Consider the following 52,269-nt stretch of genomic DNA (forward strand, 5'->3'; position numbering starts at 1 on the left):
AGGCTGTAGCATTCAACACTGCCCCCTAGACAACATACACCCTAAAAAGGTATGTTCAGATAAAGCCCCCTCCCACACCTTTACTGGAGGAATCATGCCAACTCACCGTGTGAAGAGAGTTTGATTTTTCTTACAAACCTTTATGCATTAAAAAAGCAATGTGAAGTATTGTACAATCAAAGTGCCTTCTCTGATACAAATCGATGGTGGAAAGGAACAGGATGCACCCTCCGTGGGGGTCACATGATGGGTGGTAAAATGTTCGTGCTCTTGGGGGAGGAGGTGCACTGTTGTTCTGCAGACACCTCTGGCCCAGCAACAGTCTCTGGCTTACCAGAAGTTTCTGCTAGATAAGGCAGCTGGACTGTGTCAGCCGTGTGCTGGAGAGAGCTCTGCTGTTTGCCTGAATTCTGACCGGGCTTCTCAGTGTCGTCTTTTAGTTTGTCTGTGGTTTCTTTGGTGGTCTCATCTGCAGGAAGGAAGGGACGAAGAGAACCCTTCAAATACTAGCCGCTGTGCGTTAGGCTTTACGACAGTTGTGAGAACTGAACATTCGGTGAGCAGCATTATTCTGAGCTCTTGTGCTGATCCATGAGATCCTCTCCTAAACCCCACAGAATAAGCACTGTTGTCTTTTAAGGAGAGGTAAATTGCCCAAGAGCCACACCTGGTACTGCAGAAGCCGAATTTTATCCCACTTGAGTCCAGCGATCTGTCTTACTAGGCTACACTGCACAGAAAAATTTGTCTTATGCCAATATATGTCATTACAGTGCTGTAAAGGGGGCTGGAGATAACATAGCAGTCAAAAGCACTTGCTGTTCTGCCAGAGGACCAGAGCTCCATTCCCATCCTCCACATGCAAGGTTCCAGCACACACACTCACCAAAATAAAATATTTCTTTAAAAGAACATAAAAGATGGTCATAGGACACAAGGGGTAAGCATAATGAAAGAACAAGGAAGGAGAAGGGGAATCGAACATTGAAAAGTGGAAAATCCTGATGGCAAGAGGCCAAACAGAGGAATCCAGCTACAACAAGGTCTCCCGAAAGAGGAAACACAAAAACAAGAAATGGTAAACTCATGATGGTGTGGTGAGGGCTGAATTAGCCCACATCCCATGAAGACATCAGGGCTGGCTTGACCCCTGCCTGGCTCCTGAGACTGTACCTGTTTTGCTTTTGCTGGAGTGATGCTCTTCCGCCTTGTCCTTGCTTATCTCAGAAGACGTACATAAACTGGACTTCCTTAGGATCTGTGGCCTGGGCCGCGTTTTGAGTTTCCGTGGCTCGTGAATCCAGGCATGCTTGAGGGCTTGGTCAGGGGTCATGCGCATAGAAGGCTCCCATCTGAACACCAAGACAGCCCAACATGAGTTGGTTACTGTTGACTTTCCATTGTAAAATATTTTGTAAACCTAATCAAGATGTTTTCCATTTTATCTGTATTGTATCTCAGAGATAACAGCAGAGCAGAGGTGATGACATAATTGTAAAATGGCTGCAAACAACTTGATATTTTTTAAAGAAAAGGTGAATTATCATTATTATATAATACTAAATTAATACCAAATTGTCTAGGATCCCTAGAAATTCTCTTGCAGGAAATATTGTTTGGTCTGGGGATGTAGCTCAGCGGTTGAGTGCCTGTGTGCAAACCCCTGAGTATTGGTCTCCAGAACTGAAACAAACAAAGGAATATTAAAGAATCCTAGCCAATGAAATGTAGGATTTGGCAAGTTAAGATGGAAACGAGATGCATACTTCTCAGACCGTGGGATCTGGGACTCCAAAGATAAGGGAGAAACTTGTAGAATATCAGATTCATACAGGGGCAGGGCCTGATGGTGCATGCCTAATCCCAGTTCAGGGGGAGGGAGATGGTGGAGGCAAGAGGATCAGAAGTTCAAGTCCAGCCTCGAGTATGTACTGAATTTGTGGGTAGCCTGTGTTACATGAGATACTGTATCAAAAAAAAAAAAAAAAAAGACAGTCCAAAGAATCAATGAAACAAAAAGTTGGTTCTTGGAGAAAATCAACAAGATTGACAAACCCCTATCCAAACTAATTAAACAACAGAGAGAGAACACGCAAATAAATAAGATCAGAAATGAAAAGGGGGACATAACCACAGACACAGAGGAAATTCAGAAAATCATTAAATCTTACTACAAAAGCCTGTAATGCCACAAAACTGGAAAATACGAAAGAAATGAATATTTTTTTTTAGATAAGTACCATATACCAAAGCTAAACCAAGACCAGGTGAATGATCTAAATAGACCTGTTAGTCGCAAAGAATTACAAACGGTTATCAAAAATCTCCCTTCCAAAAAAAGCCCAGGACCAGATGGTTTCATTGCAGAATTCTACCAGAACTTCCAAGAAGAGCTAATACCTATACTCCTTAATGTATTTCACAATATAGAAACAGAAGAGTCATTGCCAAATTCCTTTTATGAAGCTACAGTCACTCTGATACCAAAACCGCACAAAGACTGAACCAAGAAAGAGAATTACAGGCCAATCTCACTCATGAATATCGACACAAAAATCCTCAACAAAATACTGGCAAACCAAATCCAAGAACGCATTAGAAAAATTATCCATTATGATCAAGTAGGCTTCATCCCAGAGATGCAGGGCTGGTTCAACATATGCAAATCTATCAATGTAATCCACCATATAAATAAACTGAAAGAAAAAAACATGATCATTTCATTAGATGCTGAAAAAGCATTCGACAAAATTCAACACCCCTTTATGATAAAGGTCTTGGAGAGACTAGGGATACAAGGGTCATACCTAAATATAATAAAAGCTATTTACAGCAAGCCAACAGCTAACATTAAATTAAACGGAGAAAAACTCAAAGCCATCCCACTAAAATCAGGAACACGATAAGGATGTCAACTCTCTCCATACCTCTTCAATATAGTACTTGAAGTTCTAGCAATAGCAATAAGACAACATAAGGGGACTCGTATTGGAAAGGAAGAAGTTAAACTTTCGTTATTTGCAGATGATATGATAGTATACATAAGCGACCCCAAAAACTCTACCAAAGAACTCCTACAGCTGATAAACACCTTTAGTAATGTGGCAGGATACAAGATCAACTCCAAAAAATCAGTGGCCTTCCTATACACTAAGGATAAGGAAACAGAGAGGGAAATCAGAGAAGCATCACCTTTCACGATAGCCACAAATAACATAAAATATCTTGGGGTAACTCTGACCAAGGAAGTGAAAGATCTATATGACAAGAACTTTAAGTCTTTGAAGAAAGAAATTGAAGTGGACACCAGAAAATGGAAGGATCTCCCCTGCTCTTGGATTGGCTGGATCAACATAGTAAAAATGGCAATTCTACCAAAAGCAATCTATAGATTCAATGCAATCCCCATCAAACTCCCATCAAAATTCTTCACAGATCTGGAGAAGACAATAATCAACTTTATATGGAAAAACAAAAAACCCAGGATAGCCAAAACAATGTTATACAATAAAGGATCATCTGCAGGCATTACCATCTCTGACTTCAAACTCTATTACAGAGCTACAGTATTAAAAACAGGTTGGTATTGGCATAAAAACAGAGAAGTCTGTTACGTGAGGTCCTCCCACTCCTCCAGCCTATCGCCGCTGAGATACCAGCCCATTGGGGCGTGATCTCTCTCCCTTTAAAAAAAAGCAGCCACTTCCCTCTCCTCTCTCTCTTCACTTCCTGCTCCGCCGGCGACTACACTCCCTTCCTGGTTGCGCAGAGGGCTGACGGTGATCTGTAAGTTTTTTCCCCTTTAAATAAATACCACCCTATTAATCATAATTCCAAACTGGTGTGGCATTGTTTATGACTTACGCCTTCAATTGGCACCCAACGTTTGGTTTTAGAACGCCAATAGCAATGAATGATCTGGAAGAAATTAAGCAAGCTGTTGTTAATTTTGGCTTGCACAATGCATATGTAAAGGAAATGATAAGGACTTGGGCTTCTAATGCTAGAGCTACTCCCCATGATTTCCATCAGTTAGTGTCTGCAGTTTTAGATAATGGACCTTCCTTGATGTTCGGAAATTATTTCAGAGAAGAATCCAAACATATGGAACAGCAAGGAAGAGCAAAAGGTGTGGAGGTTTCCCAAGATCAAATTCTTGGTGCAGGAGAATATGCTGACCCACAGGTCCAAGCTCTTTATGATGATGAAGTACTGTGTCTATGTCACCAAGCAGCTTTAAATGCTTGGAATAGGATACAAGATCCAGCAAAAAGGGTTGAATCATATACCAGAATTAGGCAGGGACAGAGAGAACCCTTTATTGACTTTTTGCAAAGATTAATTAAGGCTCTGGACATAGGGGTAACAGACCCAGAAGCTAGACGAATACATCTTGAATCTCTAGCTTTTGAGAATGCAAACATAGAATGCAAAAAGATAATTAGGCCTTTAAAGTCTAGATCAGCACCTATAGATGAATGGATTCAGCATACGATGAATGTTGAGACGTTTAGCTATGACGATGAATCTTGGGTAGGAGAAGCGATTTCCACAGCAATGAGGAGACATCAAACTGCCAGGTGTTTTAATTGTGGTAAATTAGGACATCTGAAAAGGGATTGCAGGCACAGAATTTCTAGGAATATTATCTCCTCTGGGAATGACAAAAATAGGAGACCTAGGCCTTCAGGTATATGTAGGAGATGCGGTAAAGGCCGACATTGGTCCAATGAATGCAGGTCAACAACAGAAAAACAAGGCAATCCGATACCGTCGGGAAACTCCTTGAGGGGCCTCTCGCAGGCCCCCAAGCCAACAGTGGCCCAGTCATGCCCAGTCATTCCCAGTCACAGTGGAGAACGTGCCTCACCAAGAAAATTAAAAGCTCCAATTTCTGCTGTAAAAAGTAATACTGGTCTAAATGATGAATTACGTGTGGAGGATGAGTAAAAAAAACCCAGTAGGACAGAGTAAACATATATTTTGGCAGACTTCTATTAATGATCAAAGACCAAAGCGAAGAGTCTGTATAAATGGCACTTTTATTGAAGGCTTATTAGACACAGGTGTGGATGTAAGTATCATTACCCCAGAATCTTGGCATCCGAATTGGCCTCTTCAAGAGGTAGATGTTCAGATCCTGGGAATTGGAACCCTATCTCGTGTAAAACAAAGCACAAGATGGGTTGAATGCATAGGGCCCAAAGGGCAAATAGGAAGACTAAGGCCATATATAGCCAATATTGCCATAAATTTATGGGGCCGTGACCTGCTACAGCAATGGAATACCCAGATTAACATTCCTGTAGTTCCAGGAACTCTTAATTCTGGGAAGGATATGATAAGGTATTATGGAAAAAGGTTACCAGCCATTCAGGCTGTACAAGAACATACAGCAAATACCAAACCTTTAGAGGTACCAACAGCCCTACCTTTAAAATGGCTAACTGAGAAGCCAATATGGATCAAACAGTGGCCTCTAGCTGAAGATAAACTACAGGCATTGGAACAGCTGGTGCAGGAGCAACTAGATGCTCACCACATTGAAGAATCAACCAGCCCTTGGAATTCTCCTATGTTTGTTGTAAAAAAGAAATCTGGTAAATGGAGTATGGTGACAGATCTAAGAGCTGTCAACAAAGTAATTCAACCTATGGGCCCACTACAATCTGGAATTCCTTTGCCTTCTCTGTTACCAAAAGGATGGCCTCTTATAGTTATTGATTTGAAAGATTGTTTTTTCACTATACCTTTACAAGAAAAGGATAGAAAAATTTGCCTTCACAGTGTCTACTTATAATAATTCTCAGCCTAATAGGAGATACCAATGGACTATCCTCCCACAGGGTATGCTCAATAGTCCTACATTGTGCCAATATTTTGTAAGTAAGCCATTGGAAATAATTCGTAAACAATTCCCCAAGTCCATAATTTATCATTACATGGATGACATCTTGTTATCTGATTCAAATAAAGATACTTTAGAAAGGATGTTTGAAGAAGTAAAGAAAGTCTTGCCTAGGTGGGGATTACAAATTGCTCCTGAAAAGATTCAAAGAGGAAATTCTATTAATTACCTAGGTTACAGAATAGGGTTAGAGAAAATTAAAACGCAAAAGGCACAAATTAGGAGAGACCGGTTAAAGACTCTTAATGACTTCCAAAGATTGTTAGGAGACATTTCCAGTCTACGACCAGCTGTTGGGATAACACCTGATCTAATAGTTCATTTAAACAAAACCTTAGATGGTGATAAAGATTTGAATAGTCCAAGAAAACTGACAGCTGAAGCAGAAAAGGAACTGACAATGATTGAGGAAAAATTACAGGAGGCACATGTGGATAGGGTGAAACCAAATCTTAGCTGCATCCTAGTCATATTGCCTTCCAGAATTTCTCCTACAGGGATTCTAATGCAGAGGGAAGATATTATTTTAGAGTGGATATTTATACCTAATAAACCAAGTAAAAAATTTAAAACTTATGTGGAAAAAGTCTCTGAATTAATTATAAAAGGTAAGCTGAGAATTCGTCAACTAGCAGGTATAGACCCAGCAGAAATTATAGTGCCTTTTACTACTGAAGAAATAAAAAAGTTATGGGAAGACAATGAACCGTGGCAAAGAGCTTGTGCTAATTTTTTGGGAGAAATTAATAGCAACTATCCCAAAAGTGGTAGACTTAACCTCATAAAAAGAACTTCTTGGATTCTTCCTAGAATTGTACGTGATGCTCTAATAACTGGAGCCCGTACGTTCTATACTGATGCAAATAAATCAGAGAAAGCAGGTTACAAGTCAGATGAATTGAGTAAGGTGGAACAAAGCCCTTATAATTCTGTTCAGAAGGCAGAATTATATGCCATTCTTATGGTGCTAAGGGATTTTAAAGAACCTCTTAATGTAGTTACAGATTCACAATATGCAGAAAGAGTTATCTTGCATATTGAAACAGCTGAATTTATACCAGATGACACAGAGTTGACTTCATTGTTTATCCAGGTACAAGACATAATCAGGAACAGGCTTTGTCCGATGTACATAACACACATCCGGTCCCATACAGGTCTGCCTGGTCCTCTAGCCCAAGGCAACGCTGAGATTGATCAATTATTGATTGGAAGTGTGTTGCAGGCCTCAGAATTTCATAAGAAGCATCATGTCAATAGTAAAGGCCTAAAGATAGAATTTTCCATTACTTGGCAACAAGCTAAGGACATTATAAAGAGATGTCCTACTTGTTCTTTCTATAATCAAACACCGTTGCCTGCAGGGAGTAACCCAAAGGGCACTAAGAGAAATGAAATCTGGCAGATGGATGTGTTCCACTTTATGGAGTTTGGTAAATTAAAATATGTACACCACACCATAGACACATATTCAGGTTTTCAATGGGCTACTGCCCTGAGCTCAGAAAAGGCTGATTCAGTAATCACACATTTATTGGAAGTTATGGCCATCATGGGTATACCTGCGCAAATAAAGACAGATAATGGTCCAGCATATGTATCTAAGAAAATGAAACGCTTTTTTGATTATTATAATATAAAACACATTACAGGTATACCAAATAATCCTACAGGTCAGGCAGTTATAGAAAGATCAAATCGTACTATAAAGGATATGCTGAACAAACAGAAAGGGACTGAAAATACCCCCAGAAATAGATTACATAATGCTTTATTAACCTTGAATTTTCTTAACGCTAATGAGAAAGGAACAACAGCAGCAGAAAGATAATGGAAAAGTCTGCTGAACTAAACCAACCGATTTATTTCAAAGATGTGCTGATCTCTCAGTGGAAGCCAGGAGATGTGCTACGTTGGGGAAGGGGTTTTGCTCTTGTTTCCACAGGAGAAGAAAAATTGTGGATACCATCAAAATTAATAAAGTTTCGATTTGAAGAGGAGAAACCTCATGGAAAGGAGAAATGACAACTCATCCACAATGATATTCATACATGTGGTAAGAAAAACATATAGAATGGGGGCAGGGTTCTGTTCTTATCTCCACAGGAAAACACTCATCTTTGAGAAATTCAAGGGACCCTGGGTGTTTGGATACTGACAGATGGAAAAATACCTGCCCAATAGGAAATATCAGGAAAACTGAATGGGTTGTGTAAGTAATATTAAACCATATTTCTAAATTTATAAAGCTGGTTTTGAAGTTGGACTCTGGCTCAGTCCCTCTCCAATTCCAAGCCTGTTAGTAAGAGAAAAACCCAGAGTTTCTGGAGTTTCTGTCTCATGTCAAGAGCCATGATGTGGGACAGAAAGAAATACGAGTTTAGAAAACATCTTTGCTTTTCTTCATATCTATCATACTTTTCATTGAATATATCTATCATGTCTTTCGTTGAATATATATATGTCTATATGATTAATGTTTAAGTTTTTCATAATGAACAATGAGTTTTTCCTGAAGTGACATTTGAAGTTTCCAGGAAGAAGATGGGGCCCCATAATAACAATTCCACCTGGTTGATATGACGTCATGATACTGATAGCGCCACTACAAGACCTGCTTGGGGTACCAGCTGCACAAGACAGTTCCAACTTGATTAGCTGAAATGGTGCACATCTTGTACAACATTCTGGCCAGACCTGCACAAAATACTCAGAGACTATTGGCAATTTGAAAAGACATTGATCTTGAAATTTAACCATCATTTTACTTTCACAGGATCCCCCAGAAAGAACATCGCCCCCATGACAGCTGGAAGTAATTCTAGAGGACGACGTCCCCTCTCCCAGTAAAGTTTGCCCTTGGGTTTAGGGACATCATTTAGGGGTTGATTATAATTAGTATACGATTGAGGGTTAGGGGAGGAATCTTATAAGCTCAGGGATCATTTTGAAAAAAAAAAAGAGGGATGATGGGATAATTGATTTGTAATTGTGAGTTACTGTTTTTAGACAAATACATTGGTATAGATTCTTGTATATTGATACAAAGTTAAATTATATTGACTATTGTATGCATGCATGTTTCTACCTCTGTTTAAAACATTTTTATGTATTGACATATATTGTATTGATATATATATTGTATATATTTACCATATTGCAGTGTACATTTCTACCTCTGATTAAGATACTTATATAATGTTTGTGTATTGATATATATTTACCTACTGCAATGTATATTTGTACATTGTTTATATTTGGAGGTCATTGTCCTCATTTGTTTCACAGTCGTTTATTGTCTTAGTCTTTAAGTTAGATAGATATTGAGAATTATATAGACTAATAGTCATCTAAGTTTGTCATTTATAATTAGACTAATCAGGTTCTTTAGATATATAGAGATTATATTCAGTATAGACAGATAATCTTCAACTTCTTCAAAGAGCTGTAGAAAATGGCCTTTAATCTAACTCAGAGTTTTGTGGTAGTGAGACATAATTGCTCCTGGCAACACCACTCTATTCCCGAGAGAATGTTGAGCACCAAAGACACTCCACCTGGAGCTTTTCTTTTTGGCAGAACTGGCCTTGGGGCAAAGAAATGCTCATACCTCAACCACTGACAAAGATACAGAGCGTGCATCAATGGATAAAACAGGGCTGTCATATCCTGCCAAGACAGGGTAAGATAGTTTTGAAAAGTTGCTTGCCTTTGAAAATGGTATGTCAGTTATGTTAGGCCTTAGCCAAAGTTGGCTGCTTCAACGCTGCTAACGTGACTTTGGGTGATTGCCCAGGTAGCTAGTTGTCTCTGTGATTTGTTGCATGTTTTGGAAGTTGTTTTACTGAACTTCCTAATTACCCAGGTAACATTATTTCCCTTCTCAGATCTTCGATGGGGTTGAAGACTATATAGATGTAGTTACTTTTCTCTCATGACTTGGCCAAGTTATTTATTATACAAGACCTAAGCTAGTTAGAATAGGATATTTGTACTTATTGTATATAATTTCATAGTAGGTTTAGAACTCTCTTATTTAAACAAAAGGGGGAGGTGTTACGGGAGGTCCTCCCACTCCTCCAGCCTATCGCCGCTGAGATACTAGCCCATTGGGACGTGGTCTCTCTCCCTTTAAAAAAGCGGCCACTTCCCTCTCCTCTCTCTCCTCACTTCCTCCTCCACCGGCGACTAGACTCCCTTCCTGGTTGCGCAGAGGGCTGACGGTGATCTGTAAGTTTTTTCCCCTTTAAATAAATACCACCCTATTAATCATAATTCCAAACTGGTGTGGCATTGTTTATGACTTACGCCTTCAGAAGTCGACCAATGGAATCGAATAGAAGACGCTGACATTAACCCACAAACATATGAACACCTGATTTTCGATAAAGGAGCTAAAAGTATACAATGGAAAAAAGAGAGCATCTTCAACAAATTGTGCTGGCAAAACTGGATGTCAACCTGTAGAAGAATGAAAATAGATCCATATCTATCGCCATGCACAAAACTCAAGTCCAAATGGATTAAAGACCTCAATATCAGTCTGAACACACTGAACCTGATAGAAGAGAAAGTGGGAAGTACTGTACAACACATGGGCACAGGAGACCACTTCCTACGTATAACCCCAGCAGCACAGACATTAAGGGCCTCATTGAATAAATGGGACCTCCTGAGACTGAGAAGCAAAGGACACTGTCACTAAGACACAAAGGCAACCCACTGACTGGGAGAAGATCTTCACCAACCCCGCAACTGACAAAGGTCTGATCTCCAAAATATATAAAGAACTCAAGAAACTAGACTTTAAAATGCTAATTAACCCAATTATAAAATGGGGCACTGAGCTGAACAGAGAATTCTCAACAGAAGAAGTTCAAATGGCCAAAAGACACTTAAGGTCATGCTCAACTTCCTTAGCGATCAGGGAAATGCAAATCAAGACAACTTTAAGATACCATCTTACACCTGTCAGAATGGCTAAAATAAAAAACACCAATGATAGCCTTTGCTGGAGAGGTTGTGGAGAAAGGGGCACACTCATCCATTGCTGGTGGGAATGCAAACTTGTGCAACCACTTTGGAAAGCAGTGTTTCGGTTTCTCAGGAAATTCGGGATCAACCTACCCCTGGACCCAGCAATACCACTCTTGGGAATATACCCAAGAGAGGCCTTATCATACAACAAAAGTATATGCTCTACTATGTTCATAGCAGCATTGTTTGTAATAGCCAGAACCTGGAAACAACCTAGATGCCCTTCAATGGAAGAATGGATGAAGAAAGTATGGAATGTGTACATATTAGAGTACTACTCAGCAGTAAAAAAACAAGGACTTCTTGAATTTTGCATACAAATGGATGGAAATAGAAAACACTATCCTGAGTGAGGTAAGCCAGACCCAAAAAGAGGAACATGGGATGTACTCACTCATATTTGGTTTCTAGCCATAAACAAAGGACATTGAGCCTATAATTAGTGATCCTAGAGAAGCTAAATAAGGAGAGCCCAAAGAAAAACATATAGGCATCCTCCTGAATATTAACCTTCATCAGGCAATGAAGGGAGACAGAGACAGAGACCCAATTTGGAGAGAGTACGAGCATGGAACTCAGGACTGCGAGGGGTGTACCCACACATTGAGACAATGGGGATGTTCTATCGCGAACTCACCAAGGCCAGCTCACCTGGATCTGAAAATACCTGGAATAAAACTGGACTCGCTGAACATAGCGGACAATGAGGACTACTGAGAACTCAAGAACAATGGCAGTGGGTTTTTGATCCTACTACACGTACTGGCTTTGTGGGAGCCTAGGCAGTTTGGATGCTCACCTTACTAGACCTGGATGGAGGTGGGTGGTCCTTGGACTTCCCACTGGGCAGGGAACCCTGATAGCTCTATGGGCTGACAAGGGAGGGGAACTTGATTGGGGGAGAGGGGGGAAATGGGAGGAGGTGGTGGGGAAGAGACAGAAATCTTTAATAAATAAATAAACAGAAAAAAAATAGAAAAAAAAGGCTTTTCATGGGGGTTGTAATTCAAGGAAATTTCTAACATAGTAAAAAAAAATGCATTTTACAGAACCGAGTATCTTTGGTTTGTTTGTTTTTTTCACGCTGGATAGCAAACCCAGGCCTCGAGTACTCTCGTAAATGGCTCTACCATTGAGTGTCACCCTAGTGCTTTTCGGTCTTATTTTGGAAAAGGCTCTTACTCAGCCAGGGTTGAACTCAGACTTGTAATGCTCCTGTGTCAGCCTCCAAGCAGCTGGGTTTGTGCACATTTGCCATCTAACTCGGCTGAGAAACACTCATCTTCAAGAGGGTTTCATGTTCAATCTTACTGAGCCAAGACTGGCTTATTTCCCTGTAACTTCCACCCAAGTCTAAATTCTACCCGTTAACGTTAGACGGGATAAAATAGCTGACCCTTCTCTTAGGTCCTAGTCCTTTCAACTCTGAAAACACCCATTTCTCCAGAAGAGCGACAGATAAAGACACGCTCTTCTGCCAGCATCAAGCCTTCACAGTCACCACTGTCTGTTCGCTATACACGTGGTTCTGTCATCCGGCCACCTCATGGTGAGCACTTCCATGTCTTGTCCATCATGCTGGGCAGAGCTTCCAGCTACAGGGAGGCAGTATGGACAGTCTAGACTCGTCAAAGTCATCAGTTGCAAAGCTCTCGGCTGTGAAATGAACTGCTGCTGAGCTCTATCTCCCCTCCGCTGAACTTCTGCCGTCAGCCTCCAAGCGTGCATGGCAGGGCTTCGCGTGCTCCGTCTAACCCTGTGGGCTTTGGCTCAGAGCCTCTAGTCTGCCATTCCAAAGCTTTGCTCCTTGGTAAAGTAACAGGCTGCGTAACAGGCCCTGTCAGCATTACTGCCTTTTGAGTTCAGAGCATAAATAAATAAATAAATAAATAAATAAATAAATAAATAAATCTGTTTTGCTCCCAGACTACTATGTTCCAGATGGTTAGAGTTCTGGGTAACCTCTACGCCTAATCCAGTTGATATTTCTCTCTCTCTCTCTTTCTCTCTCTCTCTTTCTCTCTCTGGTTTTTTTGAGAACAGAGTTTCTCTGTAGCTTTGAGGCCTGTCCTGGAACTAGCTCTTGTAGACTGGGCTGGCCTTGAACTCACAGAGCTCTGCCTGTCTCTGTCTCCTGTCATTTTTTACAGGACATTTATTCTATAGCCTAGCTGGAGCTGGAGTAACAGAGAATAGAGATGAGGTACCAGAGCCTTCCCTTTGATTTTAGGTGGAAAATAGCATGACTGCCCCCATGGATGAGAGGGTTCTTCTAGCGATGCTGATTGCCCTCTGGACTGCTGCCTGAGTTCTCGAAGCCATAAGTGCCCAGAGTGTTTTGCTAAAGTCACTCTGCCCCTCCAGAAGAGCAACTGTAAAGATACACTCTCCTGAAAGCACCGAACAGCTGTAGTGCTGATGGCTGGAAGGTACCTTAGCAATACTTCATTTCGGAGGATAAGAAACAGGCCAGAGAGCAGTGGTGACTGCTGAAAAGGCACATGGCCAAGCTACTTAGACTCAGCAGAGACTGTCTGGCAAGTCTCTTAAGCAGTAGCCGTGGCCAAGCTCTGCCGAACACCATAGTGCTGGAACAGGACTGCCTGCATCATGGCCCCTCCTTGTTCATGAGGGTGTGACTCAAGTGCAGAACTTGATTTCTCAGTCTGAGTAAACAACTGTGTGCGGCAGTCCGCAGCTCACCCTACCCCTAACTGCCCGGTATGTGGAGGTCTGGACGCTAAATACAGCCGTTCCCAGAGCCCGTGTATGCTGCATAGCTTTGCTTACAATACAACAGACCTACTGAAGAGCTGGCTTCAGCTCATGAAGTGCCAGACAGTAGGACTTACAATCTCTGTCAGGCAGTTTGAGACTATGATAGTGACAATCTCTACACACACATTTTCCAGAGAAAATGGCTGAACTTCCGAGCATAGACTGTAGGCAGACCAGATACACATTAAATCACTTGAAGACTTCAAAGCTCTACCCTGAGAACAGAAGAGTGCCTGACTCTTCCACCTATCCCCCTGCCTTAGACGTGCATTGGCAAACATAGGAAAGCATAGTACTTAACAGTTAGGAAACCCGCAGGCAAAAACACCCAGACAAACTCACACCAAACACCTTCTGAGAAAGTCTAGGAAGCTGGAGTCGTAGGTTTTCAGCACCATCTTGAGATCCTTGGAGTCTGGGTATCTTTTCTCTCCCCTGTTGTTGGTTATATTTTTGGGAAGACCTTTGGAATCTTCAAAGAAACAACATTCTGTATTTAGTTCCAGGTGTAAATATCCACCCAGCACTTCACAGCTGACCACTCAATCATGCCACCTCTTGGCGGCCTCCCTGCAGCTCTTGTCCCCTGTCTGGCATGCCTGTCCCTCTCCACCCTTCTCCACCATGCATACAAACACATCCAACAGTCTCAGCTAGATTGAAAAAGTCCACATATCTCATCTAGTAAATACAACTCATGCCAAATGCAAGGTTTCCTACTATCCTGTATGCTCTCTCTGAGCCCCTTCCCACATCGAGAAAATAGTTTCAATTGCTGCCACTGGGGGGTGCTAATGAATAAAAATCAATTTCAAATGGCAAAAGGAGGTTATATCTTCTTGGGTTATCTATGCCCTTGCTCTTTCATCACTATCCTAATAAAGTAAAAATGAGGCCATTCATGGTGCAGAACACATGTACCCACGCAAACACACCCCACCCCTGCACACACAAACCTAATAACAATAATGATAACAATAATAATTCTCCATTAACAATAGACTATAACAGTAGAATTTTCCACTATGCCAGAAATTTCTGCCCTGATTTTTCGGCACACTGAATAGCAAGAAAATGTTTGCGGAACACCTCTAGGAGGGCGTATCTTTTAATATTTTGTGGATGCAGTTACTAGCTGATAGATCTGAGGAATAGGGTCTTCCACGCTCCTGGTATTGTACTGTTAGGATCCCCTTTCACTGTGAGACACTATCTGTCATCCTACTGGGTACCACTTAGCTTCTCTTCAGCTCCTCATCACCCTTCCATATGGGAGAAGAAAAGTATTTGTCTGTCTGTTTGCCTAGGGACTGGTAGGTGTCTTCAAGTCCAGTGACACCTCACCAGACACAATGGGACAAAGAGATCATGGAACTTACCAAAGAATATCTGTCTCCTGGAGGCCGTCTGGAGGAGGTGGGCAGGTGGCAGGCCCAGCACCTTCAACAAGTACAGTGTGCCTGTGTCACTATTGTGGAGTCACAAATTCAAAGGCTGTCAAGATCTAGGTTGGACTTTGGCCAAGCTTTGTCTTTTACATTTAAGGCTCAAAAGATTTAAGTAACAACATTGCATCGGTGGCAGAGCAGACCCAGGGACTAAGTCTTGCAATTCCTACTCCAGGCTGCCTCAGCAGCCTACAAATGAACACTGACCACGCTAAACACGTAAGACACTGGTAGCACCCACGTCCCTTGTCAGTTCCATGCAGACCACAGTGAATGAGCAATGCCTTCTCCCAGTGTGAAGAACTGGGTTGGGAGCGGGGGGAATAGATCAGTCCTGGATCCTGAGACAACAAAAGAACATTCTTGGGAAGAAAATTTAGTGCTGACTGGTCACTGGTTTTTCTGAAACTTGCATGCGTATGAGGCAAAGAGTACCCTCTGCCCTGGTTGGCAGACACAGCGTAGGCATAACCCCGCCCTCTGGTTCTGCAGCCCTTCAGAGGTCCAAAGGAAGCAGAGTGGGTCCTGAAGCAGTAGGGAACACAGGTCACTCCAGAGTCCCATGTGTTAGAAGCAGGGACGGTTCAAGTGTATTCAGCCTTAGCAACACATGCCCTGACCCTCCTTTTCAGCAGTCCACAGCAAAGAATGTGGCATGCCATAAGGATAAATCCAAGGCTAGACCCTGGTTTACTAACTCCTGGACCAGTTAGCTACCACTTGACCGCCGCGTGCAGCTATTTTTACCTCCCTGTCTTTTCAAGGAGAAAGAAGAAGAAAGCAGGGGAAAGGTGCGGTTGTTTAAGAACCCAGTCACTTGATTTTTAGGTAGATTGGGTGGTTACCAGATCACACTGGCTTCAGTACTGTTAGTATCGTCATCATGATGATGTATTTGAAAGACTAGCGTCACTGTTTTATTTTAATATGTCAGTATTTACAGTGAGGGAAAGAGCATCGTCGGCAACTGTTTAAAACATGATGAAAAAGTTAGCTCTCGGCTCAGCCAAATACAAGAGGTACATCGTTTCAAAACTACGTTCAGAAGTACGGGAAGTGTGCAGGGCACTGCCCTTGCTGGGTCTGATGAAGCCCAGTGTCTGAGAATGGACCTTATCCCCGGACATCATCTATGCTGATGGCTGACCCTCCTCTCACCTCCATGATGCAAGCCAGCTGCTCGACCTCATTCTCCCCAGGGAACAGTGGGTATCCGGTGTATAGCTCCGCCATGATGCAGCCCAGGCTCCACATATCAATGGCCATGTTGTAGGGGTGGCCCAGAATCACCTCGGGGGATCGGTAGAAACGGCTTTGGATGTACGTATACACTGTGGTGCAAAGGGAGAGAAACCTCACCACAAAGCTCTCTCCAGATGCCTCTGTGGTGGCTAATTTAGGGCACCGCCCTCATAAAGGCCCCCCCTCTGTGGGCTTCTTCCATTATCTACCAATAGATGAAACCTCCCAGAAGCTGATTGTTATCCCCATCTTATTGATAAGGAACTCCAAAGGAGTAAATTCCAAGGAAGAAAATTTAAATTAACTCTTTTAAAAATAAAACTAAACATCAACCCCTCCCCCACCAACCACACACAAACAAACCTGCCATGGTGTGTATGGTACCACACACATTTATTCTTAGCATTCAGGAGATTAAGGCAGATGGATGAAAGTTCAAGGCTAGCCTGGGCTACTTGTTTAGTTCAAAGCTATTCTGGGCTACATGGAAAGACCCTGTGTCAAAAATAAAATTTTAAAACCAGTAACAGCAAAAGAAACCGTTAAAGCTAATACAAACTAAGTGCTCAATGGGTGGACATTTTCTGAGAGCATTCCTATTATTTGCTGTGGAAGTAACCAAGTCACAGTTGGAAAGCAAACCTACAAAACTCATCATTTAAATTTAGAGCCAGGTCAGATGGCCCATAGGCTCACAAGGCTGAGACAAGAATTGTGAGTTCCAGGCCAGCCTGGGCGACATATTGAGACCCTGTTTGTTTAGGGTTTTTTAGATCATAATTTAGGTTGAATTGATACGTTATGTATGACTCATGTGACATGAAGCACAGAGATAAAGACTCGGCAAAGCTCAGCAGTGGAGGACACACAGGCAACGACGCTGCAGGAACCCTGGATGTTATAGGGGAGAGGCTTGGAGGCAGAAAGATGGAACTTTTGGTGTTTGCACATGATCATGATTTCTGATTATTGGGCAGGCGCAGAGCAAGGCAGTGGTCTTGTAAACTGTACATCCCTGTTGTTAAACTGGTCAAGTGAAGATGAACTAATTCCTCAACATCAAGATTTCATTATTCAAAAATAAATTATTCTACCCTACTTGCTTGTAAAACTGATTTGCCAGCACTTATAAACACATATTTTCACTTTGTTTGGCTTGTGTTTATTTGTAAACAAGGTCTTATGTAGCCCAGGCTGGCCCCAAACTCACAATGTAGCATCGAATATTACCTAGAACAGTGGTTGTCAACCTTCCTAATGCTGCAACCCTTTAATACAGTTCCTCATATGTGGTGACCCCCTAACCATAAAATTCATAAAATTATTTTCGTTGCTACTCTGTAACTAATTTTGCCACTGTTATGAATCGTGATGTAAACATTTTGGAGATAGAGGCTTGCCAAAGGAGTCACAATTCCTAGGCTGAGACCTGCTGACCTAGAACTTCCCACCCTCCTGCCTCTCCCTCCCCACTGCTAGAATTTCAGTTGTGTGTCACCACGCCTGGTTTATTTGGTGCTTGGATTAGACCCACCAATTCCTAGGTATAAATAGGCCATCATTCTACCAACTGAACTACAGCCCCTATCTTACACAAGGCATTTTAACATTTAGGTGGGTTTGGTGGCACATATCTGTGCTCCTAGCATCTGAGAGGCAGAAGCAGAAGGACCTCTGTTTCCCAGGCAGCTTGGACTACATAGCCAGATCCTATCTCACTTTTATGAGACAATATTGGGTGTTTTTTTTTTTTGGTTCTGTCTTTTTGTGCCTAGACTAATGAGTGACATATAGAAGGGACATGTTCTCTAGATCTGACTTACAAAAGGCAAAGAGGCAGATAAATCCGGTTACGTCCGGTGAAGATTGTAGGAATATGCTCCAGGGTTACCTTCTAGGCTCTAGATTGAAAAGGTCCGGTGGAGTCGAAACTGTAGAGTGACTGGTTCCTAAAGTGCAACCTCTTGAATATGCACCAGAAATTTTTATCTGATGCACGTTAAGGCGAGCACCTGGGGACTGCTGTGTTCCAAGCCCTGGAGCGATGCTAAGCACATCTAAGTCTGTTTGGGGACCACGGTGCTCATGGGTCATTCCATAGCCACGGACTATGAGGACTTCAGAGAGTCCGTATGCTCTTTGGACACAACTCTCTCCTTTTATACATGAAAAACTTGGACTTGGAGATGTGAAACACCTGACTCAAGTGTATGCTGGCAGTTGTGATGGCTGAACCCAGGCTGGCACCCAGGTAACCTGGCGTGCAAATAGAGAGCACATATAATAGTAGAGCTTAGACAGAAAGCCTGGCAAAGGGCCTACCTTTCTGGTGTTCATAACAGCTTGATCCAAAGTCAATAACTTTAACAGTGACCTGGCCCCGCTGGTATAGTACGATATTTTCCTGGAGAAAAGAAGATACATGTTACGTTTATTTAAATTAATGTTACCTAGGCCCCCTCCTTACCTATATGTCACTCCTGAACAAGGACAGTCCCGTTCAAATACAGCCACCTCTAAGGTCCTCTCCCACATCTTTTCCACTGCCCGTTGTCTTCCCTCCTGGGACTCCCCATTGACGTATGGTCAGTATGTGATTTGGACCCAGTCTTCACTGCTTTGTATTCCCTCATTTGTGTATATTTTGTCTCTCCCCTCCCTGGTTGTGCAAAAGCTCCTGACAATATCAGTTTATTTACGTATTCTCTGGCACCTGGTTGTTTGCTAAGGCATAAGGCCTTACAAATGTCATTGGCTGAATATGTGTAATGTTTATGAGAAATGCTGTCATTAACACTCTGCTATGATAATATAGAACTAATAAGTTCATAGGCAAATAGGTAACAGATAGATGGATGATAGACAGACAGAGAGACAGATACAAGAATTTGATGGGGCTGTGTGGCTCTCATACTGAATTTCAGGGGCCAGGTGTGTCGTCAAGTCATGGATCAAGGCAGAGCTCTGGTCTCTTGTCTCAACAAGAAACTGCTATTTAAGGCTAGAAGAGTAAGGTCCTAACTATGTCTCAAGGGTCTCCCTGTGAGATGATTGCTTACTGGGCTGACATGCACATAGGTCACAGCAGAGTGAGTCTGAAGCCTCTTGCTTTGCAGAAGAATGTGTGTTAACCCAGAGAGGATAGATAGCAGAAGTCTTAAAAGATGAAGAACTTCTTGTGTCTCCAGCTCAATGAAGAGGCTCTATCACTAGATGAAGCCAGTCCTAGGCTGTGCTTTGCATCTTATATATCCCCACCAGCCTGTGTGCTGCAAATTTGTTCACCTGCAGCACTATGGGGAGGTGGCAGGGACTTTAGGAGGTGGGGTCTAGTGAGAGTAAGTTAGTGGGGGCTGGCAGTAAAGAGGATACTGAGAACCATCCCCACCCACCCCACTCTTTCTTCCTGGCCACCATGAAATGACGAGCTTCACTCTTTGTAATGATGTTTAGCATCACCACGGTTCCAAAAATGATGGTGCCAGCTGGCCACAGATTGAAACCATCAGCCATAACAAACCTATCCTCCTCCTTAGAGGCTGATTTCCATTGATATTTTGTCACAGCAATGGAAGATTGGCAGTCACACCTTCCCCCTTCTTACTGGGAGAGGGTTCTCTTAGAAGAGTACAAGGTTATGGGCACTCAGAACTCATGCACTGTAAACACTAAAGACACAAGAACAACCCCCTGCTCTTCAATACATATCTACCAAACACCCTCCTGGTTTGCGTTTCAGTTCCCAAAGGGACAAACTTACAGAGTACACTTGACTCCTGTCTCAAAGAAATCTGTTCCCTGATAATTTGGCTGGTGAAAAACTTGTGGATTTCCTTGGTGGAATCCAGCTCTCCCCCCACCAAATTTAAACACCATAGGTATTATGGGGCTGTTTGGAGCTGGAAAGGTAATTTTGGAACTGGGTGTGGTAGATAAATCAATATATTCCCATCCTTATGAGGCTCCAACCAGCTACGACTATATCTATCTTGAAAAATCTTTAATAACCATTTTTAGGGATGAAGAGGGGAGAGGGAGGGCAAGTTGGAAACTGTGGCCTCTCTGAGTTAGGCTGGTCATGGACCAGTTCTTCATATCTTGTCCCAAACCACTGCTCTGCATTGACAGGCATTACCCATGTCACAGCCATTTGTTGTCTTCTATGTCTGGCAGTAGGTCCTGGGTCAGGTCCTGGGGACATAACGGTGAAAAGAAGTGGTCCCTGCCCTCAGGAGGAACTTGTAGTCCAGTGGGTGGCACAGATCTAGGAACCAATTCCTAGCCAGGCACAGTGGTGCATGCCAGTAGTCCTAGCACTTGAGGGAGGTAGAAGCAAGAGGCTCAAGAGTTCAAGGTCAGCCTCAGCTTGATGTGGTGCTTAGGACAGCCTGAGTTCTGACTCAAAAACAAACCAACAAACAAAGAAAAAACCCAAAATGAAACCCAACCCTCTTCCCAAAGAAGTGAACAGTACAGATATAGAGCTATGTATACAATGCCAGTAAGAATGAGAAGTGAACGGAGACCATCTGCCTACATGTGTGCCATTGCCAGGTGTCCACCAGTTTTGAATATGCAAAGTATGATTCTCAATAGGGATGTGCTACCATTACATGTCATGGTGGGTCTTTCCATTATGGCTGTGCATGAATCTCCCCAATAAGATTTTACTGGCTTTGTTTGTGGAGGCATGTTATAGAGTAATCTCCAATGCTCTCAATAAATATACAGTAACAAATATTGGGGAAAGGCAGTCTAAGGCAGGATGTCATGTATCTCAGGCTGGTCCTGAACTCCATATATAGCTGAGGATGATCTTGAACTTCTGACCTTCCACCACACCTAACTGACAAGAATACTCTTTTTTAATGTTTTTTTTTGTTTTTTTATAATCTATTTTTTAAAAAATAAATTTCTTTTAAAAAGGAAAACAAACTTTTTTTTTCATTTTACATACCAATCCCAGTTCCCACTCACTCTTCTCCTTCCATTCCCTCCACATTCCTCCACCACACCCCCATCCACTCCTCAGAGAGGGTGAGGCACATTGCTTTGGGAAAGGTCCAAGGCCCTCCCTACTATATCTAGGCTGAGCAAGGTATCCATCCAAAGAGACTGGGTTCCCAAAAAGCCAGTACAAGCAGTAGGGATAAACCCTGCGGTCTGCCCCAGACATACAGCTGTCACCCACATTCAGAAGGTCTAATTTGGTCCTGTGCTGATTCTTTCCCTGTCCAATCACAGCTGGTGAGCCCCCAGTTGCTCAGGTAAACTGTTTCAGTGGGTGTCCCCATCCACTGACCTCTTTGCTCACATTCTTACTCCTCCATCCATATCTATCCCCATGCACAAAACTCAAGTCCAAATGGATTCAAGACCTCAATATAAATCCAACCATACTGAACCTGATAGAAGAGAAAGTGGAAAGTAGCCTTCAATGCATGAACACAGGAAACCACTTCCTAAATATAACACCAGTAGCACAGACACTGAGAGCAACAATAAATAAATAAATGGGACCTCCTGAAACTGAGAAGCTTCTGTAAAGCAAAGGACACAGTCAATAAGACAAAAAGGCAGCCTACTGAATGGGAAAAGATCTTCACCAACCCCACATCAGACAGAACACTGATCTCCAAAATATATTTTAAAAGCTCAAGAAATTAGACATCAAAATTCCAAATAATCCAATTTTAAAAATGGGGTACAGAACTAAACAGAGAATTATCAAAAGAAGAATCTCAAATGACCTAAAGACACTTAAGGAAATGCCCAATATCCTTAGCCATCAGGAAAATGCAAATCAAAATGACTCTGAGATACCATCTTACACCAGTCAGAATGACTAAGATCAAAAACATCAATGATAGCTTATGCTGGAGAGGATGTGAAGTAAGGGGGGAACACTCATCCATTGCTGGTGGGAATGCAATCTTGTACAACCTCTCTAGAAATCAGTATGGCGGTTTCTCAGAAAATTGGGAATCAACCTACCTCAGGACCCAGCAATACCACTCTTGGGCATATACTCAAAGGGTGCTCCATCATACTGCAAGAACATTTGTTCATCTATATTCATAGCAACATTATTTGTAATAGCCAGAACCTGGAAAAAACTTAGATGTCTCTCAACCAAAGAATGGATTAAAAAAAATGTGGTACATTAACACAATGGAGTACTATTCAGCAGAAAAAACAGTGACATCTTGAAATTCTCATGCAAATGGATGGAACTAGAAAACACCATCCTGAGTGAGGTAACCCAGACCCAGAAAGATGAGCATGGTATGTACTCACTCATAAGTGGATACTAGCTGTAAAACAAAGAATAACAAGCCTATAGTCCATGATCCTAGAGAAGCTAAGTCACAAGGTGAACCCTAAGGAAAACATCCATAGATCCACCTGGAAAGAGGAAATATAAGATCGCCTGACAAAATTGGGAGCATGGAGTTTAGGGGAGAAGGGAGTATGGGAAGGGAAGAAAAGGAAAGAAGGGAAGGAGGGAGGAGAACTTGAGGGAACAGGATAGACAAGATGGAGGAAGGACAGAGATGAGAACAAGGAAAGAGGTATTTTGATTGAGGGAGCCATTATGGGGCTAGCAAGAAACCTGGCACTAGAGAAATTCCCAGGAATCCACAAAGATAATCCCAGCTAAGAGCTTAAGCAATAGAGGAGAGGGGCCCTAACTGGCCTTGCCCTGTAGTCACATTGATGAATATCTTTAATATCACCATAGAACCTTCTTCCATCAAGGGATGGAAACAGAGGCAGAGACCTGCAGTGGAGCACTTGGGCTGAGCTCCCAAGAACACTCTTAAAGACTGCAGTAACTGGCAATCAAAAGTACCAAAGGAGAAAATCCAGACTCCTGGGACTTCCTATAGTATGTCTTGATGCTCAAGACACCAGCTATGCCCCCACTTCTGTGGGAAAGCCCTCAGGTGTTCCTGTTCTAGCTACCTCAGTACATCATTCTTGCCAGTATTTATGCTTTAGTCCTCACTCTATCACCGTCTCTTAATGACCACCGCCTCACCCCCATCCTGGAAACCAGTGATGGCAGCCAGCCCCACCAGCTGGCCAGTTCGTACTCACCGGTTTGAGATCACAGTGGATGATTTTCTCTACATAAAGCATTTGTAAGCACTTCAGAACAGAAAGGGTGAAGCGCCGGACTATGGACAGACTGAAGCCTTGAAAGCTATTGTTCTTCATCAACTCGTACAAGTTGATTCTGAGAAAGAGAGAGAGAGGGAGAGTGATGTATATGGCTGTCAGACATCATGCTCTGCTTGGACACACATGTATACCTGTGTCACAGGGTTCCCTCTAATACCAAACATCATAAACCAGGAGGCAAGGCTGCACAACAGTTCCTCCAGCTCTTGGGTAAGAACCAGGGAGCCATTGACAAAGCAACCACACCTGCCCCAGCATGTGTACTTCAACATCATGTCATGTATGGGAATTGAGGAGCCAGTGGAAGCTCAGACAAACCAGGGAGCCCCAACTCTACCAAAGGTTAGTGTGGCTACTTAGCCCCTTCACTCTGGTCCTGCAAGAATGAAAACTGACGCTTTCCACACCATCCTCAGTTCTCTAGAGTGCAGGAAAGGCTGTGACATTCCAGAAAGCCGTGCTGCATTGTATGAAATTTGCTGACTTGCAAGGTTTGGAAATGAATGCTGAGCATTTTTAAAAGAAACACACATTTGTGAGCGGATGACTTTTGTCTTCTCTGCAGACTTTAATATGAGGACAGGAAGGAAAGAGTATGTGTCAATACCTGGCCATTTCCGCCCCCTCTTTCATTTCTGACATTATCTGTCTATAGCAACATTTAGGAAGCCATTAGTCTTGGGGGTACAATACAGATAGGAGAGCTGGTTCTAGACCCCGCCGACCTTTGATTGTGAGTAACTCCCCAACATAGCTGGGTTTCTTATAGCTCTTTAAAATACAATGACATCCTACCTGGGCATGGTGTTAAATGGCTAAGAGAGGCAGTCTATCCTGTCTAGTCTACCACATTGCATACTGGAGAGTAGACTATGTTTTGCAGTCACCAGATAAGGTGACCAGAATGTCCACTCGCTCGTTGAAGTGGACACTGTCATGAAAGTATCAAGCTACTAAATCAGTGACCCAGGAACATCTGGCTACTGAGTGATGGAGGAAGGTCATTGGTTAATTATAATAAAGAAACTGCTTGGCCTCATAGGTTAAAACATAGGTGGGTGGAGTAAACAGAACAGAATGCTGGGAGGAAGAAGAAGTGAGCTCAGACTCGACAGCTCTGCTCTCTGGAGCAGAGAGACCATGCTCCCCTCTCCCGGGCAGACGCATGAAGCTCAGACCCAGGATGGACGTAGACTAGAATCTTTCCCGGTAAGACTGATGCTACACAGATTATTAGAGATGGGTTGATCGGGATATGAGAATTAGCCTGTAAGGGCTAGAGCTAATGGGCCAAGCAGTGTTTAAATGAATACAATTTGTGTGTTGTTATTTCGGGGCATAAGCTAGCAGGCGGCCGGGGTGCTGGGGACGCAGCCCCCGCTGCTCCAATTACAACAACTGAGCGCTCCCTCTCATCATTCTTGGATCAATGCATTCCGAGCTTCTGCTTTGACTTCAAATGCATCAGTGTTCACCGAGAGAAAGGTAATCAAACAAGCATGCACCCTTCTCGCGAGCACGTCTTTTCAGACCCCAGTCAGTCGTTTGCTGCCAATCTACATAAATCAGGGTCCCGGTCTTTTTCTTTTAAAAATTTGTTCTTTCTTACCTTTACTCAAAATCAAAGTTCTTGGCTCCCTCTAAGTATCTAGTTGCCTATGGTTCTGTGTTCTAATCTCTGCACCAGGATTGGAAGGCCAGGACAGGGGAACATGAAAGCCAAGTGATGACCTTTTCATTATGTTTCAGTTTCAATCTTGAGAGCAAGGGCTGTTGCTATGTCACCCACTCCAATACTCAGCATCCAGGAAGCCCGGCAGAAGTACGGATGCAAGCAGGTGACAGCTTTTATTCAGGCACAAGGTCAGAAGTCAGATTTCCATCTCAACCTCCTTTCTCTCTGAGGAACTATTAAGTCTACTCTAGTCATTAAGTACCACATCCAGAAAAATATTTAGTGTTCTGACCCTGATTTCTCTTCTGTCACTTAGTTAACCATTTATAATGTAACAAAGAAAAAGCATCTGACCCCAGGAGTTCGAAGGTGATACAGAGGTGATTCCGGAAGTAGAAGAAGTCCTTCATGTGGACCACATTATGGGTATTGTCTTTATCCTTCCTTCTGATGGCTTCCAGGATCTTCAGCTCCACCAGAGCCTGATGGTGAAATCTGGGGTGAAGGAGGAGTGACCAGGATGGTGGGCAATGAGGACAGAAAACACACATCATGTCACAATGCAGTAGACAGTCCTTGGTCCCTCCCAACAACCCCAAGAATGTCTAGGATGTCAGAATGCATCCAAAACTCCATTTTTGCTGCTTCTCACCCCTTTGTGGTGTCAGACAGGTAAAGAGAGGAACAAGAAAAGCCAAAGAGAGGATGAGAAAAGAGCAGTGGAGGAGAGAACTGGCTTTGAAAACAGCTGGAGTTACACAGTCCGGTTTCTGTGTCCTATGTTACCCATCAAGCCACACCTCTTTTTGTTCCTGATGATTTTCAGGGCCACCAGTTCATTGTTTTTATGATCCAAGCATTTGACCACCTGTCCAAAGGACCCTTTCCCGATCATGTCCAGAACCTCATATCGGTAGGCAATGTGGTCATGCAGGACCTGCAGAAGTCAGGCCAGCAGTGAGGGACAGAACCATGGACTCTTGGATTCACCTCACCCCAGGGCTCCCGGATCCCACTACCCAGATCCTTAGGAAGGGAATGGTTCAAACTCCTGCTCTCAACTCATCTCCTCAAAAATGATTAGGTTGTTTGGACCCCAGACCACACATGTGGTACCAGGAAATGTCCCACAAGGCTTAATAGTGTAAAGAGCATGCGATGCTCTCTGGGGGAACTTGTGTTTCTCTATGATTAGGACCTGACGCAGAAAAAGACTAGCTCCACTCTGACCCTTGCTTTGCCTTCAGTCCATAAGAGAAAGCTTGGTGTCTGCTTTGCCATTTCTTGGCCAGACATCTCCTCCATTTATCTAGGTTTAAACCTACCCTGAGAAACTATGGAACTTGGGCCTTCCTTGGCTAAGAATAAAAATGTCTTTGAAGAGAGAGAATCAACATTCAGTTCTCTTAGGAAAGCAGGGCGCAGGCACAGGACGCAGGCAGGCACTCAGTCAAAGCCACATGAAGCTGGTGGTTAAAGACTTGAGCCGAATGACTTCAGACAAGGCCCTTGTTCCCTCTGAGCTACCGTGCTCTGATCTATAAAGTCAGGCATGGGATTCAGGCTGAGATGGTGTCCCTCTAGCGGTGGAAATCTCTGATTTCTAGTGTCGAACCCATGAGTCTACGAGGGCAAAGGATGAGTGTGTGTGATATACTTGTGAACACGTATGTGTTAATTCTGTTCATATAGAAGGAATCAGAACTATGAGTTTGAGTGTGCATTTTTATCAACATGGAAAAGAGCTCTCATCCCCTGGTAAAAGCTTGTGACGAAACAGGACAGACCAGATCAGCAAACATGCTCGTGTAAAAGTGCATATGTGTTTGCCTGGCATTGCTTTAATCATCTTCATGGCACTTGCTTGGTTATGTCATGCTTGCTTACATGCCCACTTTGACATTAATTGTAGTTACCTGAATAACCATAGTATATTCGTGTGTGATAGATGGCTCTCTTTATATTTGCAGAGACTAGAAGATGTCCAGGCTTGTAACAGGGGAGCAGTAAGTAGGTATATAGGGAGCATATGTTGGTAGAACAAATGTAAGATGGCAGTTGTGTAGCTTATTTGGGTATTTGGTTGTGTATGCATGATGTGTTTGTGTGTAAAATGAAATAAAGATGTCGATAGAAGCTTATAGAGAACACACACTCACAAGCACACTCACCCCACCCCACCACCGAATAAAAAGAAAGCTCTCTAAGATCACTTAAGGTCCTGGGTAATAGGGAGATGGGAGGATCTAGGAAGAAATGGGTGACGACGTCTAGGAAAAACTTAAATTGATGATTTGTAACCAATGACCCCATAAATTGCCTGAAACTTCATGTATGTGAAGATTGCTTTTGTGGGAGAGAGGTGACGACCCACAGTTTATATAAGACTTCCAAAGGATCTTTGACTCAAAACTGTAGAGAACCTGGCCTCTTGTGTGAGAACCTGGCCTCTCATGGAGTCTGTGTACTAGAATTGACATGCTTGCTTCTTGAGGTGTGGTCTGGCTGGTGGATTGGGTTTCGCCAAAATGCTTTCTGTAAATGTGAAATCATAAGAGATAATCAAATCTTGCCGGATACAAATCTGTATTTTAACAAGACCCCTAGTTGACTTGTGTGTATAGTAGCTTGAGAAACAGGGCTTGCATGCCATTAAGAAAATCTGCTGCTTCTAAGAAACCATCAAAGAAATGTCTTCTATCACCAAGTTACAATGAGATGTCCAAAGGGGACACTCTAGACAACCGCAGTCTGGCGGTTGAAGCGTCACCTTCGCACATTATCAAAAGCAGGGATCACTGCCCTGATTCCACCTTCAGGCTGGGAGAAGGCATCGCCCAGGACCCCAGAGGGATAAGAGGGGTGGGAGAGGAGCTGCTGGGATCAAAATTAGAAAACAGAATGAAGTTAAGTACTGTGCCTCAGAGACAACAATAACAAAAGCATTTATTTTCTCTTCCTGGTGAGAAAATGGCTCATACTATAAAATAGGAAAAAAAAAGTCCACAAGTGGGGTTTATGTGAAAGAAAATGAAGAAGAAAGCATGAGGGTGATGTCTCTTACTCCTTTCTCACTGGGCCAGGATTACTCAGAGGAGCCCATGGTAGTTCACCCAGCAAATAAATCTCTGCCCAGCATTCACAGAGAGCACTGGCATTCTGATAACAGAGGGTTTTGTACAATAAATCACACATTTTTCTGTTTTTTTTTTAAGTATAGCATTTTAGGACCCACTAGAATCCTTTGGGAAACCTACCCCCAGTACAGCAGTACAAAGTACTGTAAAATCCTCCGCTCTGCTTTTCTCTTCACACAGTGCCCCCCAGTCCTGACCCAGCTCTCCTGACCCAGCACTTCACCTTCATGTAGGAGCCTTGCTCGTCATCAAAGCCAGTCTTGCTGAACTTATCAGGGGCCACGGGCAGCTTCTTGGCTTCAAGCCCCAGGAACCACAGCTCCGAGTAGCCCAGGATTTCACTTTGCTCATAAGGGGACAGCTGATTCTTAAAAAACTTTAGGGCCTCTGTGTGGGAAAGACATTTTCAACTCAGTTGAGTCGTGTGGGGATCAGCCCCAGACACAGATTCTTTCCAGTTCAGGGGGGCATTTTCCCAGCAGGCTGCCTTCCTAAGGACCACACGTGGAAATGTAACAAGAATGAATGTCAAGGAGAATTTAGCAACCCAAGACTGTGGGGTGCCATACGGCATGGGGACAAGCTCCAGGAGCAAAGTCTGTGGCAACAGCAGTGTGAGGTCAAGGTGCCGTTGCCCAGGTTCATGTGGGATCACACTACACAAAGAGAGGGTCTGAAAGTGATAATGTTTACTGGAGCCAGACTGGTAATATAATACGACTTTAATATAGCAACTGTCCTGGCAGGTTTTCCCACTCAGTTCTGTGCTGAGTCAACCCAGGTAGCACCCCAGGGCTCAGGGCAACACTGGCACATGGAAGGAAGATGCTCAGAAGACTTGGGGTCTCTACCTTTGAGTCTTATGAAGGAAGCCATGAGGCTCTGAACCTTGGGCGGAGTCTGGCTTCTGATCTGTCAGGTGCCACCATGCACAACTACAAAAGCTTCGGCTGGCAGACACCACAGGGCAGCTTCCCTCCTGACTCAAAGCTCTTCACACACATGGTGGTCTCCTGCTAGAGCTACAGCCCAGGGTCAAGCTTCCATCAGGCAGCATCCGTATTCACCTCCATGTTGAACCTAGGAGCACACACTCCCCCCCGCCCTGCCACGTATGCTGCCATTTGTAGCCCTCTACCTGGCCCTGACTGAGGTCTTCCTCAGGCTTCCCTGTCTAGATGGCTCCATCAAGAGGAAGAGGAAGCTTCAAAACACCCAACTGAGACAGTTCAGCCCTTTTCAACCTTAATTCTAACTCGCATGCCTTTCCCTCTTGAGTTCATACAACATAGCGAGACAGTACCTTCCCTCTGTCTACACTGACACAGCCGGCCTTGGCCTAGTAGAGTTCTGTGGTTAGCAATGGACTATAGAGAGCTGGTTCTCAGTCCTTCTTAGCCTCCTGCTTAGCCGGCCACAGAGAGGTCAAAGGATTAACTTTGCTCATTTTGGTTCGTTGCCTTAATTGATAACTCCAGTACATGGAAGCTTGGCTCACCATATCTCAGTTCAGATCAGATCAGCTCTCAACATTTTAGACATCCATAACCATGCTTTCCCCCCACTTTCTTCCCCCACCACTCTACCTTGCTCCTTGCAAGTCCTACCTGCTGCCGTTAGAGGAACCTTGTGCTTCCTTGATATTTCTGGGTGTGGCTTGGTGTCTTGGGCTTTAGGGTTAAAGTTGAAAGGTATTTCTGAAGTCTTGATGTCAGCAGAGAGCAGGGGATGGAGAATTTGATTTTCCTGTCCAGGGAAACAACTTGGTAATAAAAGACAGACTTCTCTTGGAGGTCATAGGTCATCCAGTTGGCCCAATAGACCTACCTCCAGCCAGGATCATTTCCTACCACTCCCTGGAGAAGGTATTGAGTTAAGAGATTGTGGATCTCTTAACCCTTCTCCTAGAGAGAATATCCGATGTCATGTGATCCCTGGAAGGCCCACTGTATTACATTATGCAGCAGACAACCCAGTGGCATGTCACTGTTTAGGGAGACTCGACAATTTTTACTGATGCTCTTGAGGAGGCCATGAAGTGGTTACCTCTCATTGTCAATTGACTGGGTTTACAATCACCATGGAAACACATCTCTTGATTTACCCATGAGAGGCTTCCTGAACCGAAGAATGAAGACCCACCTTGGAATGTGGGAAGTGTTTGGTTGGAACCTCCAGCTCATCCCTACAAGATCCAGAAAGTCCCATTCCTGTCTCTCCAAAGCCTGCTCACTCAGGGAATCTTTCAACAAAGGGAAAACACCAAAAGACCCAGTTCTGCATCTTGGCAGCTACTGTAATTCCTCCCTTGAAGTTTCCAGCAGCCCTAGTCCCTCCTAAAGCCCTCAGCTTTTGACTATACTTGGGCAAAAATCCAGCTTGTGGAGAACACTCCATCACCCTTGCCTACAAGCTATACAATCTCCTGGCTCTAGGCTCTAGGTCAGGTGTGTGGCCTCTTCTGCCTTGATTTCTGGGACCAGAGAATCCACCCAGGAGTTGCTTTGCTCAAATAAACCTGTTGTTTTATTTTTTTCAATTTGGCTTTATCTGGTTTATTATGTCGACAGAGATACCTATTAGGAAGCACCATAAATGGAGAGTGGGGGTCATCCCAGACTGAATAGAGAGAGGAATCAAGCTGACCACCAGCATTTACCTCTCCGTCTCTTGCCCACAGCTTCTCTGAGCGCCTTCTGCCTTGGCCTTCCTTACCATGAAGAACCTCATTGCCTTAAACTTTGAGCCCAACATAAACCCTTCCTCCCTCAAGCTCCTGCCTTTCAGATATTTAATCACAACAATGAGAAAAGTAACGAATACAGGCCAGTTCCAAATAAGCTAAGTGACTTAGATCCCAGCAACGTCAAGGTAGGTGAGACTAGCCTCTCTTCAACTTGTCCTCACACCGGAAACGTAGAGGAGAGACTGGCGACAGGCTCAGAGTGCACACTGCTCTTGTGGAGAACCCATGTCTCATTGCCAGCACCCACATCAGGTGACTCACGACTGCCTATAACTCCAGTTCCAGGGGATCTGACGTGCTCTTCTGGGTCTGTGAGCGCCTATTCTATATGCACACACCCACACACATTACACATAATTACATTGTTTTAAAGTAGAGGACATTGGAAGAAAATCTTTTGACTGGCTCTACCATCTATATACCAGGGACTGTTTCTCCTTTTCCTTGATGAATGCTTCTGATGTCACAGAGCGTCCGTTTTATAGGTAAAAGAAAGTCAAGGCACAGATTTGTTCAAGTTTTCACTTGTAGTGAGAAGAAGCCTGGAGCCCAGACCTCCCCAGACTTGGTACTGCATTGAACTCGGGCCTCGAATCTGCTTGTCCGAGGGTATGTCCATCGTCTTACTCACCTGATACAGCATGGATGTCTTTGATAGGACTTTGTTGCCAATGTGTGGGAAGTTAATAGTGTTCCTCTTCCCCTTTGTGTCCACAAAAGGGAGTGTAGCGATGCTGGTGTTTGGGTTCTATAGAAGGAGAAAGTGATTAAGTTACAGGCATCCCAGAGAAGCAAGTGTGTCCTGGGTTATCCCTTCTATCCTTAACTCCACAACAATGTGGCACCTTTTTCATAAGAAAAAGCAGATTCCAGAAAATTGGACAATCGATCAGTTGGGCTGTGGGTTTGAATCCTCCCCCTACTAGCTATGATCTGTAAGCCTCCAATAGGTCACATTGATTTTCTAAGCCTGGTTTACTTCATTGATACCATGGTGACAAAAATGGGACCTATCTCATAAGATCTTTATGAGAAAATGTATGTGGAGTGTTCCAAAGGTGCTGGCCTGTATTATCACCATTGTAATATCAGAGACCCCAAAGACCTATCTCCAACCAGAATTCTTTTCAGTTAAGAAATAGTAAGTTTCTCAATGTGTCTCCCAAAGTGTTTGTCTGACTTTCATACAATGCTCTGAAAATGCATACAAATATGGAGGAGTTCCTCCTGCTATATGTGCAACACAAACCTCAATCTTCTCTACAGATACATTATAATCTGATCTCCATTATCCTGCATCAATTGGCCAATGGATTGATTGGGAGAGAGTTCACATGTCAATACACAGCCATATTTAGAGTGTGGTTGTTGTTAAGCAAAAGGGCCTGTTAAACTGTATCCAACCATCTGCTTTCCTACACCCTCTTCTAGAGAAAGAGTACTGGCCACAGCTTCCTACCTTGTGTGAACACCGGGTCATTCTTAGCTTCTTGATCTTGGAGGATGGCTTCTGAACTTGAACCAAAGGCTTACTCTCAACCTGGGTCAGGCGGGAGAGAATTGAAATAGAACTTGGCTGCTTTCATCCCAATCCACCTACATATTTTTTTTCATTATGATTAAGTGCCAACTCTCTTAAACTTAAAGTTAGGAAAAGCCAAGAGAAGATAAAAAGAAGTACTCAAAGAATACATGAATGAACTGTTATCCATTGAATGCATGAATAAATTGTTATCCAATGAATGCATGGTTACCCAATGAAGGTGTGAATGAATTATTATCCAAGAACATGCTCTTTCCAGAAGTGTTAAGCATAAACTGACTTAACCTGTGATGATGATGATGAAGAAGGAGGAGGAGGAGGAGGAGGAGGAGGAGGTAAACAATGTAAAGCCAAGTGGGGTGGCACCTGCCTGTTGTTCCAGCAGTGGAATACCTGAGACAGGAGGGTTGTGAGTTGGAGGACAGCCTGACTATAAAGCAAATTCTTATCTCAAAAGCAAAGTAGTCAGTATAACATTTTCATCAACAAAACATTATCAGAATCCTTAGAGATGGAAAAGAGTAAACTTCAAGTTGTTCTTGCTCATTAGATGATGAAATGCTTAGAGCTCAGAACAGTCTTTACCATCCAATATTTTGAAAGGTACCTCAGTGGAACCTTCCAGAATCTAGGTGACCAGGCTTAATGCCAATGATCTGATGAGAAGAGAGTTCACATCCAGAAAGGGGTGGGAAGAGAAAAATGCAATCCTGGCCTGGAACACTGTGTACCAAGGTGGAGAGAGCCCACCATAGAGGTGAGCGGCTCCTCCGTGTCCTGCGCACAGACAAACAGTGGTCGGGTGGCTGCACAGTCATCCCACGATCCACTTGGGAAGCTATTAGCAGAACAGTGGACCTGAATTTTGTGGTTGCTATTAGTAGGACTAGGATTAAAGTTTAAGTAAAAAAAAATAGTAGGGACAGAGCCACCTCTGTAAAATTTAGCAACTGGGTACAATCCCCAGATTTATTGTCCTCTAGCTAAGCCCATCTCAGAGCTGTAGAGATGGTGACTGTTTCAATAGTCATCTGTGGCCTCCCAGACTTTGCAAGAGGGCTGAAGAAAAGGGGTGTACACGGAGAGGGGCTATGGCCTCAAACCACATTTGTTAATTTGCTAATATGTGCTAAATTCAGGATTTTCCTGTCCGTTGAATGGGTTCTGGCATCTGGAGAAAAACTGCAAATTAATTTTAGAACGCAAAGAATCTTATCCAGTGTGTTTATGGGGATTGAAACTCATAAGTGACCATCAGTATCAACAAGCTAGTGTTTTGAGTGCAATGGGAGACCGACAGATTATGAGAATTATTCTAACAATATACAACTCAGATGATCCGCCAAAGGGTGAGGGCAATGAGTGCCTTCACAAACGGAGATGTCAGGGTGAGAGCTACGAGCCTGGGGAGCAGGGAGGGTTGACAGACATGAGAGTCGAGAGGGAGGAAGACAGTGTGCTATGAGACGAAGCAGTAAAATTTGGCCCATACTATGGGCCTCCGCGGCCCATGCTGGGTAAACTGTAGCCTGGGGCTGGCTTTGGGATGCACTGAGAGCCAAGCAGGGAAGCTCGATCCTATGGGGAACTATGAACCACTAGCAGTTTATACCATTTTTTTTTTTTTTTGGTTTTTCGAGACAGGGTTTCTCTGTGGCTTTGGAGCCTGTCCTGGAACTAGCTCTGTAGACCAGGTTTGTCTCGAACTCACAGAGATCCGCCTGCCTTTGCCTCCCGAGTGCTGGGATTAAAGGCATGCGCCACCACCGCCCGGCCAGTTTATACCATTTGTGCAGAGTGGGACTTCACCTCTTTAGCAGTGATATGGAATAAAACAATGTTCGTGGGCATGAAGACTTGGAAATCGCTCCCCCTTTCTTTTTCTTCTTTTTTTCGTGCTAGGATTACAGGATGCACTAGCGTGCCTGGGGACAGTTCCCAATTCAAGAATTTCACTAATCGCTGATCTTGAACAGTTACCAGTCATTCCTCCTGTAACATGGGGATGTTATCAGCAAAACTCTCGGAGGGCTGGTATGAGGAATAGAGCAATTCGTGTAACATGCTGAGACCCGTGGCTTGCGCATGCTCAGACTGGAGCTTGTTGTCTTCAGCTGTGAAGAGGAGGGGGCGATCTTGCCCATTTTCCCTGAAGCAGGAAAAGCTATGACCACAGAGCTGGTGGATGATGCACAAGATGACGGGGCCACAAAACGTAAAAGAGCATAATGTTTAACCTGAGAAAAGGATAAGACCAAACAAAACTTCTGGGAGGCAGCAGTCAGATTTCACCAGACACATACCCTGGAGCTGAATACAGTGCCTGCAAGGAAGACAGCAGGTTTCTATGTTGGGCTGAAAATTTACAGATCAGTGAGGGTCCATCCCATCACGTCATAATTGACTAGGACTGGATAAAGGAGAACTTGTGTTTGACTTAATGTATATACAGGTGGTTACACAGAAATCCTATATTGGTATGTTTACATAGATAAACACACACACACTCTCTCTCTCTCTCTCTCTCTCTCTCTCTCTCATCCATTGCCTCTTGGTTTTCTTAAGAGAAATAACACCCCGTAGAAATAAAATGCCCAGAACCCATATCCTGGTATCTTATGCCATTCTCTAATAAGAGGAACCAGGGGTCCTTGGACAAATAGCAGATTCTAGGACCAGAGCAGGAAATAACTTGTGGGCATAGAAAGGAAAGAAGTGCCAAAAAAATAATAGGCTAATATTCAATAATAATGCAAGGGAAAATTATGTATTCATGAGCCCATATTGATCTACATACAGAAAAGCTTCCACGCCTGTCAGATACAGCCTGTCTTTGTACAGCACCCCAGGATAAAGAAAAAAGGCAGCTCATAGCTAAGGTTAGAGCCAGCCCAGGCTTGATGAAGACACTTCCCCCCAAGTTCTGGCTTCTGTGTCTTGGCACATGTATATACATATATATATATATATATATATATATATATATATATATATATGCGCACATGCGCGCGCGCACGCACACACACACACACACACACACACACACACACACACACACACGGAGAGTCTCAGAAAGCAGTTTTGTTGTACCACATGATGAACTTCCAGTCCATTTTTCCCAGCAACTTCCTCGAGAGGCATGATATCTCGTTGCATCTCATTCTACCATAGCATCCCCAAGGGACAAGAAGAAACTGCTATGCTTTTCCTCATCCACAACAGAAAACAGAACTTTCCTTTTAGGCAAATTTCTGGCATTTTCTGACATTGTCCTTTGGTCCCTCACTGCTTTGTTCCCAATAAATGAATCTCTTCTGAGTGTAGTTTAGGGACTGGGGAACTAGATAAAAGTGGTCTATGTCCCCATCTCCCCTTACTCCCATCCCACCCCCCCCCAAGATCCCATTTTCTCCCCAGAAATTTGGTCTACTTCCCTTAGAGAAAAGGTAGAAGGGAAGGAGGGGGGACCTGGGAAACATGAGAATTGGGATAAAGGAAAGGTGGATAGGGGAGCACGGAACCACAATTCTTAGTTAAGGGAGCCACTTTAGGGTGGGCAAGAGACTTGACCCTAGAGGGGCTCCCTAGTGCCCAAGATGAGGTTCCCAGTTAGTTCCTTGGGCAGCTGAGGATTGGGAACCTGAAATGACCCTATCCTAGAGCAATACTGACGAATATTTTGCATATCATCATAGAATCTTCATCTGGTGATGGATAGAGATAGAGACAGAGACCCACACAGGAGCACTGGACTGAGCTCCCAAGGTCCCAAGGAGGAGCAGAAGGAGGGAGAACATGAGCAAAGAATTCGGGACCACGAGGCGTGCATCCACCCACTGAGACAGTGGAGCTGATCTATTGAGAGCTCACCAAGGCCAGCTGGACTGTGACCGAAAAAGCATGGGATAAAACCGGACTCTCTGAACATGGCGAACAATGAGGGCTGATGAGACACCAAGGACAATGGCAGGGGGTTTTGATCCTACTTAATGTGCTGGCTTTGTGGGAGCCTAGCCAGTTTGGATGTTCACCTTCCTAGATATGGACGGAGGGGGGAGGACCTAGGACTTAACACAGGGCAGGGAACCAGGACTGCTCTGTGGACTGGAGAGGGAGGGGGAGAGGAGTGGGGGAGGGGGAGAGGAGTGGGGGGAGGGGGAGAAGGGTGGGAGGAGGGGGAGAATTGTGGGAGGAGGGGAAGGGAAATGGGAGGCTGGGAGGAGGTGGAAACTTGTTTTTTGTTTATGTTTTTTTTTTCTTCTTTTCCCAATAAAAAAAAAAGTGGTCTATGTTAGGAAACCAAGTCCTGGAATGCCTAAACAGGCTGGTGTTCCTTCCTGTGAGAGTCACTGACTGGTCATTTGACCTCTTGGAGGGACATAGAAGAATGGAATCCCCAGAACCACACAAGGCACACTGAAGGATGAAATACTCAGTGCTACTCCAGTGCCCCCTACCACTGACATTCTAGCTCCTCCTCCTCTGGTTTGTGTAAGGGAAGGCTCAGAGCCAGGACTGCAGACTGTGGAGTCACAGCATGGGATTAGCGACGGTCTCTGCCCTTTCTCTGTATTTGTGAGTTCGTCCATTTCCATTGCAAACCCTTAGTACGTCAGTTTTATTGACCCCAGTGTGGTTATGCAATAGGTGTGCATTCTCACCACACCAGGTCCCAAGTGAACATGCACACCCTCCCCCACCTCAGATGACTAGCTCTGCGCAGTTTACAAGTTTACAGGGGAACCTATGTGCCACACCCTCACCCCGAAAGCTGAAGAACAATGGCTCTCTTCCCCATCTAGAGCTAGTCTTAACAGGATCCCAAGATGCATCTCCTGGTCTTATTACCTTGCACTGAGCCTTGGATGTCCTCATCTGTGCCGTCCAGGGAAGAAAGCACCTGGGCTCTAGGTGGGCACCGGTTCCCCTGGTCCCGTCCCTAGGCCACCTAGCTTGTTCAGAGGTGCGTCATCACACAACGCTGCCAAAGTCATTCCTCACAGGCGACTTCTCTGTTTTCTCAACTGGCTCCTTCTCCTCCTCCCTCTCCCTCAAAAAAAAAAAAAAAAAAAAAAAAATCCCTAGAGCTTAGATGATCCCGGCAGGCAGAGGAGGGTCAAGTTCTCTGCTGTCAGCTCATGGCTTCCTCCCTGAAGGCTACATAATCTCCCAGAGGCCGGAGAAAAAAATGAGTTCAAAACAAATGCCTGATGTAAGGAGGGAGTGTGATGATGGGAGAGAGGGAAATTCATTAGGGAACACAATGTAAATGAATGTCTAGGCCCATCCAACCCAAACAAAGACTGCAGGAGGGGAAGGCACTGTGATGAAATTCAGCCCCTTTGCTGTGCATGAGGTAGCCCAGAATGCCTAAGTAGGAAGGAACTGCCCCGTGGGTCCTCCCACAGGCAAAGAGGGACCCAGGAGACCCATTAGAGGAATGAACGTGAGTGGTCACATAGGAACAGCAGCTCCCCGTGTCATGGATGCAGTGTCCTCCCAGGGGACCTGCTTACTAGGCCCCTGACCATACCTGAGAGAAGGGCAGGAACCCAGACACTTGGGGTCATTTCCTACTTCTCAGTGTCTGTCACTGGGGGACACATCTCCTTATGGCTTCATTAATGGATCTTGGATAATTGTGATGCTGGGGACAGTCTTAGGGAATATGTCATGGAATGGCCTCATTTTGCACATGGAGAAGAGAAACCAAGGTTATCCCCGAGAACAGCAAACTTGAGTCCAGAACCTAAGCCCTCAACTGCCTTTTTGATGAGTCATATCAAAAAAGATTTATTTATTGATTATGTATACAGCCTTCTGCCTACATGTATGCCTGCCCACTAGAAGAGGGCACCGGATCTCATTATAGATGGCTGTGGACCAACCATGTGGTTGCTGAGAATTGAACTCAAGACCTCTGAAAGAGCAACCTGTGCTCTTAGCCTCTGAGTCATCTCTCCAGTCCCCGCTTCTGACCTCCTTATGGTCTGCTACAAAACCGAGGTACAAGGAAATATGAAATACTTCTCTGAAACTCTCTAATTACAAATAGTTCAGGAGGCTGAAGCAGGTATAGCACTTCCAGAGGACCTGGGTTTTCTTCTCAGGACCCACATGGCATCTTTCAATCAGCAGCAGCTCCAGTTCCAGGGGATTAGATACTTATTTTGGCCTCCTTGGGCACCAGACATATACACAGGACACCGATATACATGCAGGCAAACATTTATACATATAAAAATAAATCTTTAAGTAATTTTTTAAATTTTTATTCTGATGTTATCTGGATATGGTTGCAGAAATCAATTATCTGTTAATTATTTCATGAAACACTAAGTTTCCATAGCACAGAGATACGTGTACCGTGGAAGTGCTAAAGGAAATTATTTCTAATAGTGTGTTCTGCTGGTTTAGGCTTATGCCATGGCGTTGCTTGTGTTACTTCTTCCTGTAATGCTCCCTCCACCTCACATGGAGCCTCCTTGTACAAGTGCAGGCAGCATTAACACAGAGAAGAAAACATAACGAATGAACCCTGTTTCTATACTCTGTGATGATGTGATGGCTGGCTGGTACATTAGTGTAACATGATGGAATGTTCTAGACAGTTGCTTAAGAAGATGTTTCTGAACTGCCAGAAAGCTTGCTTTTCCTTCAGTGAGGGCTCTGATGATGCCTTCCTCAATGAGAGCCATTACTGTACCTTGCTATGCCTGCTCTAGTTGCATGTTCATACCCAGTTCTACTGTGCAGTCTGGCCAGAAGGGCATCATTTTGTCTCACAGCACTGAGGACAATGCTTTGGCTCTGACAGAATGATTTCTAAGACTCCATCAATGACTGGTCTCTAAGGACTTGTAACGTAAGACTGGTGAAATGGCTCGGTAGGTAAAGGTACCTTTGACCAAGACTGAAGGCCTGAGTTTGAACCCTAGGATCCACATGGTGGATGGAGAACATTGACTCCTAGAAATTGTCCTCTGTCCTTCACACATATGCTGTGACAAACTCACCCAAATGCCCCAACACACATACACACACTCATGTGTGTGTACACACACTATTAAATAAATAAAATGTAATACATTTGAGGAACCATAGACTAAAGAATAATAGTATGTGGACTTTGAAGTCTGTCTCAAAATCAAAAATATACAGACGTTAAATAAACATAAGTAAAGATGCTTGACATCATAAGTCATTAGCCAATTATAAATGTAAGTGCGTTAGTACTGTACACATTTTATGGTGGCTAAAGTCCTGAACGTTACAATACCAAATGTCAAAAAGAAGCTGATGACCACGGGAAATCTCATTCACTGCTGTTGGAAAGGCAAAATGCTGTGGCTGCTTTGGGAGACAGTCTAACTGCTTTTGCAATCAGCTAGTTGTAGCATTAACCTACAACCCCACAGTGTGCTCTTGATGTTTACCCGAACGAACTGGAAACTGTCCACACTCAAACTTGCACATGAGTGTTTCACAGCAGCGTTATTCACAACTGCTGGAAAATAAAAAGTAATCAACAGGCCCTTTGATTGGTGAATAGTCAAGCTGTTGTATCCACATAATGCTGTATTACTTATTAATAAAGGAAAATTATATCAAGCCGCAAAATGTGAGAAGCACTTTTACTGATACCTAAAAGGAAGCCATTTGAAGAGGCTGCATGTTGTATGACCCTAACTATATGATATTCTGGAAAGGGCAAAACAACTGACATAAGAAAAGTGGTGGGTAGGGGTGTCGTAAGGGAAAAGACATGGATGGACAGGTAGAGGATGGGGAGTTCTTAGGGCAGCGAGTCTGCCCTTTGTGATTATGGGATCAGAAATACATGACATTGCGCACTGTCAACGTTTTTCACAACACAGAGGGCAAACTCACGTAGAAACTGTGGCCTTTGGTTGATAATAACTTACCAATATTGCATCATCGCTTGTACAGCTACACGCTACCGTAGATGCCACTGATAGAAAGACCTTGATAGGTGATGAGGAACCTTGTCCTCCATTTTCTCAATAGATCCCAAACTGTTAGATGACTAGTAAGTACATGAGAACATTGGAACCAACGAACTTGGACAGGTCCTTTACACCTGGTAAAGGTCTAGCAGATAGACATATAAAATATTCTATGCCCAATGCAGAAATGGTGACAACTCAGAAAAACCTCTAAGGACTAAAGACATGAGCAGGCATTTTTGAGAAAAGGACACAAGTGGCCAATGAACAGATGAGAGGAAGTTCGACCTCATTAATACTATCATCAAGTGCAAATTACAATCAAAATGTCACTTGGCTGCAAAGTCAGCAGATGAAGCGCCTATGGGGTCTAAACGGAACAAAACGGTGAGGAGTTAAACTGTGTACAGTGCCGGGGCAAAGCACATCGATACCAGGGCTGGGCAATTTCGCAGTATCCGCTCAAGTTCAGTCTTCAAGCTCGGATGCCGTCCCTGGATCACTCGTCTAGAAACACTGCTCACTGTGAACAGAGACATACGAGCATGCACACACAGGAAAGCAATGGACCAATAGATGATTGCAGAGGATTGATAATAAACAAGATGAAATGTAATGGGAAGGGACACTGTGCTGGATGCATGAGAGGACCATTGTATATTACTATTTTTAGAACAGATCATAGTACACATCATGATGAAAATAATTTAAAAAACATTCATCAATTACAGAATAAAGCCTAAGTCCTGATTTCAGCTTTTATTAGCAGGCTGACTTTGGATGCCTTGTTTAATGTCTTCGGGTCTCAGTTTCCTCCTCTGTGAACTGAGGGAGACTGTCTCAGCACAGATGTAAGGAGAAAATAAGAAAAGCAAAAAGCCACATTGCATCTCTAGTATCTCTGTCCTCCCCGTGGAACATGCTGTTTCGCAACATAGAGATGCTGTCCTCGGAAGCCTGTATCCGCTCTGCTGGACTCCAGCACTCAAAGAGACACTCTCTTAGCCCAGTATGTGTTAACACCCTTTTACAGCAATTGACGGTAACTATAAACCTTTGTTCCCTTTTTCCAAAGTCGGGCATCTGTGGAAATGAAGGCGGGGGAACTGGTACTCACCATGTAGATGTCTGGAGGAAGAGCGGGGCCCTGGGGGAGAAAGAGGAAAAACAGATATGAGTGATCTTCAGGATGCCAAGTCTCCTGCAGATGTAGACTAGCAGAAGACGATGCCGGGCTTTCCTACCTACCAACTCTAGCAGAGACATTGGATCCTCCTGGAACTATGATTATAAGCAGCTGTGAGTTCTGGGAACTGAACTCAGGGTGTCTTGAAGGGCAGGGTGCGCTCTTGACCACTGAGTCATCTCTCCAGCTACTTTTAAATATGTGTATATGTGCGGATGTCCTGGAGTTAAGGTTGCGGGCAGTTGTGAGCTGCCAGACATGGCTGCTGGGAACTGGACTCAGGTCCTCCGCTAGAAAACTGCTGAGTCATTCTTCTAGTCCTTAAAAATCACATTTGTGCCAGGCAGTGGTGATGCTCACCTCTAATGCCAGCACTTGGGAAGCAGAGACAGAGGTAGGCAGATCTCTGTGAGTTCTAGGCCAGTCTGGCCTACAGAGTGAGTTCCAGGACAGGTTCCAAAGCTACACAGAGAAACCCTGTCTCAAAAAACCAAAATAATAATAATGTTTTTAAGAACTCTTTTGAGAGATACCAAAGTTTGGGTTTAAAATACTTAGGGTCGGGCTGTAACTCAGCACTAGAGTGCTTCCTGAAATGCACGAGGTATTGTGCTCAATCCCAAACATGACCCGACAGTTAATATTTGAGTAACATTGTTTTTACTGTAATATACATTAAATACTATGAAAATTACACATTATTGTTAACATGTTTCAGTATTTAAGGTGTTTTTAACACATGCTACAGGAAGAGGACATACGATGTTGGGACCAATTGAGTCCTGGCCTTCAGCTGCTCTTCCCTGCTAGAGCCTTCTAATGGAAGTGACTAAAAGCTGTGCTTTGCCTAGAGGATCAGAGGATGGGATTTTGACCTGTTGGCCATTGACTGCTGGGTATTTAAGCCTCCATGGTGCTATTAAAGGAGGGCATTGTACCAGTGATTGGAGGTCCGTGTGTCTGTGTGTGTCTGTGTGCGTTTCCTCAACCTCCAGCCCCTTGCCCAAAGCTCGCGAACTGGATTCTAGCGAATGGTGTGCGGCAATACGAAGACAATGATTCATCTCCAGAGCTTTTTGTGCATGTGTTTGTATGTGTGTGCTTGGGTCTCTGTGTGTACACATGAACGCACAGAATTCAGTGGTAGGTGTCTTCTTCAATCTGCTTCCATTTGCTGGAAGTTACCGCAGAATGCAGCATGAAGAAATTGCTCCTTTTATTTTTTTTCAAATGTATCTTGTGGTAACTGTTTCCTTGCAATTTAATTCTTTGTTTTTGGTTTCTTTCTTTTTTTTTTTTTTTTTTGGAATCAAGATTTTACATAGCGCAGGTTGACTTCGAACTCACAGTGTAGAACTCCCGATTCTGAGAAAAGGTTGCAAACAATATAATGTTTTGAACACACTAAATTGTACTAGATTGAAAAATCTCCCTTTTGCTTAGTTCGTAGATGGTAGTCATGGTTGCTACATCCTGGCCTAACTTCTGTGCTATACCTTTCATTCGGTTTTGTGGCTGAGTAAAAAATAAATTATGTCTTTGTCGGGAACAAGAATACAAATTCTGGAACTGATCTTGAATACTTATTGTGAACAATGGATTGTTCTGAGGTAGCCCCAGGTAGACGGAAGAGAGAAGCAGCAACTGTGGCTAAGTCATTGGCCCAGCAATGTCTCCAGCGTAAGCCTCCTGTTTAATGGCGGCCTCACAAGTCCGGCTGCTTTTCCCTTGAGTCCACTGTAATGGGTAATCCTGTCAACCTGATGGGCTTCAGAACTACTCAGGAGACCAATCTCTGCATAGGCCTTGGAGGAAGTTTCCAGGGAGCTTCCCGGGGAGACCCACTCTGACTGTGGAGGCGGCACTCCATGGGTTGCAGCCGGGGCCTGAACAGAGAAGAAGTAGCGAGTGGGACACCAGCGTTCATTTGTCTCTTAATTTCTGACTTCGGATGCAATGTGACCAGGCACCTCAAGCTCCTGCCACCACGCTTCCCCCATCACAGTGCACTGCTGTCCCTTCTAACTCTGAGTCAAAGCAAGCCCTTTCTCCTTCAAGTTGCTTTTTCAACTATGTTGCCATGGCAACAAGGAAAAGTCGCACCAGCTCCACCCGCCTTCTGGGTCCCTCAATACCTTTGCCTCCTTACTCTCCTCCCCCTGGGTCCCAAGCTCTCCACATCTTCCTGGAGATGTCCCTGCTCTTCACATGGGACCTGATGGTGCTTACCTTCACAGAGGTGAAACTTTGCTTCTTTCTTGCTTTCAAAGTCGGGAAGGTCGTCAAGCTGCGTTTCCTTGGCCTGTTTGCATCCATCGGAGTCCTGCAGGAGAGAGAGAGAGAGCAAAAAAATGAAGTTGGCTATGGGAATGGAGGTCTATGCCTCTAATACCAGCACTAGAGATCTGAGGAAAGAGTCTCAAGTTCAAGGTCGCCCTGAACTACTTGTCAAGACCCCGTCTCAGAGATGGTGGTGGTGATAGTGGAGGAAGAAGCGATGATAATACAATAACAAGGCGGCAATAGGGATGAAATGCAAATAAAGGCCTACATACTTGGGATGAATCAAAGCAGAAGAGCTTAGAGAAAAGCAGGGACCAACCTACAGCGGGGACCAGCCTACAGCAAGGACAAGCTCTGTTCCTCTTGCATTTCTTCTTGAGCTCATGAAAGACAGGAGTGCAGAGGGAGAGGCAGGAGCTATGGAGCAGGATGGCAAAGTTAAGTGGCAGTAGTCACAATGGCCAGCCCAGAGTCCAGTTCCCTAGCTATCTGCAAAGCCAAGATCATTCTCTTAGCACGCCCAGAACCCCTGATATGGATCCATCATGTGTGCACTTGGGTGATTTAATGTCTACAAAAAGGAAAAGGAAATCAGATGTCATCCTTTTGTGTGTGCCTTCCTCATTCAAAGTACAACTCAGTGGATAATTAACTTGGGCAAGATGAGACAAAAGCTTGCATATGAGTGTGGACTCTAGGCAGAGCTGTGGTATATAGTGGAAGGCAAGTTCTGCCGGTCGTGGAGTACCGTTGAGATTTTGCTGTGCCCCATGAAGTCCCTTTACAGCCTCCAGCTCTGAGAGCAAAGGGAATTTGAAAATATAGAAGAAACAGGACAGAATGGAGATCAGTGGAAAGTCAGTAGAGCTGTTAGCTTTTGCAGACAGTATAACCAATCACTAACAGCAGTACCATGATTTTTCATTTATCCATAGAATTGAAGACAAGTCACACATACATTTACTGAGGAATTAAACATTTAAAATTCTGTATCCAATGGGAATTTAAAAACATGACACATATACTTTATGGAACACAATACAGTTAGTTTTAGAATGATATGGGTCTTACAATACCCACGGCAAACTGAGTAAAACCAGTAGAACAGTAAGTTATAGGATCGCATATTTATCTAATAAAAAGCTTGGTGCTATTATCTCCATATAGATACTAAAAGAATCTAGAAGAAGAGAACTGTTAAAAAAAAGAAAACACAGCAAACAACAAAAACCTCCCTAGAAGGAGGAAAGTTAGAGAATTGAGCACAATTTTTAAAGGCATACCCTCTTCGCTGAACATGGTGGTACATACGCCTGCTATCCCAGCACTTGGGAGGCCAGGGTACAAAGATGGCAAGTTCAAGGCCAGCCTTGACTACAAAGTGGTACCCTCTTTCACACACAAAATAAATGTTACGAGTCTCATCACAGAGCACAAGTATCCCACACTTAAATGATTCTCTTCAGTCTCCCAAGCATCTGGGATGACAGAATCATGCCATGTTTCAAGCTACAGGACACTTCCCATCCCTCACCCATAGACTGCACATGAGAACATATGATAATAAATCCTATGTGAAAGTCAGCAAAAACTAAGTTGTTTTTCTACTACTGATCAGTTCCCTTCTTTCTTCTGTATTTTGTGGAAACATTTGCTCAGGCAGTTTGCTAGTCACGGTCTCTGCCCCTAAGGCAAATGCTTGGATTGGAAGAGGAGATCTGATAATGTCAGCACTGTGTGCAGAATGTGGGGAGCACTCTATGGGTGGTGAGAAGTCTGAGGCCCCAGGTAGACACAGTAGACTGTCCTTGGGGAACGAGCATAGAGGACTGAGTAAAGAGCAGATGGACAAGGCACCCAGAGAGCCAAGTATGAAGGATCATTTGCTGACCTTTCCAGGAACTGTTAGTAGTCCTGAGATGTTCTGAAGGGCTAGATAGGTGAAGGGCCACATAGCCCAGGTTAGTCTTGTGACTGTTTGGTTGTTCTACATCTGGACTGACATAGTAGCTCTCTGTTTTTGGACCGTCTCATGGCAATGTCATGGGGCACAGTTAAGAGGAAGCCAGTCTGTGAAGCTATTGGCAATAGTGAGGGACACAGCCAAGACAGTGACTGAGGGACATTTGGACTAGGAAATAAACTGAGAAATGAAATAGGCAGAATTCTGGCCTTCGACTGGACATAGCATCAGTCAGTTCCCACACTGGGGAGAACTGAAGAAAGTTTCTCCTGTCAAGGTCCAGTAGCGTCATTCTTCGTCTACTTCACAAGGAAGGTGGGTGATATAGAGTACGTCCTTCATAAATAGTTGGGGTTCTTTGCTCCTTCCCTGGCAGCTGAAGGTTAAAAAGTCAGACCAAGGCCTGCAGATGGTGCTGAGGGGCCTTGGGGGCTCATCTCCATGCTGCAAGAGGCCAGGGAGCCAATTGGTCTTCTCTGTAATCCATTCCCTCATCTGTAAGCTGGTAAGACCAGACTAAATGATCTCCCAAGACCCATCTAGTAATTTTAATTCTAACCCTACAATCCATTGTCAGGCTGAACACCACACACACACACACACACACACACACACACACACACACACAGTACTGTAAATATTTCCCGTTTCTTTCCCTGTGATGATATGTTTTTCAGTCTTCATACAATGTCTTGAGGGTTAGGGATGTAACTCAGCAGCAGAGCACATCATAGAGTCCTGGAGGTCATAGAAGCACAGCGCACAAAACTTGCAATGAGCTGCATAGACTATGAATCAGAATGACTTATTATTTCCTTTGCATTTCGTTACAGGAATAATTGAGAATAATAACCTTAGCTCAGAGCTGGCGTGGTGGCCGCAGGAAGAACAGCTCTAAAATGGAGAGGATGATCTTACATACAGACGGGGCTTTCCTTCCTTCCTCACCCTACTCCCTTGCCTCCTAGACTGAACGGCACTTTCCTGTGTGAGCTCCCTTTGTCCACAGTGTTACTGTCACTTAACTGTCTTGGAAAAGCGTTGAGATTTTTGTCTCATTTTGATCCTGAGTCTTGTGGAGCCATGGGTGGTGAGTTGGTATTTGTTTTTTTCAATTCCTTACAAGCTTGAATGTTGTGCTTGGTCTCTGTTGAATACCCTTTGTACAAACTTGCTGGAAGAAGGGAAAGCTGCATTTAGATTAATTCGAAAGAGAACTTAGAGCATCAGATGCCTAGTGCCCACAGCAGTGCTAAGTATAGAGGATGAGGGATAAGGAAAATGGATTTCTTGTTCTCAGAAAGTTTGGAATCTGGACGTCACGGAGGTGTCAGCATTACTGTTACTAAAATCCTATTGTGTGGAATTTTAAGCAAATGCATCGGTGTATAAAGGACACGAATGTCCACAGGGAAACTGTGTCTCTTGAGGTCACCTGTTGTGATTTCATGATTTCTACTGCAGTTGACAGTGGCTTGACCTTCATGATTTTGGGGTTTCCTTTGGGGCAGATACGGTGGTAGAATAGGGGAGCAGTGACTCTCCTTGCATTTCTTAAAAAAGGGAGATGATTATTTAACTACGTAAGTGATAGCCCCAACAAAGCAAATTTAACTCCTCAGCCCTTCTACGTGAGCCCTTGGATCCTTTATGGTCCAGTGACTTAATTATAAGACTGGAGATTTTGGGGAACCCCCTCTTTTATGCCCTCAGGTAGTGCAGGGACCTTGACTCCCTGATAATCACTTGCCAGTGTTGGGGTGCTCCCAAGACAGTGAAGTTTTTCCCAATAGCCCACTTTTGTGCTCAGCTGTTAATTTGCATATGGTAGGTACTTATTAAATATTTGTGGGGAGGGTAGCCGATATTACACAAGATATTCTCCCCACCTCTCTTTGCAATCTTTAAAAAAAGCACAAAGAACAAATCTATCCTCCTTTCTCTTCAAGAATTCTTGAGTGTTCAGAACATTTAAAAAACTTGTTTTTCTTCCCTGCGTATACTCCACTCCACGCGGACTGTGGGGTTTTGCCCAAACTTCTTGCATGATAGAGCATCCCACAGGCATGGCAGGGTAAGATTGCTCTGTGGTTATTTTACTCAATTTTCTCCTTTTCCAGTGATCTTTTCTAAAGTGGCTACCATTTCCGAGAGTCTTGTCTTGTTATCATCGCTAAGTCAGGCACTGCCTGTTGTATCCCATGATGGTTCTGGATGGTACTGGTGAGTCGATACGTACAGCCAACACTATCGTTTTCTTTTGAGCTGCTCACAGCAAACTTACATGGGGGCTCAAGTCAGCTAAAACCACAGTTCGCTGCCCTGGATCCTCCACGTTTGAGAAGCATGCATTTTAGCTCAGGTGTAGACAATATGGAGTTGGAGAGGGTAAAGTCAGAGGAATGGTTGGCATACTGCCAGACAGGCCTTCAGGTTCCCATCTTCTTCTGGGTAAAGACTGAAATAGAGAAGGGTTAAGTCCCAGGACCAGTAAGGCCAGGCCCAGAATCTTACTCTTGTAGCCCAGGCTGGCCTGACACTTGCTATGTTGTTATTTTAATCAGGCTGACCTCAAACTTACCCCCCCCAACCCCCCCCCCCCCCACGTTTCTCTGCCTCTTGACTCCCAGAGTACAGACATGGGTCATGTTTAAAGATTCGTTAGAATCCAGCCACCTCCATCTCACCTCTCAAGCCAAACAAAGGATATTCTTATGAAATGTTTCCATCCAAAGGTAAGATCCTGGAAGCTGGCGTTTTTAAAATGTGTCTGAAAAGATGACGTTTCCTAAGCCCCAAGTAGCCTGGACATTTCAGACACTAAACGGTCAGAGTTGTATGCCCATTACCCCTCAAACAAATCGTTTTTGGCAGTGCAAGCAAGTCCCACTGAGGAAAGTTGATCTGGGCATGGGGGTCATGCATTCCTCGGGACACTCTTGTGTCAAAGGACTGAGGTGTGTGTGAGAGAGAGAAACAAATGTGGAAAAGAACAGTTTCATGGTTTCATGTCCCCATGTTGTTGGAGTCCAGCCCGCCTTTCTCCGCTGGAGTCCCTAACACAATGGTCCATTAGTAGGAGAGTTAGGATTCTCACGAGCTTGCGCCTGGCAAGGCCTGAAACTCCTCCTCTTTGCGCACCCGGCCCAGCCCTCGCTCTTACTTCCCTTCTCCCTTTCCACTTGCCCCATGTGGACCCGGCCCTAGCTGGCTCAGGGTTTGTGCCCATCGCAAGTCTCTTCTCCCTGGCGCTCGCTTACTCTGTCCCGGTGAGGGCAAGAAGTGGGAGGAGCTGCATCGGGCTGTCACAGACAGGGACCTCCGCAGAGGCTTAGGGTGAGCCAGCAGCCCAGCTGAGGACCACACCCTCCTTCCGTTGCTGTAGAAACGGCTTAGGCCCTTTTTGTGACTCTGAGCTGAATATGCTTACCCCAGTCAAGGCCAAAACTATCCACATAAGCCAAAAAAACACATCTCCCCCGCCCCCTCATTTTCTCTTTCCAATTCACGGATCAGTCAAGATATGAATGAAATTCCAGGACTCCGAGATTAAAGTTGGACAAACCAGTCTGGAAAATTTCCAAGCCCCTTCAAAAACAGTATGTAGAAGTAGATAAAAGCCTGGGATAGAATTTCCTCATGAGATGTACCTAGTTTCAGAAAGCATCTTATGGAATTGTAATTGACAGTGGCTTGTCCCCAAGGCCTCTGACACAAGGAGACTCACTGAAAAGAAGCAGAGTTGAGTTTTGAGCACTCAAGTCCTTAGCATTTTTAAAAATTTTGTTTTCATTGAGCTATATATTTTCCAGTTCTCCTCTCTTCTCCCCTTCTCCCCTCTCCCATGACTCTCACGCTCCCAGTTTACTCAGATCTTCTCTTTTTCTACTTCCCATGTAGATTATCTATGTATGTCTCTCTTAGGGTCCTCATTGTTGTCTAGGTTCTCTGGGATTATGAATTGTAGGCTGATTTTTCTTTTTTTTTTGCTTTATATCTAAAAGTCACTTACGAGTGAGTACATGACATTTGTCTTTCTGTGTCTAGCTGTGTAAATGTACATTTTCCTTATCCATTATTCAGTTGAGGGGTATTCAGGTTGTTTCCAGGTTCTGGCTATGACAAACAATGCTGCTATGAACATAGTTGAGCACATGTCTTTGAGGTATGATTGAGCATCCTTTGGGAATATACCCAAAAGTGGTATACCCGGTCTTGAGGAAGGTTGTTTCCTAAATTTTTGAAAAATCACCCTGATATCCAAAGGGGCTGTACCAGTTTGCACTCCCACCAGCAATGCAGGGGTGTTCCCTTTACCCCACAACCTCTCCAGCATAAGTTGTCATCAGTGGTTTTGATCTTGGTCATTCTTACAGGTGTAAGATGGATTATCAGAGTTGTTTTGATTTGCATTTCTCTGATGGCTAAGGATATTGAGCATTTTCCTTAAGTGTCTTTTAGTCATTTTATATTCCTCTGTTGAGAGTTCTCCGTTTAGGTCTGTACCCCATTTTTTATTAGATTTGTTCTTTTGATGACCAGTATCTTGAGTTCTTTGTTTATTTTGGAGATCAGACCCGTCTGATGTGGTGAAGATCTTTTCCCATTCTGTAGGCTGTCGTTTTGTCTTGTTGACCATGTCCTTTGCTTTACAGAAGCTTCTCAGTTTCAGGAGGTCCCATTTATTAATTGCTGCTCATAGTGTCTGTGCTACTGGAGTTATATTTAGGAAGCGGTCAGGAATTTGCTGAAGGAGGCAGAGGCAGGAGGATCATGGGTCCTTAGCCTTTTAACAAGCGAGTACCTGAAGGAGCTTGTGGACAGGAGACTGCAGTATGTTTGTAGACTGTAAGCAGGGGGTTGTTCATGTATGGACTTTTTTTTTTTTTTTTGAGATAGTTTCACTACGTAGCCCTGGTTGGCCCTGAACTCACTACTAGACCGGCTGACCTTGAACTGGAGGAGCCTCCCGCTTTCCTGGTCTTCACCCGTATTTTCTCCCCCTAGAGGATATACATATTTGCTATCACAGAAGCTAGGATCGCCATGAGAAAACATGCTATTTGAGCTCCCTTATTTAAAGTAGCCCTCCATTTTCCTGCAAATTTCACAATTTTATTCTTTGTTAGTGCTGAATAAAATTCCAAAGTCTGGATGCCGCTATGCTGAATTTATCACCATGCTGTTTATTTCCTTGCTATTGTGAAAAGAATATAATGAACAGAGCTTTCTGTTAGTGTTGGCACCACCGTCAGCACAGGTGCCCGCGTGCAGTTCCAGGATTTACAGTCCATTCTCTCACCTTCACATCCAGTCACCAAACTGTGCCACCAACCAGGTTTCCCAAAGCCTCTTCCATCTGCCCTGTCCTTCCTGACCCATCATGTCTACTGGCCTGTGCCCTGGCCTCTGCTCTTCACTCCCTTGCTATCCATACTGTTACTGACACAGCTTTCCCAAAATAAAAGCAGCATGCACAGCAGGGTGTGGTGGCACACACCTTTAGTGCCAGCATTAGAGAGAAATATAAAGCAGGGTGAGACAGGAATTCATTCATTCCAAAGATTTCAAAGTAAGAGTTCTCTAGTGGCTAGGCTGCTTTTGCTTTTCTGATCTTCAGGTTGAACCCCAATATCTGTCTCTGGGTTTTTATTATTTGTGCTACAGCAGCCAGAGAACAGGGAGGTAAGTGGGGAGGACCAACTGAAAGGAAACATGAATGAAACCCATACCCGGAAACCTATCACGCTGTAGGCTTATTTCAAAAGTAAAAGAAAAATTAATGGAAAAAAAAAAAAAAGGAAGAGGGCAAGCAGGCTGGACCTGGAAAGACCTAGAGTGGTTCTCAACCTCTGGGTCGTGACCGCTTTGGGGCCTGTCCAACAGGAGTCACCAAAGACCACTGGAAAATTTACATTATGATTCGTAACAGTAGCAAAGAAAATAATTTTATGGATGGGATTCTCTATAAGGAACTGTATTAAAGGGTCACAGCATGAGAAAGGTTGAGGACCACTGCTCTAGAGACTGACTTAAATCAGTTATCAGTGGACTAGGCAATAGGTTGTGTGACAAACAAGATGCAGTCTAAAGCACAGACACAAAGCCGCAGAAGTGGGGAAGGTAACACATGACCAGAAAGCTGGAGTGGGCAGGGAGGTGCGGCATGAG

General features: G+C 43.9%; 1 protein-coding gene across 1 annotated transcript; it reads right to left on the minus strand.

Moving 5' to 3' along the window:
* Positions 1-239: 239 nt before the first annotated feature.
* Positions 240-49,396, minus strand: Dyrk4 (dual specificity tyrosine phosphorylation regulated kinase 4). Its single transcript, XM_041643767.1, has 15 exons — positions 49,359-49,396; positions 44,082-44,175; positions 32,616-32,696; positions 31,788-31,904; positions 30,018-30,156; positions 28,634-28,797; positions 26,074-26,210; positions 25,628-25,768; positions 23,515-23,653; positions 18,736-18,817; positions 16,330-16,502; positions 15,103-15,163; positions 14,066-14,195; positions 1,174-1,352; positions 240-469 (listed from the first exon to the last, which is right to left on the minus strand). Exons 1-15 carry the CDS (start codon positions 49,394-49,396, stop codon positions 240-242), a joined length of 1,905 nt encoding a protein of 634 aa, XP_041499701.1.
* Between the last annotated feature and the right edge of the window lie 2,873 nt (positions 49,397-52,269).

Source organism: Microtus oregoni, unplaced genomic scaffold, assembly GCF_018167655.1.
Source record: "Microtus oregoni isolate MIOR12 unplaced genomic scaffold, Mior012 000002F_ref0000024, whole genome shotgun sequence".
Lineage (NCBI taxonomy): Eukaryota > Metazoa > Chordata > Mammalia > Rodentia > Cricetidae > Microtus > Microtus oregoni.

What these genes read in the sequence shown, in the direction of transcription:
- Dyrk4 (XM_041643767.1), bottom strand. Translation starts at nt 49,396, where the DNA reads ATGCAGCTCCTCCCACTTCTTGCCCTCACCGGGACAGA. An exon ending in TGACCCGGTGTTCACACAAG is followed by an intron (nt 31,905 to 32,615) that starts GTAGGAAGCTGT and finishes CTCCTTCTATAG; the next exon opens with AACCCAAACACCAGCATCGC. An exon ending in AGCTGGCTTGCATCATGGAG is followed by an intron (nt 15,164 to 16,329) that starts GTGAGAGGAGGG and finishes TACTTGTTGAAG; the next exon opens with GTGCTGGGCCTGCCACCTGC.